Source organism: Salvelinus namaycush, chromosome 15, assembly GCF_016432855.1.
Source record: "Salvelinus namaycush isolate Seneca chromosome 15, SaNama_1.0, whole genome shotgun sequence".
NCBI classification, from domain to species: Eukaryota; Metazoa; Chordata; class Actinopteri; order Salmoniformes; family Salmonidae; genus Salvelinus; species Salvelinus namaycush.
The window spans coordinates 31738878-31810966 of record NC_052321.1 but is presented as its reverse complement, the minus strand read 5'-3'; the positions used below and the strand labels follow the sequence as shown (position 1 = coordinate 31810966).

The window sequence follows — 72089 nt, the reverse complement described above, 5'->3', positions numbered from 1 at the left end:
ACACACTGGATAGGTGCAGTGAAATGTGTTGTTTTACAGGGTCAGCCATAGTAGTACAGCGCCTCATGAGAAAATTAGGAGTAAGTGCCTTGATCAAGGGCACATCGACAGATTTTTCGAACTAGCGACTTTTTGGTTACTGGCCGAACGCTCTAACCCTTAGGCTGTGGCTGGTGTTCTAGAGGCAGGTAGCGTATCAGTTAGGATAGTTGGGCCAGTTACCGAAAGGTCGCTGGTTTGAATCCCCAAGCCAGCTAGGTGAAAAATCTGTCTGTTCCCTTGAGCAAGGCACTAAACCCTAATTGCGCTTGTAAGTTGGTCTGAATAGGAGTGTCTGCTAAATAACTAAAATGTATTTGCAAAATGTAAGTCTTAGGTAATATTATTAACCCCTTTTATATCTAAACATAAACCTGTCTTCTTTACCATTCCGTCTTCCTTATACTGAATTTTGTTCATATCTGAAAGGGGCAAGGGGTAAAAAACACGGTACATTAAAACCAAAATGTAAAATTATATCTCAGACAGTTTTGTGTAGGCTTACATATGTTGTAACTTCATAGTTTCATTTGGGGATAACATCTTGATAGTCTCACTTCATTTGTTTATTTCCGTTTCAACATGATCATGTTTCCACAGGCCCCCCCAGGTTATTCTAATTGGTATTATACGTTTTGGGTGATACATACAAAGTGCCAGAGTTGTACTTCTGTCATCCTCTGAACAGTAGGAATACTGGCATGATACTAGATAGCAGAAACGCCTTCTGTCCCAGGGTTATTGGTGTGTGAGGGTAAATGAGATTGTTCTTAATTAAGTAACGAACAGCTCCTATATGAACTACAGGTATAGGAGGCTATACCTCAACACCTTGTAGACACATTTTATCACAGAGAGAGGATATCTTGTGCATAGCTGCTCAGAACACTTAACACTTTAAATAGTACGAAGTGAAATCTTTAATTTGTGTGTGGGTGTGTTTGTTTGCGTATATGCTGTGTAAAGTGAGAAAGCTAGACTGTGAGGATGACGAGAAAATGAGTTTGATTTATACAGCAGCATATCCTGGATGGAATGAGTCAACTTGATAGAAGTTAGGATTTGTCCCTAAACCTTATGATAAAGTGGCTAGAATTAGATTAGTCATCTAATTGAAACTTTACTGAAAGCTAGTTTGGCATGATGATTGCACTTTCTAGGCTAAATTAACTCTTTGAATATGCAGTAGTTGCATCACGTTTGACAGCTTCAATGTCCAATCAAAGTGTAGAGTACTACTCTGAGAGTTCTCTGGGTCTTCTTTGCCAACATAGAGGAGTATGGTGTGCTGATTAGAATTCCTGTTTTAGATCAAAGTCAGCGGCATTAGTAACGGCGCCCCAATTGTGATTGGTCAACAAAAAACACTTGTGATTGGTCCTGATATTTTTGTCTTTGTATATATAATCACTACCATTAAAAAGTATGGGGTCACTTAGAAATGTCCTCGTTTTTGAAAGAAAAGCAAATTTTTTGTCCATTAAATTAACATAAAATTGATCATAAATACAGTGTAGACATTGTTAATGTTGTAAATTACTATTGTAGCTGGAAACGGCAGATTTTTTTCATGGAATAGGCGTACAGAGGCCCATTATCAGCAACCATCACTCCTGTGTTCCAATGGCACATTGTCATTTTAAAAGTTTATCATTTTAAAAGTTTATCATTTTAAAAGACTAATTGATCATGAGTAAACCCTTTTGCAATTATGTTAGCACAGCTGAAAACTTTTGTGCTACTTAAAGAAGCAATAAAACTGGCCTTCTTTAGAAGTATCTGGAGCATCAGCATTTGTGTGTTCGATTACAGGCTCAAAATGGCCAGACTGGTGTTTGTCAGCTGCCAGTTGAGGATTTGTGAGGCATCTGTTTCTCAAACTAGACCCTGTAATGTGCTTGTCCTCTTCCTCAGTTGTGCACCGGAGCATCCCACTCCCACTAAGTTGATTGTGCCTTTAAACAGCTTGGAAAATTCCAGAAAATTATGTCATGGCTTTAGAAGCTTCTGATAGGCTAATTGACATCATTTGAGTCAATTGGAGGTGTACCTGTGGATGTATTTCAAGGCCTACCTTCAAACCCAGTGCCTCTTTGCTTGACATCATGGGAAAATCAAAATAAATCAGCCAAGACCTTAGAAAACACATTGTAGACCTCCACAAGTCTGGTTCATCCTTGGGAGCAATTTCCAAACGCCTGAAGGTACCACGCTCATCTGTACAAACAATAGTACGCAAGTATAAACACCATGGGACCACACAGCCATCATACCGCTCAGGAAGGGGACGCATTCTGTCTCCTAGAGATGAACGTACTTTGGTATGAAAAGTGCAAATCAATCCCAGAACAACCGCAAAGGACCTTGTGAAGATGCTGGAGGAAATGGGTACAAAAGTATCTATTTCCACAATTAAACGAGTCCTATATCGACATAACCTGAAAGGCCGCTCAGCAAGGAAGAAGCCACTGCTCCAAAACCGCAATAAAAAATCCAGACTACGGTTTGCAACTGCACATTGGGACAAAGATCGTACTTTTTGGAGAAATATCTTCTGGTCTGATGAAACAAAAATAGAACTGTTTGGCCATAATGACCATCGTTATGTTTGGAGGAAAAAGGGGGAGGCTTGCAAGCCAAAGAACACCATCCCAACCGTGAAGCATGGTGGTGGCAGCATCATGTTGTGGGGGTGCTTTGCTGCAGGAGGGACTGGTTTCACTTCACAAAATAGATGGCATCATGAGGCAGGAAAATTATGTGGATATATTGAAGCACATCTCAAGACATCAGTCAGGAAGTTAAAGCTTGGTCACAAATGGGTCTTCTAAATGGACATCACAAAGCCCTGACCTCAATCCTATAGAACATTTGTGGGCAGAACTGAAAAAGCATGTGCGAGCAAGGAGGCTTGCAAACCTGACTCAGTTACACCAGCTTTGTCAAGAGGAATTGGCCAAAATTCACCCAACTTATTGTGGGAAGCTTGTGGAAGGCTACCCGAACATTTGACCCAAGTTAAACAATTTAAAGGCAATGCTACCAAATTCTAATTGAGTGTATGTACACTTCTGACCCACTGGGAATGTGATGAAAGAAATAAATGCTGAAATAAATCATTCTCTCTACTATTATTCTGACATTTCACATTCTTAAAATAAAGTGGTGATCCTAACTGACCTAAGACAGGGAATCTTTACTAGGATTAAATGTCAGGAATTGTTTAACTGAGTTTAAATGTATCTGGCTAAGGTGTATGTAAACTTCTGACTTCAACTGTAGATATTCCATAAAAGCCGTTTCCAGCTACAATAGTCATTTACAGCATTAACAATGTCTACACTGTATTTCTGAACGGTAGTGTACGTACAGTCACTGTGGGGGGGACGTCATCGATGCACTTATTGATGAAGCCAGTGACTGATGTGGTGTACTCCTCAATGCCATTGGAAAAATCCCGGAAAATATTCATATGTCTGCGCTAGCAAACAGTCCTGTAGCTTAGCATCTGCTTCATCTGACCACTTTTTTTATTGACCGAGTCACTGGTGCTTCCTGCTTTAGTTTTTGCTTGTAAGCAGGAATCAGGAGGATAGAATTATGGTCAGATTTGCAAAATGGAGGGTGAGGGAGAGCTTTGTATGCGTCTCTGTGTGTGGAGTAAAGGTGGTCTAGAGGTTTTATCCCTCTGGTTGCACATTTAACATGCTGGTTGAAATGAGGTAAAACTGATTTAAGTTTCCCTGGATTAATGTCCACAGCCGCTAGGAGCGCCGCCTCTGGATGAGCGTTTTCCTGTTTGCTTATGGCCGTATACAGCTCATTGAGTGTGGCTTTAGTGCCAGCATCGGTTTGGTATTGGTATTTATTTTGGGGTATTTTATTAGGATCCCCATTAGCTGTTGCAAAAGCAGCAGCTACTCTTCCTGGGGTCCACACGAAACATGAAACATAATGACATAATACAGATAAGAACAGCTCAAGAACTACATACATTTATAAAAAGGCACATGTAGCCTACATATCAATGCATACACACAAACTATCTAATAGGTCAAATAGGGGAGAGTCGTTGTGCCGTGAGGTGTTGCTTTATCTGTTTTTTGAAACCAGGTTTGCTGTTTATTTGAGCAATATGAGATGGAATGAAGTTCCATGCAATAAGGGCTCTATATAATACTGTACTCTTTCTTGAATTTGTTCTGGATTTGGGGACTGTGAAAAGACCCCTGGTGGCATGTCAGGTGAGATGTGTGTGTGTCAGAGCTGTGTGTAAGTTGACTATGCAAACAATTTGGTATTTTCAACACAATGTTTCTTATAAAAGAAGTGATGCAGTCAGTCTCTCCTCAACTCTTAGCCAAGAGAGACTGGCATGCATAGTATTTATATCAGCCCTCTGATTACAATGAAGAGCAGAACGTGCCGCTCTGTTCTGGGCCAGCTGCAGCTTAACTAGGTCTTTCCTTGCAGCGCTGGACCACACGACTGGACAATAATCAAGATTAGACAACTAGAGCCTGCAGAAATTGCTTTTTGGAGTGTGGTGTCAAAAAAAGCAGAGCGTCTCTTTATTACGGCCAGACCTCTCCCCATCTTTATAACCATTGAATCTATTTGTTTAGACCATGACAGTTTACAATCTAAGGTAACGCCAAGTAATTTAGTCTCCTCAACTTGTTCAACAGCCACAACCTTCATTACCAGATTCAGCTGAGGTCTAGAACTTAAGGAAGGATTTGTACCAAATACAAAGCTCTCAGTTTTAGAGATGTTCAGGACCAGTTTATTCCTGGCTGTCACAGGTCAGGGTTTCTTCCTGGAGTGTACTACCTGTGGTTGCCACTGGAGAGCACCCTTGGGTTTCCTCTAGTATCCAGGTGACCCTAATTGGACTTATTGGGATCACCTGCTGGATTACTATTTTGGTTCCTCTGTGGACTGGGCCAGTTGCTCAGGTCTCATGTTTTGTTCAGTGTTCTCATGTGCCCTTGCTTTGTTGTTTTGTAATGAAGACCTTAAGTAAATATTCTGGATTTACCCTTACCTCTGCCTGCTGTGTTTCTCTGCGCCTGGGTCCAAGTTCGTACTAGCACTATTGTCACACTGGCCACCCATTCCAGAACAGACTGCAACTCTTTGTTAAGGGTTTCAGTGACTTCATTAGCTGTGGTTGCTGATGCGTATACGGTTGAATCATCAGCATACATGGACTCACATGCTGTGTTTAATGCCAGTGGCAGCTCATTGGTTAAAAATAGAAAAGAGTTGAGGGCCCAGAGAGTTCCCCTGCGATACACCACAATTTACATGTTTGACATTAGAGAAGCTTCCATTAAAGAAAACCCTTTGATTACTATTAGATAGATAGCTCTGAATCCACGATATGGCAGAGGTTGAAAAGCAATAACACAAGTTTTTTCAACAACAGGTTATGGTCAATAATATCAAAGGCTGCACTGAAATCTAACAGTACAGCTCTCACAATCTTCTTATTATCAATTTCTTTCAACCAATCATCAGTCATTTGTGTCAGTGCAGTACATGTTGAGTGCCCTTCTCTATAAGCATGCTGAAAGTCTGTTGTTAATTTGTTTACAGAGAAATAGCATTGTATTTGGTCAAACACAATTTTTTCCAACAGTTTGCTAAGAGCTGGCAGCAAGCTTATAGGTCTGCTGTTAAAACCAGTAAAGACTGCTTTACGACTCTTGGGTAGCGGACTTACTTTGGCTTACCTCCAGGGAGGTAAATAGACAGCTACGAAGAAAATAGAAGAAAACTCTCTTGGTAAATAGTGTGGTCTACAGCTTATCATGAGATTCTCTACCTCAGGTGAGCAAAACCTCGAGACTTCCTTAGATATCGTGCACCAGCTGTTGTTTACATATATACATAGACCTCCACCCCATGTCTTACCAGAGGCTACTGTTCTATCCTGCCGATACAGTGTATAACCCGCCAGCTGTATGTTATTCATGTCGTCGTTCAGCCACGACTCAGTGAAACATAAGATATTACAGTTTTAATGTCCTGTTGGTAGGATATGCGTGCTTGTAGTTCGTCTATTTTATTATCCAGTGATTGTACTTTGGCTAATAGGACCGATGGTAAAGGAAAATTACCCACTCGCCGCCGGATCCTCACAAGGCACCCTGACCTTCGTCCTCAATATTGGCCGTGTCGGGTGTCTGGAGTAAATCCCTCTCATCCGACTCGTTAAAGAAAACATCTTCTTTCAATATGAGGTGAGTAATCGCTGTGCTGATTTATAGAAGCTCTTTTCAGTCATAAGAGACGGTGGGCAGAAACATTATGTACAAAATAAGTTGCGAAAAAACACACACAATAGCACAATTGGTTAGAGTCTGTAAAATGGCAGCCATTCTCCCCAGCGCCATTTTCAAACAAGAATACGACCCCTACCTTGTCACAACACAACTGATTGGCTCAAACTCATTAAGAAGGAAATAAATTCCCCAAATTAACTTTTTGCAAGGCACACCTGTTAATTGAAATGCATTCCAGTTGACTACCTCATGAATATGGTTGAGAGAATGCCAAGAGTGTGCAAGCTGTCATCATGGCAAAGGGTGGCTACTTTGAAGAATCTCAAATATAAAATATATTTAGATTTGTTTAACAGTTTTTTTTGGTTACTACATGATTTCATATGTGTTATTTTATAGTTTTGATGTCTTCACTACCAATCTCCTGAGGGGTCTAAGGCCCTGCGTCTTAGTGCAAGAGACGTCACTACAGTCCCTGGTTCGAATCCAGGCTGTATCCCATCCGGCCGTGATTGGGAGTCCCATAGGGCGGTGCACAATTGGCCCAGGTTTGGCCAGGGACTTGGCCGTAGGTGGACTTTCCAACAAGACAATGACCCGAAACATACCTCAAGATCCACACAGAAATGGTTCTGTGACAACAAAATCAATGTTCTGCCATGGCCATCTCAGTCGCCGGACCTCAATCGAAAACCTGTGGGCTGAGTGGAAGAGGGCAGTTGATAAGCGCAAACCCAAGAATGTGAAGGATCTTGAAAGGATCTGCATAGAGGAATGGTCCAAAATTCCTCCAAATGTGTTCCTTAACCTTGTCAAACATTACAGGTTATCCTTGCGGTTGCACTAAGTACCAAATGAGGAGTGACAATAATTAAGAAACCTTGATTTTGGTTATATTTATTTTGTATTAAATAATTGTATGATTTTGGTTGGTTCCATTTAAACATTAATAAAGTACAGTATTTCTCACATGTTGGTATTTTGAGTTTATCTCTAATTATATTGTTTATATTTTTTAAAGTATTGTTTGTGCATTGCCAGTCAGGGGTACCAGTAATTTTGGAGCCCACTGTATATATATTGTGCATAACATTTTGACTGGTACTGTACATAGTGTGTATATATATGTGTGTGTGTGTGTGTAATATATATATATATAATTAATGGATTATGTTTTAAATTCTCATTAAAGTGTGGTAAATGTGTATATTTTCTAAACAAGCTGTTCAATAATTTACTAATCACTACATATTCGTCGCCAAACCCACTGGCTCCAGGTCATCTATAAGTCTATGCTAGGTAAAGCCCTGCCTTATCTCAGCTCACTGGTCACCATAGCAACACCCACCTGTAGCACGCGCTCCAGCAGGTATATTTCACTGGTCACCCCCAAAGCCAACACTTCCTTTGGCCGCCTATCCTTCTTGTTCTCTGCTGCCAATGACTGGAACGAATTGCAAAAATCACTGAAGCTGGAGCCTTCTATCTCCTTCTCTAACTTTAAGCATCAGCTGTCAGAGCAGTTTAACGATCACTGTACCTGTACACAGCCAATCTGTAAATAGCACACTCAACTACCTCATCCCCATATTGTTACTTATCCTCTTGCTCTTTTGCACCCCATCTCTACTTGCACATCATCATCTGCACATCTATCACTCCAGTGTTAATGCTAAATTGTAATTATTTCACCACTATGGCCTATTTATTGCCTTACCTCCCTAATCTTCTACATTTGCACACACTGTACATAGATGTTTCTATTGTGTTATTGGCTGTATGTTTGTTTATGTGTAACTCTGTGTTGTTTTTGTCGCTCTGCTTTATCTTGGCCAGGTCGCAGTTGTAAATGAGAACTCGTTCTCAACTGGCCTACCTGGTTTAATAAACGTGAAATAAAAAATAAATAAATCTGCCCCTCAGTGACTGCCAGCAGCAGCAGTTCCGCTTCCACGAACATTGATGGGATTGTTTTTCCAGCTATTTCACTAGGAGGAGGAACTGTCCTTCGACTCTTGTTGGTGTGAATTATATAATATATATACACTAGCTAGAACCTTTTCATCGCTGATCTGGTAGGACAAAAAAGCATGACGGTGGCTTATCCCCCCGTGTTTTTCATCATGTTCTACTGCAGGTGACAGGGCGACATGTTGTGTTGACTAAAACAGCATTACACCGGTGTATCACAAAGCATGATCAAATTAATTAGCCAGCTACAGTAATTTTGAGAAACATTGAGAAATAGTTTAGTTGATTTGTTTGGGTCAAATTTCAAAATGAACGTTAACTGGCTAGCGCATCATGCTTTGTGATATGTTAGCTAGCTATACCCAGTTAGATAATGTGTTTTCACTTATTGTGTCTGAATGCTTGTTGTGTTCTCCCTTTTACGATCGTTCGTGAGCTGGCTGCATGTTCTAAATAGTAGAATCTAATCTGTTCAAAACAGTGCCAGTATGTGCAGCAGTTGTCATTCGGTTTTTGACATACAAAAGTGAAATAGGTGTATTTTTACTGTTCAATTGCACAGATCACTTCATATATCTTCTTAAAGAAACTGCCTGTAGTTTGAAAACTTGGAATCATATTTCTGTCATGCTGCTTTGTTGACTCCAACCACCTCGCGCCCCCGGGTATTCAGCCAATCAGCGGCCGCCACAGACCAATTTATAGAGGATCTTACTGTGGCAAAGAGAGAATTAGATCATCAAAGGGCAATGATGACATTGTTAGCCATGTCCTATGAGGAGTTCCTGGAAAGGGTCTTATTATAGAACATAGATGGATGTCTCTGTCTGATGCTGATACTGTCAAACTGTGCCTTTTCAATTATGTAGAGTGATAATTACAGGTACGCAATTACATGCTGAACAAAGATTTACGGTAGTTATCTGTTGTTAAACAAATCGATACAACATGCAGGTATATGTGCGCATAGTAGATAGATAGTCGTGTCATCCTCCATTTGACATTCAAGTCCTGATCCAAATAAGATCTTGCAACCATGAACCAGCATAACCATAACTATTGACATGTACAGTATGTGTGAGTTTTGAACAGTCCTTTAATACATTTGCCTGATTTTGGACAATGACACGAGGACGGGCGGTTGTGTGCAGTCAACCCCTTGACATCTTTATCACTTCTTCAACCACAGTCCTGGTTCCCATCAAAAGGCTGTTTTATAGATCTAACAGACTGTGAACAGGACATCTCATTGGAATCCATTAGAGCCAAGCGTTATAAGGACTAATTAAAAGCATGGCGCCTTTGTTTGAAGTTTTACCACCTTTTTGCATTACCACTCTTTACCGCTCTTTTCTTTCAAGTGTCCTTATTAATCAGTTGGAAACACTTTGGTTTGTCACAGAGTGCTAACCTTCTTGTTCAGTCAGTGTCAGTCCATAAGTAGAGCTGTGACGTGAGCAGGGTTAGGATCACTTATGGCGCTTTTCCACTGTAGGGCCGTGCCCTGCCGGACCGTGAATATCACGCTTCCTATTTATTTTCCATTTGCTCATGGCCAGCTTGATTCCTTGAACCAAGTGAGATATTCAGTGATAGCTCCCCTGGCTGAGCCATAGGCTACACATCCATCCCACAAGTCCTTCAACCAACCGCATCCTTCCACCACCATTTCTTCTTCTTCTTCTTCACACCAATCCTTTCTTTATTTCGTCACCCACTATAAAGTTGAATCATATTCAAGACTGGGATGCTTTCGTACATTCATAGTGTCGTGGATACAGATGACTGCTTGGAAATCGGTTGGAGAAACAGACATAATGTATGTGATATATATATGAAGATATAGATGGTAAATTATATATCATGATAATAACCAGTTATATTTCCTTTTTTCGCCATGGCTGTGTACGGTATATGTTTGGATAGTTCTGAAGGTTTATCCCATGTGTTTTTACAAATGAGAAACATTAGACAAACATGATCAAGTTATAGTTTACTGTACGTCTCCCCAAGGTATTAAAAATGAATTAGCGGATATTAAATTCTGTGGTCAGCTCCCCAACGTTTGCCTCCTAGTTATAGAATGGTGCCCCAGTTGCTTGGCAACTGATTATGATTGCCTGTGAAGTATCCATTTGAGTGCCATTATCCTGACGAGAGCCATGTGTGGTAGGGTCACGTACTAACACTCACGCACGCGCGCACGCACGCACGCACACACACACACACATATCCCCCCCCCTTGGGCAGAACAGCAGATGAATGCTGTACAATGTGCATAGGCCATTGTGGTGCAGCTGTTTTGGAAAGCATTCAGAGCACCATGCACCTTCATTAGCATAAGATAAATGTTGTAGAGGATCACCATTCCCTTTCAGGATCATGGCCCTTTTCTGCCCCAGCACTCTGTGCTCTCTCCTTAGTGTCAGCACCATAAAAAACATCTTTGGTCTCATCTGCTAATCAACTAGTAGGATGTATAAACCTATAGGGTCGACTTTGTCCAAAAATAGATGTACCAATCCCGGATTGCCCCTTTAAAAGAGTTGCTATCAGAGATGCAAGAGTCACCCTCATTACAGAGCATTGTACTGATCCTCACCACAGAGAACAGGTAGAGATAGACAACAAAAGAATCTGCCTCTGCCTGTTAATTACTTTAGTGATTAAGTAAACACTGCACAGCTCAATTATTGAAATGACAAAAAATTTGCTGTGGTTTCTGTCGGTGTTAACGTGGTGAGCTGAAAGGTTAGCTCATTATGATGTCTGTGGAAAGCAAAAGCTCTGAAAACACAATTATCTTTTCCTACGTGGCAATGATGTTGCCACTGCTGCCATTCCAAATATAAATACAGTGCGATGCTGTGAATGTTTTCTCACAAACAACATCCTCGTAAAAAATCAAAAGTGAAGTTTTCATGTTTGCAAAAGTCAAACGCTGTAAACAAACACGAATCAAGGTGAAACCTCTTTTAGATTAGAAAAATAGGTAGAAAACATTGCTAATTGGAAATACAACATTTTTTAAAATATGTAATACTTTTTTTATTCATGTGTTTCTTGTGTTGTGGTGGTAACCCCTCTTTTGTACTACATGTTAGGTGTTAGTACAACTAGATTATGTATAATAACTAGGGTTGCACATTTTGTGGAAAATTCAGAAGTGGAAACTTTCCGTGGGAATTAACAGGAATATATGGGAATTAACGGGAATTAACGGGAATATATGCACATTAATATTAATTCCATTTAAATGTAGATGTTTTTTGCATATATATACAGTATATATATATATTTACCATATCATATGGAGACAGAAACATAAACCTTTCACCTTATCATAAGTAAACACAATTGAAAATGATTAAATCCTTCCAATATAAATAAAACAATTTAGTTATGAATTAAACTTTAATTAAATGAGTTGACTCTTCACATGGATTAATTCACTGAACGACAAAAGAAAGGGAATTTTGAATGATCCCCAATGATCCATCGCATCTCCCCAAAAATCTGTAAAATGATAGTCTAGAAACTAAAGCTTTTGTTGTCTTCCTCTTCACTGTCACTTTCCAACCTTGTTGAGGATGGCTCGTTGTCAGGCTCAAAAAGCCAGAAATTTTCCCGGATGGCCACCAATTTTTCAACCCTTGTATTGGTCAGCCTGTTGCGTGCTTTGGTGTGTGTGTCCCCAAACAAGGACCAGTTGCACTCGGAGGCGGCTGATGTTGGTGGGATTTGGAGGATGATGGAGGCAACAGGGGAAAGAGCCTCAGATCCACAAAGTCCCTTCCACCAGGTGGCTGATGAGATATGTTGGCACGACTGCCATATTGCATCTCCATCCCAAAGCCCTTGCTTGGATTTGTACTTCGCCAGACTGCCAAGAACCTTGCCCTCATCCAGGGCAAGGTGGCGAGACATGGTAGTGATGACACCATAGGCCTTGTTGATTTCTGCAACAGACAGGATGCTCTTGCCAGCATACTTGGGGTCCAACAGGTATGCTGCGGCGTGTATGGGCTTCAGGCAGAAGTCTTCACGCTTTTTAATGTATTTCAGAACTGTTGTTTCCTCTGCCTGGAGCAACAGTGAAGTGGGCAGGGCAGTACGGATTTCTTCTCTTACATCTGCAAGCAGAGTCTGAACATCAGACAGGATGGCATTGTCTCCCTCAATCCGTGCAATGGCTATTGCTATAGGTTTCAGGAGTTTCAGGCTGCTTACCACTCCCTCCCAAAATACATCATCCAGGATCCTCTTGATGGTGCTGTCCATATCGGCAGATTGTGATATGGCCATTTTTTTGGAGAGACTCCTTCCCCTCCAGGAGACCTTCAAACATGATGACAACACCACCCCAACGGGTGTTGCTGGGCAGCTTCAATGTGGTGCTCTTATTCTTCTCACTTTGCTTGGTGAGGTAGATTGCTGCTATAACCTAACCATTTCCTTGGCTCTCTTGTTGAGTGTATCCATTGTTTTCAGTGGCATGATGTCCTTGAGTAGCAGATTCAATGCATGAGCAGCACAGCCAATGGGTGTGATGTGAGGGTAGGACTCCTCCACTTTAGAACAAGCAGCCTTCATGTTTGCAGCATTGTCTGTCACCAGTGCAAATACCTTCTGTGGTCCAAGGTCATTGATGACTACATTCAGCTCATCTGCAATGTAAAGACCGGTGTGTCTGTGCTCTTGTAGAATACTGGTTGAATGGTGGAGATTATGTAGTTAATTATTCCTTGCCCACGAACATTCGACCACCCATCAGAGATGATTGCAATATAGTCTGCTTTCTCTATGATTTGCTTGACCTTCACTTCAACTCTGTTGAACTCTGCATCCAGCAAATGAGTAGATAAAGCATGTCTGGTTGGAGGGGTGTATGCTGTGCGAAGAACATTCAGAAATCTTGTTTGATACACATTGCCTGTGAGCATCAGAGATGAACCAGTTGCATACACAGCTTGAGCAAGACATTCATCAGCATTTCTCTGACTACGTTCCTCCATTGAGTCAAAAAAAAACTTCTGATTCCAGGAGGACCATGAGCTGTTGCTATCGATAAGGTGTTTGATTCATAATTTTCACCTTGACTAGAGAGGGACTTTTGTCAGAGGTTGCTTGTTGTGAGCGCTGAGGGAACTTTATGCACTTGGCCAGATGATTCTGCATCTTTGTTGCATTCTTCACAAATGATTTGGCACAGTATTTGCAAATGTACACAGGTTTTCCTTCTACGTTAGCTGCAGTGAAATGTCTCCACACATCAGATAGTGCCCGTGGCATTTTCCTGTAAAGATTAGAAAAAAATGAGTAAAAAAAACCCCAATACAATTCCATGTACAGATAAATAGTTAAGCAGTTAGATTAAACAACTCCTTTGTAAGATTTAAAAAAATAAATGAAACATGTATGGAAACAGGTGAATTAACACTCCTCAGTTAGCAGGCTCAAGCAAGCTAAAACCCACATGGTAGCAAAAACTAACTAGCAGAAATTGTTAACAAGTTAGAAATGATTTAAACACACTTTGCTGTAGGCTGCTATTTACTAGTTAACAAAAAATCATGTATGTCATGTAAATATATTCACCCCACCCAGTATTGTAATTAAATCTTACCAGAACGCATGTAGTCCTTGGCTCAGACAGTAGTGTGGGCTCAATAGCATCTCATTAGTGTGCAAGATCTTGAGAATCAGCTGGTCACGTGATAGAAGAGTGCACTGCACTGTGCATGCAGAGGGTTGCAATTCCATTGAATTGGGGATAGTTTAACCAAAATATGCCACAAGACCTGGAATCGCCTTATGTGTATACCACAAAAAAGGTTCACTGTTAAAAGCTAACTTTTTTGATGAATTTCAATTCCCGGGCTTAACTTCCCATGGAAGAATTCTGGAAATTTACCGGAAAGTTTACGACCCTTTGCAACCATAAAAATAACGTCAATAGTTTTATAACACTCTAATCACTTCCTTGATATTTTCTAAAGATCACCACATTTAGTAAAATGTAATGGTATATAATTGTCTTGTTATTCAAAACTATACTACAATGTCAGTGATCTCTGTGCATATTTCCGGTTGATCATGAATATGACATTCTGTGAGAAGGAAGGCACTATAATTCTTCACCATTCTCACAATCAGTGGTGTGTATTCATGGATGCCAAGGGCCAGGCTTCACCCCAAAAACTGAACAATAAAAAAATGAAATAACTTATTTAGTCTCTCTGTGTTTCATAATCTTCTTTCAATTTGCAAGGCTCAAAGTATCTCACCGGAGAAAACATCAGAGCGAGCAAAACAGTGCCCCGCTGTCTCTGAAGGCCATCTATCTGATGCTGACTTGTTCAAAAGAGTATGACATTTTTGCCGCCTGTAGCATTGAATGCAAGAGAAGCCAGCGAGCATCTGGCCTCCCTTGATTAAAAAAGTAACATTATCGCCAATCAGCATTGAGCTAAACTGAGTGAGCTCAACAGTGAATGGTTCTGGTGCACCAAAAGAAAGTGTCAAGGGAAGCCAGTTTGGATTTGGCGTCACTCCTATCAAATCGCATCGAGAGCATACATCATTGACAGAAACAACTTGAATTGTTGCATCTCGTTGTGTTGTTGTCCTCCATTGGCTAGCTAAAATTGCCCCTTTCTTAAATTGGCCATGGATGGAGATAGGGATTTGGACTTGTGGCAAGCATTTTAGCCAGGTAGCCTAGGACAACAAAACATAAAAGTGTGTACTGTATGACAGAGTGATTGACCGTTTCGTCAACATGAAAGAGAGGAGGATGGCATTGGCGTTTCTCTACAAGTAGGGTGAGTCAACATGTTTTTTCTACTTGCACGAACACACAGACACAGACACACACACACAGACAGAAATCAGAAACATGGACAGCCACATCAGATTTAGCTTACGTTGATTGGACTAAATTGTTTTTGGTATCTTTTCATTGTATTAGACTAAGCATAGGTGATTTGATGTTGAAATGTTGATGTTGAAATGGTGCTGGAATAGTGCAGGCAGCTCCTGTTTTCTTTGCGACTAGCGGTAACTCTCCGTGGTTCTAAGTCAGTAGTTTTTTAGTGTTCTTAAATTGTCAGAAACATTAACACGCTTTTAGGTCATGGCTGTAGGTCATGTACAGTTGAAGTCAAAGTTTACATACACTTAGGTTGGAGTCATTAAAACTTGTTTTTTAACCACTCCACAAATTTTCAAGTCGGTTAGGACATCCATTTTGTGCTTGACACAAGTAATTTTCCCAACAATTGTTTACAGACCAGATTATTTCACTTATAATTCACTGTATGTTCCAATGGGTCAGAGGTTTACACACACTAAGTTGACTGTGCCTTCAAACAGCTTGGAAAATTCCAGAAAATGATGTCATGGCTTTAGAAGCTTCTGATAGGCTAATTGGAGGTGTACCTGTGGATGTATTTCAAGGCCTACCTTCAAACTCAGTGCCTTTTTGCTTGACATCATGGGAAAATCAAAAGAAATCAGCCAAGACCTCAGAAGAAAAATTGTAGACTTCTACAAGTCTGGTTCATCCTTGGGAGCAATTTCCAAACGCCTGAAGGTACCACGTTCATCTGTACAAACAATAGTGCGCTAGTATAAACACCATGGGACCACGCAGCCGTCATACCGCTCAGGAAGGAGACGCGTTCGGTCTCCTAGAGATGAACGTACTTGGTTGCGAAAGATGCAAATCAATCCCAGAACAACCGCAAAGGACCTTGTGAAGATGCTGGAGGAAACGGGTACAAAACAGTAAAACGAGTCCTATATCGACATAACCTGAAAGGCCGCTCAGCAAGGAAGAATCCACCGCTCCAAAACCACCATAAAAAAGCCAGACTACAATTTGCAACTGCACATGGGGACAAAGATCGTACCTTTTGGAGAAATGTCCTCTGGTCTGATGAAACAAAAATATGACTGTTTGGCCATAATGACCATCGTTATGTTTGGAGGAAAAAGGGGGATGCTTGCAAGCCGAAAAACACCATCCAAACCGTGAAGCACAGGGTTGCAGCATCATGTTGTGGGGGTGCTTTGCTGCAGGAGGGACTGGTTTCACTTCACAAAATAGATGGCATCATGAGGCAGGAAAATAATGTGGGCATATTGAAGCAACATCTCAAGACATCAGTCAGGAAGTTAAAGCTTGGTCGCAAATGGGTCTTCCAAATGGAGACCCCAAGCATACTTACAAAGTTGTGGCAAAATGGCTTAAGGACAACAAAGTCAAGGTATTGGAGTGGCCATCACAAAGCCCTGACCTCAATCCTATAGAAAATGTGTGGGCAGAACTGAAAAACCGTGTGCGAGCAAGGAGGCCTACAAACCTGACTCAGTTACACCAGCTCTGCCAGGAGGAATGGGCCAAAATTCACCCAACTTATTGTGGGAAGCTTGTGGAAGGCTATCCGAAACGTTTGACCCAAGTTAAACAATTTAGAGGCAATGCTACCAAATACTAATTGAGTGTATGTAACTTCTGACCCACTGGCAATGTGATGAAAGAAATAAAAGCTGAAATAAACCATTTTCTCTACTATTATTCTGACATTTCACTTTCTTAAAATAAGGTGGTGATCCTAACTGACCTAAGACATGGAATTTTTACTAGGATTAAATGTCAGGAATTGTGAAAAACTGAGTTGAAATGTATTTGGCTAAGGTGTATGTAAACATCCGACTTCAACTGTAACTGTTACATGCAATATTTTTTGTGGACTTTACTGGACAGAGGTTGTTCTCTAGTTTTGTGATAAACAGAGTTGCGGTTGAATTTATTCTGCCACTGTGTCTTCTTATTGTCTCGGCCTATAAATCACGGTCACAAGGTATGTGAACGAACAGTTTATAGAGCAAACAATGCAATTATCTCAACACAATTATCTTTTCTGGCTTCCCCAGTGATTTTTACCCACGTACCACAACTGCTCACAACACACCCTATGAGCCCTGGTCAAAAGTAGAACACTATATAGGTAATAGGTTGCAATTTGGGACGCATCCAAAGGTTACAGTACAGAACATTTTTATACAAACCTTCTTCACAGTTAGAACTTAAACGTCCCTCTCTCTGTGGCTGCCATTTTTAATTAGCACACTGTGGACTAGAGCCTACCAGAGCCAGTGTAGAGTAGAGTTTCTGAGAGACTGCACTGGGGTGGTGTGGGCATGCCAGCAGTACTCAAAGAGCTGCAAAATAGTTTCTAATAAAGTGTGAACATACAGCAATTAAGGTAACGATGAGAAACTTAACAGTCCTAAAATAAAATAATAATTAAATATAGTGCACAAGTCAAATTATTGAAAAAGAGCCTATTCTCTTTGTCGACTCTAGGTGTGAGAGTGAGAGCTGGTCAAGAATACAATACATTAGAGTACAGTAAATGTCAGATTCAGGTGTTAAACATCTCAAATGCTTGTTAATGAGTAGAGTATACTGCATAAGATCAGTTTCGTATGCATACAGTATACGTACTTGTTTAGCTAAGTGAGTGAGCACTCCATACCATGGTTATTCCCTGTAAACTGAGGTGCAAGTACAGTATGGTAACAGTTAGGAATTTGTTACAGTGTTACAGTTACAGTGAAACACGTTAATTGATTTTGTTCCAGTAATTAGTATTCACAAACAATTATTTACTTTCTTTACTGGCCATGAACGCCCACCCATTATACCCCATGGTACCAATTATTTCCCAGCTCATTAATAGAAGAATCATTTCTAGCTTTCATACGAGACATTCTCTTTTAATGCATGCGTCCAATTCTAGGGTTGTAAAATTATGTTAACTTTACCAAAATCCACAGGTTTTCCAGAAATCCTCGTTGGAGGATTCTGGATTTCCTGCTTATTCCCTCCTGATTCCAGGAATCCTCCAACTGGGATTTCTGGAAAACCTATGAATTTTGGGAAGGTTACCGGAATGTTGCAACTCTATTCAATACACCAGTATCCCTGACACTTTCAATAAATCGCATCCATTATTTTGCAAGTTAGCAATATGAACTGTGGTAGGGTTAGTCTAGACTAGAGCCTTCGGCTTACAATTGTGTGTTTTGTGAGCATTTAACTGTACTGTATACCGTTCTGAAGGCTACAAGAATAGCAATAGCTGCAGCAAAAGTTCTTCTATGGCCGTGTGTGTGTGTGCGTGCGTGCGTGCGTGCGTGCGTGCGTGCGTGCGTGCGTGCGTGCGTGCGTGCGTGCGCAGAGTGAGGCAAAAAAACAAAAGCATGGTCGTCTAACAGTATTGACCAGTGGTTGTCTGTCACACCACAGCCAGCTACAGCCAGCCTGCAGAATGCATTGTGAGAAACAGTTTGGAGTGGTAGACATGTGAGAAACCGGTGCTCATACCACGCAGGGATAATACCCTGGCTGGAGACTAGAGGCTCATTGACAGAAATGCACAATTTTGGTTTTACAATAACAGCAGAAGTATGCTGCATGGATATGGGCCTAGAGCAGATGTAGGCTGCATGGATATGGGCCTAGAGCAGATGTAGCCTGCATGGATATGGGCCTAGAGCAGAAGTAAGCTGCATGGATAGGGGCCTAGAGCAGAAGTAGGCTGCATGGATATGGGCCTAGAGTAGAAGTAGGCTGCATGGATATGGGTCTAGAGCAGAAGTAGGCTGCATGGATATGGGCCTAGAGCAGAAGTAGGCTGCATGGATATGGGCCTAGAGCAGAAGTAGGCTGCATGGATATGGGCCTAGAGCAGAAGTAGGCTGCATGGATATGGGCCTAGAGCAGATGTAGGCTGCATGGATATGGGCCTAGAGCAGAAGTAGGCTGCATGGATATGGGCCTAGAGCAGATGTAGGCTGCATGGATATGGGCCTAGAGCAGAAGTAGGCTGCATGGAGGTTGTCTGCTAATTATTTACGTAAAATGTTCTGTTTGCTTTGAGTGTTCATGCGAAGTGGTGACTTAGGGTTTGAATAATCCAGATTAATAAAGCAAAACTTCTTCTTAACAAAGTGTATTAGTTTACTCTTGGAACATAATGTTACTGAACTTAGTTTTTTTATCAAAATTAAGCTTGAATTTCCTCTGTGAATTCTGCTACTTTTTTCACAAGTCAATGTGACTTTAGGCATGGTCCAAGCAGTGTAATTTAAAAACGAATTTCCCATCACCTCACAATATTTTTGTACAGCACTGTTCTGGCTACACACTAATTGAAGCAAAACACAATTTCAAGGTTGACCTTTTTGTGTGGATAAGATGTTTAAAAATGTATATGAAGAAACATAATACAATTTTCCTGTTAATGTGTGGTTAGCCTTGGAATTCATCTTTCATAGTTTTTAATTCCTCATGCATTCAACACTAAATGTAGTTGATGAATTTATGAAAACAACAAATTCACATCCCCACTAGCAACAAAGGACCAGAATATTCTTCTCTCAGTCCACCTCTGACAGTATACTGTTGTTTTACTACTGGAGTGTTTGGTACCCTGATCCTCGCCATAAAGAATGTGTGAAATGCAAACAAACCCTGTCTGAAACGAATCCTGGACCTGCATGAGAAGTGGGTCCAACATCCAGGACCAGAGTACCATGTATTGTGACGCTGATCACGTGGAACCTTTTTGCCTGTTGTAAACAATCTAGCTCGCTAACATCATGTAGAATGTGTGTCTTGCTAATCGCACCCTGAAACGGTTATTTTCAGGTCTTGTGAAAGCAAAATGTATTCGGTAGAATTCTCACAAACGCTCCAGGAAACCGAACCAGGGTACCGAATTTCAAATGTGAAAACGCCCTAAGACACTTGTTGTTCAGCTGCAGCTGCTAGTGCTACTGATGTTTTTACATGTTTCTCTGTTCATGTCATTTTATCAGGCACATACGTATTACATTTAAAATAAAGTTACCTGGCCATGAGAATACTTGCACTTTGAACTCAACTGAGACACTTATAGTATGGGGTCACTCAGACAGGGGTCACACAGTCAGGAATCACTGACAATGTAGAGCTTTACAGTGTCGATGCTGCAGCCATCAGGGTGAAAGCAAAGAAGAGGTTGATGTTCCAGAATGGAAGGAAGGAAGGGCACCACAACGAGATTGTAGTGTATAGCGTAGGCGTGAAAGGACAGAACGGCAGTTACAGCTGTATCGGGGATTCATACAGGCTGAAGCGCTTTCAGAGGCTATTTCCCCCTCAGCCAACGGACCAAGCCACAGCTGCTTCTAGCAGTGTTAAAAGCAGTAACTTGTTACACCATCCATGACACAACGTCAGCTAGCTACGACACTGACTGTGCCTATTGTTTGAGGGAAAAGATGGCCTTCAAATTGATGTTCTTTGTACATCGCACTTATCCATAAAAAACCTATACATGTATTGCAGGAAAATAAGTGTTGAAAGGCCATCTTAGTTGAAAGTGCCTCATCAGTCTCCCCCGAGAGGCAATATAACTAGTAACTAATGCCTATGGAATTCCTGTGCTTTTAAAGTAGCATATCTTCCCCATAGGGGGGTAAATGACAAGGATCAGCGTCTCTCTGCTTTTCTGGTGCTGGAAATGACATTCAGCAGATATATGTGCATCCGTTGTGTCAAGTAAATGAATAGCGTTCAATCAGGAAAAAAGCCTTGGGTTCCGCTGCCATGACAACCCTACTGTTACATTGGGGCTGCTGTCATGGTGACCTAAGAGTCAGTACCACATTTAGGCCTATGTCTGTATATGTTTTTGTACAGACCTCATTAGAGGCTGACAAGGCAGAAATCTACTGCTATTAACTAGGTCGAGAATATTGAGATATACCTGTTCCTGGAGCTGTTTGAATTTCAACTTGACCAACATATTACTGCATTGCTATTAAGGTGTATCATTCACCACAGGATTCAGTTGGAATGCTCCATACACCAAGATAATATTAGATTTATAGTACAATTGTGAGATGTTTTGCTTAATTTTTTTTTTTACAATCAGTTCAAACTAATAATATGTCATCCATGTTTTGATTACAAACTACAATCAATAAATAGGAATTAGAGCTGAGCCTTCTCAATGTCAATAAAAATACAGATCCACAACACTCTGACAACCTTTCCTCCTGCAATAATTATTCCATTAGTCCTACTGAGTGTTAGTGTTCATTTGCTGTCAGACACAGTGCCATGTGTGATCTGTATTGACTGAATGGAGCAGAGCAAAGGCTCATGGGGATTTAGAGCATGTGACTTAACAGATCAATTACTGTCTCATTTATTAGTGGATGGAGTCATTGCTGACAGACTATTACAGAGCTAAGCTAGCAAAACTACATGAGGCCTGCACTGCAATACATCAGCTTTGATAGAGCTATGTTCATGTCCATGCCACTTGAAGTTTGCTTTCTTTTTGCCTTAGACAATATTTGGTAGGGATTATCATTGCTCATTCTCATAGATTTGTAAAAAATGTGTTAGGTCTTCTCCTCCTCTACCTGTTTCTAATGCTTTCTTATCCTCAGGTGCTACCTTTTGTAAAACCAGGAATTATCTCTGAGTTATTACAATAATAATATTATACAAATCAATTCAGTGTTACTAACGAGTTCTAATTTGATTAACAGACGAAAAATGACAATGTCAAACGTGTGTGTGTGTGTGGTGTGTGTGTGTGTACGCATAGCTGCGGCAAGTAGGGGTGCTGTAGGGGGGTGCTGTATTACAGCACCCCCTGAAAAAAAAAATATATATTTTTTAAGTATTGCACTGGTCTTTTACTAGTCCTGTATTAGCAGACCGGTATAGCCGTCTGTAGCGTGGGCAATTTCTTTCTTTCTTCTTCTGCACCCCCTCCCTCCCCCAACCATTTTCTGGCGTGTGTGTGTGATGTGAGCTTAACTAGATGGTGAAATAGTGGGATTGGCTTCATGTTGTTGTAACCAAGCTCAGCAGAGTAGATCAATAGCGGGTGAAGCACAGCAGTGGTTCCCTCACCATAGTACACAGGTCAGTCAATATGTTGCTCTTTTCTTTGACATTGGATTGATAAGGGGGATGTTATTCCTAAAACTGTTTAGTAACCACGTACATCGTTTTTAGACGTATAGTGCAAGTTAGGGCTGGGCGATATGGCCCAGAATATCATATCACAATATTTTTTGAATGTTTGACTGTATGACATATTTGAAGGCAATTTTACACTACCGTTCAAAAGTTTAGGGTCACTTAGAAATGTCCTTGTTTTTGAAAGAAAAACCAATTTTTTGTCGATTTTAAAATAACATCAAATTGATCAGAAATACAGTGTAGACATTGTTAATGTTGTAAATGACTATTGTTGCTGGAAACGGCAGATTTAAAAAATATATATATGAATATCTACATAGGCGTACAGAGGCCCATTATCAGCAACCATCACTCCTGTGTTCCAATGGCACGTTGTGTTAGCTAATCCAAGTTTATAATTTTAAAAGGCTAATTGATCATTAGAAAACCCTTTTGCAATTATGTTAGCACATCTGAAAACTGTTGTTCTGATTAAAGAAGCAATAAAACTGGCCTTCTTTAGACTAGTTGAGTATCTGGAGCATCAGCATTTGTGGGTTTGACTACAGGCTCAAAATGGCCAGAAACAAAGAGCTTTCTTCTGAAACTCGTCAGTCTATTCATGTTCTGATAAATGAAGGCTATTCCATGTGAGAAATTGCCAAGAAACTGAAGATCTCGTACAACGCTGTGTACTACTCCCTTCACAGTAGAGCGCAAACTGGCTCTAACCAGAATAGAAAGAGGAATGGGAGGCCTTTTAATGGACAAAAAATGTGCTTTTATTTCAAAAACAAGGAAATGTCTAAGTGACCCCAAACTTTTGAACGGTAGGTTATGTTTTTGAATAATAAAAGCTCTAAATATGCTTCATTAGTAGTGGGGCGCTTTTCTGTTTTCTGATTTGTTTTATACTATTCAATTACATTTCAAACCCGGTTTATAATTTTTTTTGGGGGGGTGGCATTTTCATCAATTTCGGAATCTCCTGCACACTGTTATCATTTCCACACAGAGCCACATTTGTTTTTTGTCTTTGTATGCCTTAATTTAGTCAAAAAGTAACTTTTTCTTTATCAGAATAATTCTTCTCCTATATGACCATGTATTTTCAACATGATATCATAGGAAAACGTCATCCTGGCACGTTATTGCAAAAAGGGTAAATGGTCCCTTGTAGCTGACATTTTTCTTAATACAGTCAATGAGAAAAGATGTGTCACAGGGTTGATGTATTTCTAATTTATCTCATGTCTGTCATTCGTTCTCTACCTCCTCTTTATCTCCTCATTGTCTTCTTTCTCCCCGTTATTTCACCCTCTCTACACTCTCCCCCTCCCTCACCCTTTCTGTCTCTCTCACCCCCTCCCTCACTATCCCCCTTCTCTCTCCCTCCTTCTTTCCCTCCCTCCACCTCCTCTCTTCTCTCTCCCTCTCCTCTCTCCCCATTCCTCCTTTACCCTCTCCCCTCCTTACTCTCTCAGCCATCCCTCCTTGACCCTCTCCCCTCTTTCCCCTTTCTCCCCCTCCCCCTCCCTCACTATCCCCCTTCTCTCTCCCTCCCCCTTTCCCTCCCTCCACCTCCTCTCATCTCTCTCTCTCTCTCTCTCTCTCTCTCTCTCTCCCTCTGCTCTCTCCCCATTCCTCCTTCACCCTCTCCCCCTCCCTACTGTCTCTCAGCCATCCCTCCTTCACCCTCTCACCTCTTTCCCCTTTCTCCCCCTTGATACTCTCTCCATTTTCTCTCTCTCCTCCCTCCTCATCCTCTCTTCCACAGACAGGTTGACAGATAGGCAGGCACAGACAGGCTGACAGGCAGGCTGACAGACACAGACAGTTTCAAGTCAATCAACAACAAAAAAAGACCAATATCCTCTTCAGTATTAATTCAAGAATTCATAAAAAGGCTCTTAGTTTCTAGAACTGTAAGACCATTGTGTCCAATCGAGGGCAAAAATGCTTTGGTTTGGTTGACTTCAAATTTTATATGTCGGGTTCCCCGGTCACTCATATGTAAAATCTGTGAAGATTAAACCTTTTTAAACCTTCAAAACCAGCCCTATTACCCAAAATTAAGTCACTTCTTGTAATCGCAGGAAGCTGAAATTCAATGTACTGTATGTCCTCCCGGGGACACTCTTTAACGAGTTTCAAGCCTTTACGTTGAGAATTGACTGTTCCACAAAAGATGGAAGACGACATCGAATGTTCCTGAGTGGCCTAGTTACAGTTTTGACTTAAATCGGCTTGAAAATATATGGCAAGACTTGAAAATGGCTATCTAGCAATGATCAACAATCAACAGACCGAGCTTGAAGAATGTTTTAAAGTATAATGGGCAAATATTGTACAATCCAGGTGTGCAAAGCTCTTAGAGACTTACCCAGAAAGACTCACAGCTGTAATCGCCTCCAAAGGTGCTTCTACAATGTATTGACTTAGGGGTGCAAATACTTATGTCAATTAGATTTCTGTATTTCATTTTCAAGAAATCTGCTTCATTTCTAAAAACATGTCTTCACTTTGTCATTATAGGGTATTGTGGATAGATGGGTGAGGGGAAAAAAAGATGTCATCAATGTCTGAATTCAAGCTGTAACACAACAAAATGTGGGATAAGTCAAGGGGTATGGATGCTTTCTGAAGGCAGTGTATGTTAGCAAATGTTGTATGCAAAAATACAATTAAACATCACACACAATGTATAAACATATTACAATTGGAACAGGCCAACCATGATTCAACTTATCAAATCTAATGAGTTGATAATCAAGTGTGATATTGCTGGGTTGGAATAGAAGTCTGCTCTCCCAGTAAATCAGGGATCAGTGGAGCAAGGTTGGCAACATTTCACCTGAAATGATGCTTTAGTAATAACAGCATACTTGTTACTACTCAATTATCTATTGTTGTTTAGACTAAGAAGTCTAATCTTTACATATGAGTTAGCTTATTTGTACATTTTGAAGTCATGAAGTGTTGATTATTTGAATTGAAGCGTTTGAACTTGTTGTTAAAACCTGTACTGCTCTGGCGTTCCGCCAGCGGAACTCCTCCCACATTCCACTGAAAAGGTAGAGCGCGAAATTCTAAATATATTTTTTTGAAATATTTAACTTTCACACATTAACAAGTCCAATACAGCAAATGAAAGGTACACATCTTGTGAATCCAGCCAACATGTCCGATTTTTAAAATGTTTTACAGCGAAAACAGCACGTATATTTATGTTAGCTCACCACCAAATACAAAAAAGGACAGACATTTTTCACAGCACAGGTAGCATGCACAAAGCCAACCTAACTAACCAAGAACCAACCAAACTAACCAACAAACAACTTCATCAGATGACAGTCTTATAACATGTTATTCAATAAATCTATGTTTTGTTCGAAAAATGTGCATATTTCAGGTATAAATCATAGTTTACATTGCAGCTACAATCAGAAATTGCACCGAAAGCAGACAGAATAATTACAGACACCAACGCCAAATACCTAAATACTCATCATAAAACATTTCTGAAAAATACATAGTGTACAGCAAATGAAAGACAGGCATCTTGTGATTCCAGCCAATATTTCCGATTTATTAAGTGTTTTACAGCGAAAACACAATATAGCGTTATATTAGCTTACCACAATAGCCAGAAACACAAGCCATTTCCCAGCAGCAAAAGTTAGCGATCGTAACAAACCAGTAAAAGATATATAATTTTTGACTAACCTTGATAAGGTTCATCAGATGACAGTCCTATAACATCAGGTTATACATACACTTATGTTTTGTTCGAAAATGTGCATATTTAGAGCTGAAATCAGTGGTTATACATTGTGCTAACGTAGCTACTTTTTCCCACAACGTCCGGATTTTTTTCTGACACTTTTTCTGACACACATATTCTGACCAAATAGCTATTCATAAACATAACTAAAAAATACATGTTGTATAGGAAATGATAGATACACTAGTTCTTAATGCAATCGCCGTGTTAGAATTCTAAAAATAACTTCATTACGACATCCAGCTTAGGTATGGCGAGAGAGTACCCAAAAGCTGGGCGCAAACGACTAGTTCACATGTTCGACAGATATATGAAATAGCATCATAAAATGGGTCCTACTTTTGCTGATCTTCCATCAGAATGTTGTACAAGGTGTCCTTTGTCAAGAACAATCGTTGTTTGGATTTAGAACGTCCTTTTTCCCTCTTGAATTAGCAAGCGCACTAGCCAAGTGGCGCGAAGCTCTCCTTTCTGAACAAAGGCACACAACGCAACACGCCTAACGTCCCGAATAAATTTCAAAAATCTAATAAAACTATATTGAAAAAACATACTTTACGATGATATTGTCACATGTATCAAATAAAATCAAAGCCGGAGATGGTAGTCGCCTATAACGAAAGCTTTTCAGAAGGCAATTCCAGGTCCAACCTCGCGCCTTCCTGAAAACAGGAAATGGGTGACACGTCATTCCAAGAGGATTCATTCCACTTCAGACCAAGATAAACACTCCATTTCTTCTCTCACTGCCTCTTGACATCCAGGGGAAGGTGTATGACGTGCATGTATACTAATACGTATCATGCCCATTTATAGGCAGGACCTAGAAGAGAGCATCGATTTCAGATTTTCCACTTCCTGGTCAGGAAGTTTGTGCCAAATGAGTTCTGTTTTACTCACAGATATAATTCAAACGGTTTTAGAAACTAGAGAGTGTTTTCTATCCAATAGTAATAATAATATGCATATTGTATGAGCAAGAATTGAGTACGAGGCCGTTTAAATTGGGCACGTTTTTCCCCCAAAGTGAAAACAGCGCCCTCTGTCCTCAACAGGTTTTAAACTATTATTCAAAATGAACTAGTGTTGATGTTGATCAATCACATATCACAGTCCTGCGATAAAGAGGGGAAGGGGTTCTGTCTCTGTGCCTGTGTTGTATTCTCAAATGAACATTTGTAAGATCTCCAATCTGTTTTATTTGATTGTCACTCTCTGTGTATCAGCTACGTGAATCCATTTAGCAGCTTATCACATGGCAGGCATCGCCAATACAGCCATAGGCCTACAGCATGATGGAATTACTGGCCTTATGGTCATCTGAGGCAGACAATAGCTAAACTCACATATTGTTTACATGTTGAGCTGAATGTTCTCAATTTAAAATGATACCAGTAGACAATGTATATGAGGCAAACCATATACCAGATGTTGCTGACATTAAAATGGTTCAGTGGCAATTCAACCCTTGTAATTTAGGTACGGCATACAAATAAGGAGATGACAATTAGGCTGCAAGAGCATTACAGGTAACTCTTTGAGGTTCATTTTATTTTAGTTAGTTCGTTTTAGCAATGTTGCTTGCTAAATGATTGCAGTTGTTTCCATATATAGACAGTACATGCTTCTATGTAGTATCACTGACCCTGGATAAGCTAGCGACTGGTCTAACACAGCTAACCTTTTAGTTCAGTAATATGCTGTTTTTATTAACATTTAGTTGGCTTTATAATTGTGAGAGAACTCGCTCGTAAAAATATTGATATGGCCAGCATTGTAGACCATTTCTCCCCTGTTGCTGACGCTTTAGTTCATCTTAACCTTATAAAATGTTATGTCACCAGTGCTTGTTTTGTTCACATTTTTATTCCTCATGCACCGTTGCTCCTACGTCACTAATCCGGTGATCACCTTTGGAGCTCCGGCCAAGCAAGGCATTTGATTGGTTTGATGTGTTGCGAGGCGTAACTGATTTACAACGGGTTCCCGACCCCTCTTTAGCTGATTTCTGCCATGGAACTTGCAACGAGGCTACCCTAACCCTAACCCTTCATGTCCACATCCCGGCTCAAACCTAAACCTCAACACTATCCCTAACCCTAGCTTCATATCAACTCCCGGCTCAACCCTCAACCCTAACCCTAGCTTCATGTCCACATCCCGGCTCAACCCTAAACCTCAACACTATCCCTAACCCTAGCTTCATATCAACTCCCGGCTCAACCCTAAACCTCAACCTTAACCCTAGCTTCATGTCCACATCCCGGCTCAAACCTAAACCTCAACCCTATCCCTAACCCTAGCTTCATATCAACTCCCGGCTCAACCCTAAACCTCAACCCTATCCCTAACCCTAGTTTCATATCAACTCCCGGCTCAACCCTAAACCCAGCCTCAACCCTATCCCTAACCCTAGTTTCATATCAACTCCCTGCTCAACCCTAAACCTAGCCTTAACCCTATCCCTAACCCTAGCTTCATATCAACTCCTGGCTCAACCCTAAACCTAGCGTCAATCCTATCCCTAACCCTAGTTTCATTTCCACATCTCGGCTCAAAATCATTTTGTGATCCTAATCGCCCCCTATTGATGCAATGTATTCACTTAGGCATCAACCCTGTGACACTCATCTTTTCCCATTTACTGGAATTTATTGACATAAGATTAATTTGATTGATGTTTATCTTTTCCCATTGACTGCGATGTATTGAGATAAAATCCGCTATTGTGACATTTAACCTTTTTGATTAAACGTGCCAGGATCACGTTTTCAGGCTGATAATTGGCAGTTCATAATTTCACCACAAGGGCAGTGTGCAGATTTCTAGGGTCCTTTTGGCACCTGCTCTGCTTGTTCGAGTTTTATCTTTCAATTATTACATTTAACAAAGCAAACATTGGAATACTGTTATGTAAGGTATAAAAAGAATCCAAACCGGTATAGCAAAACACATTTTACCGCCCAGCCCTGGCATTGTGCTTGTTGACATAAAGCACACCATACTTTGACCTTCAGACTTTACTTAGATTAGTGAAACGGAGAGTTAAAAATCCAATGATGTTCTACAACAGAACATGGTGAAACAGACCATTCTTCTTTTACTGTTTCTAAATAGCATGGGTGCAACGTGACAGAATGTGCTGCTCTATCCGATATGTTTCTATCTGAAACATTCTGAATGTTTAACCTCACTAAATACACCACAGGTTTGTTTTGTATCTTTGCTCTGGGCTGTTTTCTAGTATCCTGGGTTTTTAATTTAATTAAGCACAATACATGTTCTAACTCCATTAAAATAGAGTAATGGGCCCCTAGTCTGCATCTGTTAATGTGGGCTCTTTTGCAACGAACTGTGTTGCCTGTTTGGTTAAACACCTACCTTACATTTACCAGAGAAGAACAATTGTCAAGTCTGTTTGTAGGCTATAGGCTTCTGCCTCTTGGTAAAGACTGTACAGTTTAAGTCGGAAGTTTACATACACCTTAGCCAAATACATTTCAACTCAGTTTTTCACAATACCTGACATTTTATCTGAGTAAAAATTCCCTGTCTTAGGTCAGTTAGGATCACCACTTTATTTTAAGAATTTGAAATGTCAGAATAATAGTAGAGAGAATGATTTATTTCAGCATTTATTTATTTCATCACATTCCCAGTGGGTCAGAAGTTTACATACACTTAATTAGTATTTGCTAGCATTGCCTTTAAATTGTTTAACTTGAGTCAAACGTTTCGGATAGACTTCCACAAGTTTCCCACAATACGTTGGGTGAATTTTGGCCCATTCCTCCTGACAGAGCTGGTGTAACTGAGTCAGGTTTGTAGGCCTCCTTGCTCGCACACACTTTTTCAGTTCTGCCCACAAAATTTCTATAGGATTGAGGTCAGGGCTTTGTGATGGCCACTCCAATACCTTGACTTTGTTGTCCTTAAGCAATTTTGCCAGAACTTTGGAAGTATGCTTGGGGTCATTGTCCATTTGGAAGACCCATTTGCGACCAAGCTTTCTTCCTGACTGATGTCTTGAGATGTTGCTTCAATATATCCACATAATTTCCCCTCCCTCATGATGCCATGTATTTTGTGAAGTGCACCAGTCCCTCCTGCAGCAAAGCACCCCCACAACATGATGCTGCCACCCCCGTGCTTCACGGTTGGGATGGTGTTCTTCAGCTTGCAAGCCTCCCCCTTTTCCTCCAAACATAACAATGGTCATTATGGCCAAACAGTTCTATTTTTGTTTCATCAGGCCAGAGGACATTTTTCCAAAAGGTACGATCTTTGTCCCACTGTGCAGTTGCAAACCGTAGTCTGGCTTTTTTATGGAGGTTTTGGTGCAGTGGCTTCTTCCTTGCTGGGCGGCCTTTCAGGTTATGTCGATATAGGACTTGTTTTCCTGTGGATATAGATACCTTTGTACCTGTTTCCTCCAGCATATTCACAAGGTCCTTTGCGGTTGTTCTGGGATTGATTTGCACTTTTCGCACCAAAGTACGTTCCTCTCTAGGAGACAGAGTCTCTCTAGTCTCCTTCCTGAGCAGTATGACGGCTGCGTGGTCCCATGGTGTTTATACTTGCGTACTATTGTTTGTAGAGATGAACGTGGTACCTTCAGGCGTTTGGAAATTGCTCCCAAGGATGAACCAGACTTGTGGAAGTCTACAATTTATTTTCTGAGGTCTGGTCTGATTTCTTTTGATTTTCCCATGATGTCAAGCAAAGAGGCACTGAGTTTGAAGGTAGGCCTTGAAATACATCCACAGGTACACCTCCAATTTACCATGACATCATTTTCTTGAATTTTCCAAGCTGTTGAAAGGCACAGTCAACTTAGTGTATGTAAACTTCTGACCCACTGGAATTGTGATACAGTGAATTATAAGTGAAATAATCTGTCTTTAAACAATTGTTGAGAAAATTACTTGTGTCATGCACAAAGTAGACGTCCTAACCAACTTGCCAAAACTATAGTTTGTTAACAATACATTTGTGGAGTGATTGAAAAATTAGTTTTAATGACCCCAACCTAAGTGTATGTAAACTTCTGACTTCAACTGTATATAACATTTAAGCTGTAAAATAAGACAGCATAAGTGCTATTAACAGTCTGCATCATTATGGGGCTCCTTAATCAGCATCATAGCACCAATGCAATTCCATTTGAAGAGGCATATTACTTTGCTGTAACTTATATTGTTACTGAATGGGGCTGTGATGAACAGCTTTGTAAATATCTCTGAAGCTGATCCTTTGGAGCTATATTATCAATGGGCAGTTGGGTATCAGTACTGTATCATCATTTGTGAAAGGTTGAACCCTGGGCTCTGTAAATTGAATTTAGAGACATCATTGTTTCTCTAAATGTTATTAGGTTAATCTGCCCTAGTCTGCTGTGTGAGATGCCTCCAGAAGGGTCTCTATGGAGACAGATTTCTTCTTGTGTTGCCTGAAAAAAAATGCAGAGAAGGACATCTTTAATTTGACTATTAAGATATTGTTTTAAATTGTCTGAAAGGAAATTATCGTACATTTCGTTCCACTTAATCAACAAGCAATAGAACAATAAATCTGTTTTGGACAGAACTATAGTCAACCTATCAAATGTTAACCAATGCCTGCTACTCTTTTGTTCTCTCCCACACAGTTACCTGAGTGTGGCTTCTATGGAATGTATGATAAGATCCTGCTGTTCCGCCATGTCCCAGACTCAGAGAACATCCTCCAGCTGGTGAAATGTGCTACAGACATCACAGAGGGAGACCTGGTCGAGGTGGTGTTATCAGGTAAGATCAGTACTCACTACATGTTACACACTACCTGGTTGAGATGGTGCGATCAGGTAAAACCAGTGCTCACTACACACTACATGTTACACACTACCTGTTTGAGGTGGTGCTATCAGGAAAAACCAGTGCTCACTTCACACTACATGTTACACACTACACACTACCTGGTTGAGGTGGTGCTATCAGGTAAGACTATAGTACACACTAGAACAGGGCTGTGTTTGTTAGGCATCAAACAGAAGAAAATAAACTGCAATGGGGAGGAACTACCCAAAGTTGACCAATAAGAAACATTAATTGTGGTTTTCTGTTGCAAAATGTTTCAAAACATTTTGTTACGGCTGCCATGATTGAAAACGACCCAGGGCCTCCTTAGGTCACACATGGCACAATGTCTTCCTCTGGATTGAGGTGTTTCTATCCATGCCCTACGCATTTGAATATGTAACGTGCTCCTGTTTGAAGGTGAGTTCTGTTCACCTGTGTTCTGTTTCCATATAGTATACTCTCTGTTTGCATATGTCGTATACATTCATATGACCTTTTTCCACACAGTGTTTTAATGCAATAGAACATAGGTCTATTGCATTCAGTGCTTCTCTTCAGCAGTTTTTTCTGTTAGTTATGTAGCCAATAGAATATACCATTTGATATAGGGAAGAGGGGTGAACTCTCCTATGAACCCTTGATTTTGAATAATAGCAGGAAGTGGAAGATTCCTTTTGTTTTTGTTCTAAATGCAGAACATGTTCAAGTTTCATACAGATTGTGAACAGAGTACAAAGCATCTCCATAATAGCAGCTTGAAAAGGAGGAGAGATACAATGTTACCCAGCGTAATGGACTAATCAGACGACACAATGATAATAGTGAGGACGTAATGTTACATTTCATAGTCTCTAAATGGCATAAGCGTGTATATTTTCTTTGTGCTTAGCTAATAGCTACTGTATGGTTAATTTTACTCAGTCATCACAACAGACAAGAACATGGATAACTGGCTGCATGACAAATACAGAGCTAGAGGGCATGTTGGTGTCTAGCTGATATAGCCAGCTACAAAAGATCATTCATTCAGATAATATCTTAAAACCACCATAGGGTTAGCTGCCAATCAGAAACACCAACACACAAGTCAGGATCTGGAAATTTGGAACTATGCCAATATGCAAATTAACCAATTACTGTAAGTTCTATCTCAGATGCCCATCTCTTGTGAAGTAATAAAGCATTTATTAAAATAACCAAATAGTAAGTTGTCACACAAATCTTTAGTCATCTTTGTGTATTGAACCAGTGATGTCGCTCTGCTTTGTTTTGGCAGTTTTCTTTCCCCCTCCACCCCCTCCAGTTGTGTGGCTGCCGCACCCGGCAAAAAATCAGGGGTGTGCTTATCCTAGCCCAGGAGTAGGAAGTGATCGAAGTATCGCGTTTGACACTGCTAAAGTGTTTTTACAAACGCTTGGCAGGCTTTCTCTTCCCCCTCTGTGTGTTACAGTATGGCAGGTAATTTAGTTGTGGCTGTGGTACAGAGACAGGGGGAGATATTGGGTAGATTGACACCTCCACTACCCCCTGGCTGCATCCCTCGCTGGGAAGGAGAGGGCTCAGGTGATTTAGTGATTTACATGCCCAGATGAACACATTCTCATGACACTTTTTAATGACACACTCGACAGCTGAGAGAGCAGTGAGCACAGAGTAAAAGTAACACAGGAAGAACCGTACAACTGTCAGAAAGAAGCAGTGAAGGCTAGACTGTCTGTGATTATTAATTGTGATCATTCCCACTGTGCGGCTGCTCTGAACAAAATGTGTCCTCTGTTGACTGTGGTGTGTAAATTGTTGTCTAGTTCTGTTACTGTTTCAGCATCAGAGGCTGCGCAAAGTGAATCATAACAGAGAACTGCATGGATTCTAATGTGTGGCTATTGTGTTACATTACAAGAGGTCACATGTTGTAAAGGTTCACATGGGTATGTCTTACTGCACAGATGCCGCTAACACTGTCTGTGTCTGTCTGTCTGTGGTATTATTTTGTACTACTCTCGTTGTTCATCTCAGCTTATGCTAGCACTCACATTTGAGGTAGAAGATCAAAACAAGTTATAACCTTGTTCTGTTCTTGACTCTTGATAAGCTGAGGAAGTATGAGTGGAGAGAGCGTCATGCTAACATAGAGCAGCTACTATAGGAGGTTCACCACAGGGGCAAAATGCCAGAACACTTGTGGTCCACTGAACTCATCAATAAAATCATCAATTCCCTTCACAGAAAGAAACATGGTAATGGTTGGTAAATGAACATTACGGTGTGTTACACTATCCCAGAGAGTTGTTTTCACCAGCCAGTCTTCCTGTCAAAGATCTCACGATTTGTCTTTCCTCGTTTGATCTTTTTTGACTTCTGGAGCAACTTAATGAGTGTGAAGGAGGATAGGATGCCAAGAACACTTTTGCTGTTACCAGCATGAGGGTGTGAACAACGTCAATTTGTTACGCTGGAGCAGGATGGATGCTACTTGATGCAAAACGGGTGTGCACCCCAATCTGTAAACAGAAAAATGGGAGTGAGGAAGAAGGCAACTTTAACTCTATCCAATGATTTGTACATTGAACCGGTTTGTACACTGAAATGTAATACTCTAACACCATTTGCCATTGTTAAACAGTAAAATGATCAATACCGTGCCGTGCTGGAATGCAGATATACTGTGTATCATGTGAGCTGTCTTTACCACCGCAGTGTATCTTTATATTCATCAGTGTTTGTTTTCTTTTAGTGTTTAAAGTTGTGTAGCGGTAAAAGCAGAACTCAGCAAGCGGAAATGTCACTAGAACCACTTATTAGACATAGGTGTTTATTTGGATTAAGCCTACCTAGGTACCACATTCACATCCACACACTCATCTTCTGAAACATGTAATGACAGTTACAGGTTGTTCAACTTCCAACCATAGTTTTGCTTTTAAACAAAAGGCAAAACAATAATTTGAATAAATGTAACTAATTTACCAAGCAGAATGGCTAATCAGAATGTATTCAGCGTGCTGAGACAAGAATGTTGGTGGGAAGATGTGTGAGTTTGATGAGGCAGTCTCATGCTGAGCTCTCCACTCTATCCAATTTGCCCAATGCAGCCTAACAGCGTCAGCCAAAAACCACAACTCTAACTGCAGCAAAAAGCCTTTACCTCAAAATATACAAATACTGTACCAGCCAATGGCCAATCATTTTTTGTATTCTACATTCATTGTAAACATGGTGCCACTACACTACTTCACTAATGGGTCACTATTCACAGAATACAACTCAGCTATTGAGTACTGCTTAAATCTGGGGAATGTGAGGAACTGTTGAAATTGAGCCATTGACTATTGTTGTTGACCTGTTCTAGCCTCTGCAACAGTGGAGGACTTCCAGATCCGTCCCCATGCCTTGTTTGTCCACTCCTACCGGGCCCCTGCCTTCTGTGACCACTGTGGAGAGATGCTGTGGGGCCTGGTGAGACAGGGCCTCAAGTGTGAAGGTAGGTACTGTACAGTAGGAGCCCTGGACTGCATCTCGAATGGCACCTTATTCCTTATATAGTGCACTACTTTTGACCAGAGCTCTGGTCAAAAGTAGTTCACTTTGTAGTGTAATAGGGTTCAATTTGGGACGCAACCCTGGGCCCATTTGAACACATTTCTTTAAGTTCCAGCCACTCCCAACACTGTTAAGGAACTCTGTAAGAGAGAATTAGGGTACATGGGATACAGGCCACCCAGGTGTACTCTAGTCTGAAGAGGTCTCCTCAGCGTTCATGATGAGCAGCAAAGCCCCTGCTTGAGAACAATGTGTCTTCTGTCAGGCTGAAGTGGTAGTTGGAAAGGAGTTGGATAGGTAGTGCATAGAGTGGATGGAAGCAGACACAATAGCCTAGCATGTATAAAAGTTAGCAAGTACTTCTGTCTGACTGGAATGGTGGCCAGCTCATGAAGGAAACTCTCCCAAAGTTTCAGCAATCCATGAATGACTTGGTCCATCAGATGATTCCTACTTAGTTCCATAAAAACAGTCTCTCACCAGTTTGATGCAAGTATAAAAATGACCACATTACACGTGAACTCACCTTTGCTCTGAAAACCGTCTGTTTTTCGCCGAAGGTTGTGGTCTGAACTATCACAAGCGCTGTGCGTTTAAAATCCCAAATAACTGCAGTGGTATCCGCAAGCGGAGGTTGTCCAATGTCTCTCTGACCGGCTTGACCACCCTGACCACCACACGGTCCAATGAGCCTTCGCCTTTCACCTCCGACGAGGCCTTACTGGTGAGTTTACCCCTGGTTACTGTGGGTCATCAGGAAGAGCCACTCACACATGCCCAAGCTCACACAGGCACGACAGCAGATACACACACACACACACACACACCACAGATTACTACATGCCCTATGCATTCCCAACCTCCCAATGACAAATTGTTGGATTACAATGAGAGTCATGTTCCTACTATAAAGGACTTGATGTGATTCTGCAAGGCCTGTTGCTTGTTGTGTTCGTGATGAATTCTGTAGGAGCAGCTCTTTACTCAAGCAGCAGTCAGTCATGTGTGTGAATATCTGTTAAATTTAACTCTGAACTCTCTCCTCCCTGTGTGTGTCCCTGTCCTCTCCTCGCTGCATGCTCAGTCTTCTGTCAATTCCGGCATGGAGGTAGGTACCCCAATACCCTGTCCCCATTTACTCCTGTATTAAACCCAGCCATCACCTACTGCAGTGTCAATACGCCTATTCTCACCAGAAGCACTCTTTCTCTGTTTTTCCCTAAAGTGTCATATGCCCAAATAAGACAAAGAAGACAAAGAAAGGGGATTGAATAATATAATTGTAGTTTACGTAGTTGTTGCTTGTCATCTGTTACCTCCATGCCTACCATGTGCCTTGCCCTGCTACCCTCCGCAGCAGAAGGCACAGTCAGACATCTTTCCCGGCAGAGAGAGAAGGTCCTCTTCCTACACCGGCCGGCCCATAGAGTTAGACAAAATCCTCCTGTCCAAAGTCAAGGTGCCTCATACCTTCGTCGTCCACTCCTACACACGCCCCACCGTCTGCCAGCACTGCAAGAAGCTACTCAAGGGCCTGTTCCGTCAAGGCCTGCAATGCAAAGGTACAGTAGGGCCTGGAGAGAGAGACTTGAGATCATGAGAGGTTGACTGGTGGTGGAGGAGGTGGTGATGCTGTAATATTGTGTGACTCACTTGTGGGCTTTTAGCAGCTCAATATTTTCAGGTGGTATTATTTTGGGATATGTCGAGACTTGGTTGTCACAGAGTTGGCAAAGCTAACAGATTTTCAGATGTTTCTCCCTCAAGCTTTATTTGTGACATCTTGAATAACGATTGTGGTCTGATTTTTTAGATAGCCCTGTAACTGTATAATTACATGGTAATCACAAATGCAGCAACAGTGTTGTTACTACCGTAGAGATTCCATAATTCACAGATACTCTGTACTGTAATTCTATGGTTACTACAGTGTAGACAAGCAGTCATGTTGCTTTTATTTATTTTGTGGCCAAAAACATTTGTCCCTGAAATGATGGCTGGGAATTATTATTTATTTTTTTAGCAGCCGTTGTTAGTGTATGTGTAGAGCTGTAGTGTATATATACGACAGAACAGGGTGTAATAGTATCATATGAGAGACGGTTCATTAGGTACTCTAGCTGACAGATAACATGTTGTTTTTAGTCACAGTGCTATTATACAGGTTTCATGTGGATGTGCCAGCTATCTCTCTCTCCTTTATCTCTTTCCCTCCCCTGTTGTACACTCTCTGTCTCTCTCTCTCACTCTCTCTCACACACACTCTCTCACACTCTCTCTGTTTCTCTCTCACGGTTACAGATTGCAAATTCAACTGTCATAAACGATGTGCGCCCAAAGTGCCAAACAACTGCCTTGGAGAAGTGTCTAAAAATGGAGGCAAGTCTCACTTTAGATAGTCATTATTTTGCTTTAAGTGTGGCAGATCTTTCCAATTAAGTGGTGGTCCATCTCATACATTTTTTACAGAAATGTCACAGGATTGAGATGTTTTTCTTTCGGTTCTGCAGCATTTACTTCAGTTGTCAAAGACTGTAGAACGTCAATCAAATAGAATACCAGCTGAATTCTTGGAAGTACCAGAATGTTCCTTGTAAATATTGACCAAATTATGACTGTGAAATAACTTCACTGTTTTATTTTTAAATCTCTTCTACTCTACCATTCTGATAATCTTAGTATTTTCCTCTTTTGGTTCCTTCTTCTTTCTTCTTTAAAAAACAGGTATTCTTTGGCATACTTCATTTTCAACTTTTTTCTAATTCCTTGTGTGTGTTTCCACTTGCTCCTCCTTGTGTGTGTTTCCACTTGCTCCTCCTCCTCCAGAACTACTGAGCCCAGGGGCGGAGTCTGATTTGGTGATGGGGCAGGGTTGTGACGACCACGACAGTGACAGGAACAGTGGTCTCATGGATGACATGGAGGAGGCCATGGTGACTGACTCTGGCCTGCTGGAGGCTGGCCAAGGGGAAATGGGAGAGCTCCACGACCCAGAGGACGACTCCAACAGGGCTATAAGGTGATTGACTGGGCCTAGGACTAGGATTAGGACAGAGGGACACCCCAATGGTTATAGTTCCTCTTACAATATCTACTCTAGCATACTGCTATATGCAATGAAGCAATGTATTGGGAATTAGTATGCTGGTATGGGCATTGGAAAGTACCTTACTCTCAGGAGTGGTAGGATAATCATCTATCCTCAACCACAACTCTAACCCTAGCTTCAACCACATCCCGGTTCAACCGTAGCCTCAACCACAACTCTAACCCTAGCTTCATGTCCACATCCCGGTTCAACCCTAGCCTCAACCACAATTTTAACACTTGCTTCATGTTTACATCCCGGTTCAACCCTAACCTTAGCCTCAATCACAACCCTAACCCTTGGTTCATGTCCACATCCCAGTTCTATCCTTACCTTCGCTTCATGTCCACACCACGGCTTAACCATAACCATAACCAATGTTCCCTCTAAGCTGCACGCAGTAGCCCCGTGACTGCCGTGCAACTCCCCGGGACTTCCGATCAGAAGAGATGTCAGTCCGCAGAGAGAAGCAGGAGATTGAAGTTCACTCAACTTTTTAGAGCAGCGGTAACCAACCGGTCGTTTGCGATCGACTTGTCGATCTCCAAACATTTCTGTAAAAATGACAACTATAAAGCGTTTTTTTGTTTTTTTTTGTTTCAGGCTGTCAGTGGTAGGTGCACCCAATTCAGCTGCCCTACGCACCGGGTAGGCGGGCCCGGAGAGAAAATCAGGTGCACTATAGGCCTACCGCTGGCCAATCGGATGGTTCAGATTACCGTATTTGCAGTAACGTAGCAGGCATAAAAGAAACCTACAGAAAAGTTGATACTATGAGGTTTCAAAACGTTTAAAACCATGACTAGACTGTCAACGAATACAGCAAAGAGCTGCTGTTTTTATGATTGAGTTCATGTTTAAATTCTTACTCAGCCATGTCAACACTTTGTATTCAACTCTTTTATGAGCCATAAAATGCGTGTTCTTCCTATTTCCACTCAGCGCTACAACAAGCAGTAATGAATGAGTAGGAAAGTGTATCGATAGGTTTGCATTGTTATTATAAATGGCTTGGGTCTTTTTTAATATTGAGGAATATTTCACTTTCACTTTTCATAGGAGTAACAGCATGAATTTGTACATGAGACATTTTTGGTCAGTGTCAGTGGAGGGAAATGAGAGCGGAGGGATGTTAAAAGACGGACCCTCAGTCTGCTGCTGCTCATCAGCCCAGTAAAATAAAAAGCTAATTATTTACATTTTCACTCACTCCGCTGTGCCTCACAAGTAATACTACAACGGATCTATTACCGGTGTGATCATATAGCCTACCTCAAATTTTGAAATACATTTAAAAAAATGTCCCGAACAACAATGCATTGGCAGGGCAATTCAAGCAAAGCCAATATGCCCTGGTAATATATTGGGCCTATAGCATACTGCACAAACCTCATTGCTACAGTACTGTTTTTAATTGGTTAATGTTGCATAGGCTTACGTTTATTAAGTAATGTAAAAAAATATATTTAAAAAATCTGAGCGGTAGCTCTCGTCTTGCATTTTGACTCAGAAAGTGATCTTGACTCTTTACTGTGATAATTGTGATCGAATCAACACAATATTAGCCACTTTCAATGCAACATACCGAAACAAAACAAACAATGCAAGAGATTTTGTTGTAGGCAGAACGCATCAGAGTAGGATTTTATTGCATTGACATACATGACTCATACTCTATGCAGACCGGTGTGACATAACCAATCAGAGCTGCAGTAGGCCTATATGCAAATAAACCATTGCCATATATGGATCTGCACCATTTACTTTGAGCTGGACTGTGTTTACAGCATGAGCGGTCGTGAGTAGATGCGCTTGTTTGGAGATAAAAGCAAGAGCTGCATGTAGCCACGTGTACACATTTTGTTAATATCTTTTGCTAGTTAGTGAGTTATCAGCCCAGTTATAGATAATTTGTAGTCAGCAGTAGGGGAGTGATTGCTTCCTACAATAGCACAAAATATGTACATTTCTAGACATCTTTGAAAAGCGAGTCAGGTAAAGAGCTTTTTTTTGTCTTAAATGAGCAGTGTTGTATTTTGAGACAAGCTTGAATAATTTAACCGTTACTTAACTAGGCAAGCCAGTTAAGAACAAATTATTATTTTACAATGACGGCCTACCCCGGCCAAACCCTCCCCTAACCCGGACGAAGCTGGACCAGTTGTGTGGCGCCCTATAGGACTCCCGATCACAGCCGGTTGTGATACAGCCCGGGATCGAACCAGGGTCTGTAGTGACGCCTTTAGCACTGAGATGCAGTACCTTAGACCGCTGCGCCACTCGGGAGCCCAAGTTCCCCTTTAACCCCAAGCTCCCGAGTGTTAAGTAGCCAATAGTCAGAGGGTAGCATCATTTGTCTGATTCTCTGTAATAATGGGAATAAAAATGCATTTTATTTTATAAAGCGGTTTCTTGCATCAAACAACACAACAACATGTTCAGTCACCTCTTTGTCTGAAGGACAAGTGGATGAACAGTTTAATCTCAAACCCTGCATGTTTTTTTCAATATAGGCCTACATTGAACACCACACATTGGCTGCTACTGTAGGCTGAATGATAGAACAGCCATTTCCATGTTAAAATGTTGTCACGCTGGTATAAAGGATTTGGAGACAGGCGCAGGAATACACAATAGGGGTTTTTAATACTCCCAAAACAAACATGTATAAAAAAACACTGGGCTGTACCCAAACAAAAGAGCGAGGGTAAACCTCGTTGAATGACACGGGACAATACCCGTAATACACAATATATAAAGCATGCAGCATAACAGCTGCACCAACACATAGGTACTCACACCACCAACGGACATGGGAACAATAACCGACAAAGACAGAGGGAACAGAGGGCACATATATAACATACTAATCAGGGGAAATGGGACCCAGGTGTGTGTAATCAGGCAAGACAGTCCGGGGTTGATGATAATGAATCCTGTTCAGTGAAGCCTAGAAAGCCGGTGACATAGACCTCCGGAACTGGTGAACAGAATGAGCAGCAGTACCGGGGGGATCCGTGACAAATGTTATGTGATGCATTTTCTCCATTGTTTTTTATGGTAGGCCACTCTGGTAGGTCCTACATTATGATCAAATAGCCACAGTAGCCTACTTGGCCGCTGATAAAACTGTAACTTAAAGCGGGTACAGCCTCAGTGTTCACAGTTAAACTGTAACTTAAAGCGGATACAGCCTCAGTGTTCACAGTTAAACTGTAACCTAAAGCGGATACAGCCTCAGTGTTCACAGTTAAACTGTAACCTAAAGCAGGTACAGCCTCAGTGTTCACAGTTAAACTGTAACCTAAAGCAGGTACAGCCTCAGTGTTCACAGTTAAACTGTAACCTAAAGCAGGTACAGCCTCAGTGTTCACAGTTAAACTGTAACCTAAAGCAGGTACAGCCTCAGTGTTCACAGTTAAACTGTAACCTAAAGCGGGTACAGCCTCAGTGTTCACAGTTAAACTGTAACCTAAAGCAGGTACAGCCTCAGTGTTCACAGTTAAACTGTAACCTAAAGCAGGTACAGCCTCAGTGTTCACAGTTAAACTGTAACCTAAAGCAGGTACAGCCTCAGTGTTCACAGTTAAACTGTAACCTAAAGCGGGTACAGCCTCAGTGTTCACAGTTAAACTGTAACCTAAAGCGGGTACAGCCTCAGTGTTCACAGTTAAACTGTAACCTAAAGCGGGTACAGCCTCAGTGTTCACAGTTAAACTGTAACCTAAAGCGGGTACAGCCTCAGTGTTCACAGTTAAACTGTAACCTAAAGCGGGTACAGCCTCAGTGTTCACAGTTAAACTGTAACCTAAAGCGGGTACAGCCTCAGTGTTCACAGTTAAACTGTAACCTAAAGCGGGTACAGCCTCAGTGTTCACAGTTAAACTGTAACCTAAAGCGGGTACAGCCTCAGTGTTCACAGTTAAACTGTAACCTAAAGCGGGTACAGCCTCAGTGTTCACAGTTAAACTGTAACCTAAAGCGGGTACAGCCTCAGTGTTCACAGTTAAACTGTAACCTAAAGCGGGTACAGCCTCAGTGTTCACAGTTAAACTGTAACCTAAAGCGGGTACAGCCTCAGTGTTCACAGTTAAACTGTAACCTAAAGCAGGTACAGCCTCAGTGTTCACAGTTAAACTGTAACCTAAAGCAGGTACAGCCTCAGTGTTCACAGTTAAACTGTAACCTAAAGCAGGTACAGCCTCAGTGTTCACAGTTAAACTGTAACCTAAAGCAGGTACAGCCTCAGTGTTCACAGTTAAACTGTAACCTAAAGCAGGTACAGCCTCAGTGTTCACAGTTAAACTGTAACCTAAAGCGGGTACAGCCTCAGTGTTCACAGTTAAACTGTAACCTAAAGCGGGTACAGGCTCAGTGTTCACAGTTAAACTGTAACCTAAAGCAGGTACAGCCTCAGTGTTCACAGTTAAACTGTAACCTAAAGCAGGTACAGCCTCAGTGTTCACAGTAAAACTGTAACCTAAAGCAGGTACAGCCTCAGTGTTCACAGTTAAACTGTAACCTAAAGCAGGTACAGCCTCAGTGTTCACAGTAAAACTGTAACTTAAAGCAGGTACAGCCTCAGTGTTCACAGTTAAACTGTAACCTAAAGCAGGTACAGCCTCAGTGTTCACAGTGAAACTGTAACTTAAAGCAGGTTCAGCCTCAGTGTTCACAGTTAAACTGTAACCTAAAGCAGGTACAGCCTCAGTGTTCACAGTTAAACTGTAACCTAAAGCAGGTACAGCCTCAGTGTTCACAGTTAAACTGTAACCTAAAGCAGGTGCAGCCTCAGTGTTCACAGTAAACGCACAGTTTGTGCTCATCAGACCTGAAATTTGCTCAGTGCTGAATTTTTTTTAGGGAACATTGGCCATAACCCTACCTGAGTCCTAATGTTAAGAAAAGCATTCACACTGCCAGAGTTTTATGTTTGACTCCCTTCATTCCAAAGCCCATCTACTAGCAACAATATCCCGCTGATGCGAGTGGTCCAGTCAGTCAAACACACCAAGAGGAAAAGCAGTAATGTCATGAAGGAAGGTTGGCTAGTGCACTTCACCAGTAAAGACACTCTGGTAAGTCTGATTGTCTTCTTGTCACATCAACTAATCAATCTGCTGTAGAGTGGCAAAATTCCAGGATTTCTGGAAAACCAGAATTTGGGGGAAATGACTGGAATTTTGCAACACTAATCTGACAACATTTTATAGAATTGATAATCTTTTCTGTGCTGTTTTTCTTCAATGTCTTGTATGTTTTGTGTATGTGTATTTTGTGAATGTCGATTGAATTTTCCCGCTGTTGGAATGATAGACTTTACTTGTTACAGGGTTATTAAGACAGTGTTATTACTGTGAGCCAACACTGTGGCACTTGTTACAGGGTTATTAAGACAGTATTGGTACTGTGAGCCAACGCTGTGTTACTTGTTACAGGGTTATTAAGACAGTGTTATTACTGTGAGCCAACGCTGTGGTACTTGTTACAGGGTTATTAAGACAGTGTTATTACTGGGAGCCAACACTGTGGTACTTGTTACAGGGTTATTCACAAGACAGTATTAGTACTGTGAGCCAACGCTGTGGTACTTGTTACAGCAGCGTTTCTTAAAGTATTGGTAGCTACCCAAAGTGGGTTGCGGACCTGTTAAGGGTGGGCGACGTAAATGTATAATTATTTCATTAATTACTGGAATTTATTTGGCCAAGTGCAACTGCGCTCTCGGTTCAGTGCGCTCTCTGCTTAGCAGCGGTCTCTGCTCAGTTTGGCAGCTGCGCGAGTGGGAGAGGTAGAGGGAGATGCCCGTGTTCTTCGCGGTTTACCGGATATATTTTTTTCTGCTGTTTTGTTGACGATCACTCCGCGACCCACACGCTGCAGCGCTGTCGTTCATGCCACTGACGTGTTATTCCCACTCGCCATCACTCACCGCTGTCATGAAATGGACTCATGCTAGCCACAAGTTCTGACTGAGCTCAATCATCATGAAACGCAAATACAGTGAGGACTTTTTGTCTCTTGCATACAAACTTTGAGAAATAACGAGGAGTGCCCACAATGTGTTTTGTGTGGGGAAGTGCTTAGAAATGAGTCTCTCATAACGAACAAATTAATAAAACGACACGACTAAACATCCAGGCACAACATGACGGTAAACCCAGGGAGTTCTTTCAGAAAAGGGCAGAATGCTTCAGGAAACAGTGCTTCGAAAGTGGAAAAGTAAGTCAACTAGCAAGGCATTGTTGTCATTTTATAACAGGTGATGATATGCAGAAATAAGCGAGTACTATCTCTCATAGTAGTAGATGTGAGTTTCTCTTTCAAACAATCCCCTGGCCTTGTAATGTTACATAGCTAACGTTAGCCAAAGCAAGCTAACTAGCTACTGATAGTGCAACCCTTAGAAACAGTACAGATGAAGATTTTAAAAAAATATATCAGGCCTACTGTACATTTTACTGCAGAAATTATTGAAAACAAGTCTAGGTTGGAACTGTTGCTGTTAAAATACAATAATAATTGTTATTCTTAACTGGAATAAAACTGATTGAAGCAAGATGCTTTTTGAGGCAAATACTCACAGTTCTGGGTTGCTCATCTACAGCAGGAAGCAATCTCCTCCCTGACTGAGAAAGCAGTAGATGTTCTGATCCAGTTTGGCACCACACACCTATGCAAGTCAGGGTTCTCAAGTACAGAAACAGTGTCAATGCTGAGCATGATCTCATGTTGCACTATCAAAAACTGAGCTCAGAATAGGCATGCTTGTTGAAAACTTCAATCAGCCACACACCTCATTAGGATTGTGTGTTTTCTGGTCTACATCTGTGTGATGTGATCAATCAGTTTATTCCAGTTCAGAATAAAAAAAAAAAAAAGAAAGTATTTTAACAGCAACAGTTCCAACCTAGACTTTCTATCAACAATAATTTATACAGTAAGATGTACAGTAGGCCAGAATATATCTGTACTGTTACTTGGGGATGCACGATCGAAAAGCCTGTGTGTGTGTTCTGTTATACATCTGTGGGATGTGATCAATCTGTTTATTCCAGTTCAGAATGAAATTAGTTATTGTATTTTAACAGCAACAGTTTCAACCTAGACAGGTATATAAGTGTTTTTAATGGGGAAAAATAAACATGAAAATATATTTATGGGTATTTCATAGTTATTTGTTTTTGTCTATATTGCATTTTTTTTTAGGCATAAAGGCAATGAAATGTACCGATATTTACGTATAGTTGCATACTTTCCTAAGCTTGGGTCCTAGGAAACCACAGAATTTCTCTTTTGGGTCCAAGTCTGAAAAAGTTTCAGAACCCCTATGTTACAGGGTTATTAAGATTACTGTGAGCCAACACTGTGGTACTTGTTAGAGGGTTATTATTACAGTGTTATTACTGTGAGCCAACACTGTTACTTGTTACAGGGTTATTAAGACAGTGTTATTACTGTGAGCCAACACTGTTACTTGTTACAGGGTTATTAAGACAGTGTTATTACTGGGAGCCAACACTGTGTTACTTGTTACAGGGTTTTTAAGACAGTGTTATTACTGTGAGCCAACACTGTTACTTGTTACAGGGTTATTAAGACAGTGTTATTACTGTGAGCCAACACTGTGGTACTTGTTACAGGGTTATTAAGACAGTGTTATTACTGTGAGCCAACACTGTTACTTGTTACAGGGTTATTAAGACAGTGTTATTACTGGGAGCCAACACTGTGGTACTTGTTACAGGGTTATTCACAAGACAGTATTTGTACTGTGAGCCAACACTGTGTTACTGTAGGTCTATAGAGTACTGCACAGTATGTGCCAACCAACAGCCCATGTTTAATACATGCTCCATTAGTGTGTGTGATTGTTAGATAAATAATGACCAGTAAAGTGTCAAATTCAGTTGTAGTACAAGAACACGGGCACCTCTCAAATCTGTTGTTCATGCTCCCAGGTGATTTTATTGATACAACGTTTCGACCATTTGGTCTTCACCAGGCATCCATGTTTTTCACGGGTTTACCTGTAACTCTAGTACCTGCAAAAAAAGTTCCTCCAATCTGCTATGGGCACTGACCTACGGCATAATAGATGCTTATGAGTAGATGGGAACCCCCAGAGATGGAACACACCATGAACATATGGAATGTTGTCCCAGTCTGTGACAGCGGTAGTTAACAACGCTCTCGATCTGTTTCCACTACAGAGGAAAAGACACTACTGGAGACTGGACAGCAAATGCATCACGCTTTTCCAGAATGACACAGGAAGCAAATACTACAAGGTTGGAAATCAACTGTTTTGAAATCGATCAATTGAAATTGTATGTTGTATAGATTATTATGGGTAAGGAGTGAATGCAATTCAAGAACTGAAGTTTATGCAACCAAATTTACTGTCATTTAGGGTATGAATAAGACAAGGTTAACATGCACAAGCGCATGCAGTTTTACACTGTACTCCCTACAGATAAGCAGGTTGCAATCACTTTGTCATATAAACATTGATGGAGAATTGATTTACGGTATAATGTCATTTGTAGTGGCAAGAAATAGGCAGCCTGTACCATCAACACATTGATCAGATTGAAATATAAGTACTCTGACCACTACTGTTAAGTGTCTACATCAATCAGTCACATTTATTTCAAAAAGCCCTTTTTACAACCGCTGTTGTCACGAAGCTATTTTCAGTAACTTGACCTAGACCTCAAACAGCAAGGAGCAATACTACCTCTGCTGTGTGGCAGGAAATTCCATTGTCAGAGGTGTTGTCTCTGGACCCAGCCAAGACGTTCAACCTGCTGTCTGAGGGCTCCAACGCCCACTGCTTTGAGATCGCTACAGCCAGTCTGGTCTACTACGTAGGGGAGAACCTGGCGAGGCCGGAGGGCCCGGGGAGCATGTCGGCCCACGGCAGTATGCTGGTCAGTGGGGTCGGGCCGGACGTGGCCCGTATGTGGGAGATCGCCATCCAGCACGCCCTCGTGCCCGCAATCTCAAAAGGACTGTCACACGGGTCACGCCACGGTGGCCACAGTACGTATAAGCAGAATGAATTGACTAGATTCTGGGATAGATTAAAGCTAATAGAAATGAATGGATTTGAATGGAAGCAACCATGTCTTACTCAGCACTAGGGTTGCAAAATTCTGGTAACTTTCTCAAAAAAACTGGATTTCCGCAAAGACTGGGAATTTTGAGAAAGTTCCCAGAATTTGGCAAACCTACTCAGCACTAGGGAAGAACACTCAAGGTAGTATGGAATACTCTTAAAGATATGATTAACATCTCTTACACCAACAGATGATGTTTCCATCAGCATTTCAGTGTCCAACTGCCAGATTCAAGAGAACGTGGTAAGTAGGATTTGGTCTTACGTTATTTGAACGAGCCTTTGGATTTATTTTAATTTTCACTCAGATTTAGTGTGTATAATATTGCAGTAATGGAAGATACATTTATAGTCACATTGGCTCCACATCTAGTTCATGTCTGCTCCTCGTGCATAGTTAGATTTCTGAGTTGAGATCATCCCCTAAGTAGCTCAAATGGTGATTATTTTGATTACCCACTCAGCAAAGCAGTTGCCATAGCTACTGTCAATAATTAGCCACAGTACCACTGGTTATAATTGTATTTCTGGGAAAGTCTTCCAGACGTGTATGGGATTAGTGGGTATTAAGTTGCCAGATGAGAAGAGATAAAAGTGATTGTAGACAAATATTTCTGACAGTATACATTTGAAGCTTTCATTTAAACCATTGACTGAATTTTTACACCTACAGGATATCAGCTCAGTGTATCAGATATTCCCGGATGAAGTCCTAGGATCGGGGCAATTTGGGATAGTTTATGGAGGTGATGCATTTGTACCACCTTGTCACCGATAACCTGTATTAAAAAAACACACACACAAAAAATAAAAAAAGAGGAACACATCCTTGATATCAATTCTCTCCTGATCTTATCCTAGCAAAATATTTGCATGACCAAGGAGGTGTGTATTGTATTGAGTCATACATATAGTGCATTGCTATTAATCAGATTAAATGTCATCTTTTTAAAAAGTATTTGAGAATCATTAATTATAAGAAGTCACACCTGTATAAACATGTAACTTGGCTTTGATTTCTCCATAATATAATGTCTCCATACTACAGGAAAGCACCGAAAAACTGGCCGGGATGTAGCAATTAAGATCATTGACAAGTTACGCTTCCCCACCAAGCAGGAGAGCCAGCTACGCAATGAGGTCGCCATCCTTCAGGTAAACACACATCAGCACGCATGGCCCAGTGTGCTCCTATGAAACATTTTTATTAGAAACATTACTATTTTTATCAGATGTTGCCAGACACAGGTTATGTTGAGCTCATGACAAAACAACACCTAAAGACAAAAATAGAGTGAGGCTCTTGATATTTTGTCAGTACGTAGATAATGTAAATAATGAGGTAGTTATCATGACATCACAGTGGGTGTTTGGAGAACTTGTCAAGCTCTCGGCCTGCTGCCTTTAAAAGGTTCCTGTGTTTCCTTACTAGAACCTGCATCACCCTGGGGTAGTGAACCTGGAGTGCATGTTTGAGACGCCGGAGCGCGTCTTCGTTGTCATGGAGAAGCTCCATGGAGACATGCTGGAGATGATCCTGTCCAGTGAGAAGGGGAGGCTGCCTGAACGCATCACCAAATTCTTTGTCTCACAGGTAAGCCTGGCTGACAAGCGTTGTTGCTTGTAGACAATGGACACTCGTGCAGTAGCAGTGACACATACTGTATACAAACACAGTCAGTGAAGTGCGGCAGGTAGCCTAGCAGTTAAGAGCGTTGGGCCAATAACTGAAAGGTCGCTGATTCTAATCCCAGAGCCGACTATATGAAAAATCTGTTGACGTGCCCTTGAGCAAGGCACTTAACCACAATTGCTCCTGTAAATTGCTCTGGATAAATGACTATAATGTATGTGGCTTACAGGAATGCTTAACTTCTTATGGCTGCAGGGGCAGTATTGAGTAGCTTGGATGAGAGGTGCCCAGAGTAAACGGCCTGCTCCTCAGTTGCTAATATATGCATATTATTATTATTATTGGATAGAAAACACTCTGAAGTTTGTTAAACTGTTTGAATTATGTCTGTGGGTATAAAGGAACTCATATGGCAGGCAAAAACCTGAGAAAAAATCCAAACAGGAAGTGGAAATTCTGAGGCTGGTCAATTTTCAACCAAGATCCTATTGAAATCACAGCGAGATATGGATGAGTTTGCACTTCCTACGGCTTCCACTAGATGTCAACAGTCTGTAGAACCTTGTCTGATGCCTCTACTGTGAAGGGGGGGCGAATGAGAGGGGAATTAGTCAGGTCTGCCATGACCTGACCATTCTTTGACCATGCGCGTTCACATGAGAGGGAGCTCTGTTCCATCGCTCATCTGAAGTCAATGTAATTCTCCGGTTGGAACGTTATTCAAGATTTATGTTAAAAAAACATTCTAAAGATTGATTCAATGCATCGTTTGACATGTTTCACTGGACTGTTACGGAACTTTTGGACATTTCGTCAGGTTTTAGTGAACGCGCTTCCCTGACGTTGGATTTGTTTACCAAACACGCTACAAAAATAGCTATTTGGACATAAATGATGGACATTACCGAACAAAACTAACATTTCTTGTGGGAGTCCTGGGAGTGCATTCCGACGAAGATCAGCAAAGGTAAGTGAAGATTTATAATGCTTTTTATGAGTTTTGTTGACTACACAATTTGGCGGGTAACTGTATGGCTTGCTTTTGTGGCTGAACGCTGTTTTCAGATTATTGAATATTGTGTTTTGCCGTAAAGCTTTTTGAAATCTGACACAGCAGTTGCATTAAGAACAAGTGTATCTTTAATTCTATGTAAAACATGTATCTTTCATCAAAGTTTATGATGAGTATTTCTGTTATTTGACGTGGCTCTCTGCAATTTCTCCGGATATTTTGGAGGCATTTCTGAACATGGCGCCAATGTATACTGAGGTTTTTGGATATAAATATGAACTTAATCGAACAAGACATATATGTATTGTGTAACATGAAGTCCTATGAGTGTCATCTGATGAAGATCATCAAACGTTAGTGATTAATTTTATCTCTATTTCTGCTTTTAGTGACTCCTCTCTTTGGCTGGAAAAATGGCTGAATTTTTCTGTGAGTTGGTGGTGACCTAACATAATCGTTTGTGGTGCTTTCGCTGAAAAGCCTATTTGAAATCGGACACTTTGGTGGGATTAACAACAAGATTACCTTTAAAATGGTATAAAATACATGTATGTTTGAGGAATTTTAATTATGAGATTTCTGTTGTTTGAATTTGGCGCCCTGCACTTTCACTGGCTGTTGTCATATCATCTCGTTAACGGGATTGCAGCCATAAGAAGTCAATGTATTTTTCTGATGATAATATGTGTTTAATCATGTGTTGTTGCACATTTAATTATGATATGTAATGTATATATTTGTATTCATGTTTTGTGGTATATAATTGCAAATTACCAGATTATATTTTTTATTTTTTATAATCCCTTATATTAAAAAAAAATAACAAGCCAAAGAAATAATTTAGTTTCACCTATTTTTTTAGATTCTTCAGGCTCTTCATCATCTCCACTTCAAGAACATCGTCCACTGTGACCTCAAACCAGAGAACGTCTTACTGGCGTCTTCTGACGCTTTTCCACAAGTAAGAAAACCTCCAGCTCAGCCTCCAAACAAGCCAAAACAGAAACATCAATTTCACAGACATAAACAGACGTAATCTCTCCTCTAAGATAAAGTGGCTGATTATGGCTTCTGCACGCTCAGTGCCTCTACAGTGTTCTATCCTCTTGATTTTAATGATACACTTCCAATGATGGTCCCCTTCTCTCCATAGTCCTGTACTGTACTGTACTGTATCCTCCCTGCCAGGCAGAAATTGACTATGAGTCACTGCCCTTTAGGAATTTCCAGGCATCTGATGGGTATTAAAAAATATATGACATTTGTGTTATTTACAGCAAATATTTTCTGAAAAGGAAGGAGTCAGTTCTTGTATATCTGTTGTTCATTTCCCAAAATATGCTCTGCCAACATCACTGGCATCATCACACTGCTAAGAACTGCCATCTTGTGCAGTCTTGCCGAAGTCACTGTTTTGGTAACCTTCTGATGACATTCTGTAGCAACAGTAAATCGGATGTAGACCATATCATGTCCATGTCAAACAGACAGTGATAATTTGCCTTTTGCGTAAACCTTGCCAGCTGATCATTATAATGTCTGGAACAAACTGTGTAGGTGGATAAAATACAGGATGTTATGAATTAGCTTTCTCTAACAAGTACAAGTTTGGCTAGACAACTACAGTACTGTTCCTCTAGTATGGAACCCAGGATTACCACCGTGTTTGAGTGAATACTGTGGCAGCGTAAGATTGACTAGCGGGAGGTTGTGTTGTAGTCGTCCTTCAAACATGGCCGTGTCTCAAACTGCACCTTATTCCAAATAGCGTGGGGACGCACCTCATTTGAGGCGCACCTTATCTGTGTCTCAGGTGAAGTTGTGCGACTTTGGCTTTGCCCGCATCATTGGAGAGAAGTCTTTCCGTCGGTCAGTGGTGGGCACTCCGGCCTACCTGGCCCCTGAGGTCCTAAGGAACAAAGGCTACAACCGCTCCCTGGACATGTGGTCTGTGGGGGTCATCATCTACGTCAGCCTCAGCGGTACCTTCCCATTCAACGAGGACGAGGACATTCACGACCAGATCCAGAACGCTGACTTCATGTACCCACCCAACCCCTGGAAGAAGGTGTCCCAGGAAGGTGGGTGTCTGTCGAGCAGCAATGACTCATGCATTACTGTGATAACTGCATTACTGTAAACTAACATTTTATATAGTTGTATGAGAGAGAGAGAAAGAGAGAGACTCTTTGACTTTTTGTCTTTCTTTAATGAAACATTCTCATTTCATTAAAACCTCACCCCCCAAAAACAAAAAACAAAAATATCTCCTGTACTGCATACCATACTCACCTTACAAAACAACACCACACATCACAATGACCAAAAACCTCACCACTTCTACAACCGTATATCCAAGCCATCTTCCCCAGCTATACAGACAGCCCCCCAACACACCATATCTCCTGAAACATCTCCACACTGTTTATCATTTTATAGAACTCAAATTCCACCCTAAGGCATGAAGAGACCATCCCATTAAATAGTAAAGGGTCTGTTATCCCTCCACCTTTGACCCTGTTCCTCCTTGTTAGCCAAATAGCCAACTTTGTCTGAGCAAACAGAAAATTCAACAAAACACATTTGGCCTTCTCCTTATTTGAATACCAGTATCTCATTATAAACATCGCGACAGTAAAACCCACCCCTAAACCTCTCACACAGATATTAATGGCATTAACCTGGCTCACACAGAAAACGCATGAATCACAGTTTCACTCATAACACAGAAAGGACATCTCTGTCCAACTCCCGGTTTAAACCCGTGCCACCCAGCTGTTAATGGCCAGGGCTCCATGTAGAACCCTCCACTGGAGGTCCCCTGACCTCTGGTACTGGGGGTTTGTAGAGCTCCCTCCATCTAAAACCCACCATACTCTCCACCCCACATACCCCCTGCCACTGATGTGCCTTCACTCCTGTTAGGCTGCTAATGTTCCTTACCTTAATGCAGAGGTTGTAAAGGACTTTATCTCCCACCCCCTCAAATTCCCCCAGGTTCAGAGTGTTAAAATCTAACAAGTCCTCCAGACCCCCTTGCCAGTCTCCAGTCTCTGCCGTCACCTGCAGTGCCGGAAACATTGGTGGCCCCTCCCCCTTTAGCCGCTCAAACACCCCCCCCCCCCCCCCCTTACCGGCTCAAACAGTGCCTCCTGGACCTCCTCCAGGAATCTCTCCAGCAGCCTAAGAGACTTTATTCTTGTTTGTTGTGCCAAGACCTCCGGGGTTTTCCACCCCTCCTCTCCCGGCAGTCGCAGGTCACCCAGCCTTGGTAAACCCGCTGCCATCAGTTGCCTCTGCAGGGTGGCCGACTGAACCGATCTCAAAGGGATGGCTGGGTTGTGGAAGATAGGCTCCTCCCACACCCACAGCCCAGGTTCCACACCCTCTTCTCGTGTGAGCCTTAATAGCTCCCAGGCCCTCAGCACCACAGAGTAAAAATCTGAGAGACCTGCTGTACTCAGCCTCTCCTGCTCCATGAGGAACAGCTGCCAGTCCAACCCTAATCCGCCAGCTCTCCTCAGCAGCGCGCATGCTGGTTCCCTCCAGCCGTCATCAGTATGGTACAGCAGTCTCTGTGCTGCCTTTAGTCGGAATGTAGCCACCCTGCTCTCCAGTTCCACCAGGCCCTGTCCTTCTTCGTGGACGGACATGTACACTACCGTTCAGAAGTTTGGGGTCACTTAGAAATGTCCTTGTTTTTGAAAGGAAAGCTAATTTTTTGTCCGTTAAAATAACATCAAATTGATCAGAAATACAGTGTAGACATTGTTAATGTTGTAAATGACTTTTGTAGCTGGAAACAGCTTATTATTTTTTTATGGAATATCTACATAGGCGTACAGAAGCCCATTATCAGCAACCATCAGTCCTGTGTTCCAATGGCACGCTGTGTTAGCTATTCAAGTTTATAATTTTAAAAGGCTAATTGATCATGAGAAAACCCTTTTGCAATTATGTTAGCACAGCTGAAAACTATTGTGCTGATTAAAGAAGCAACTGGCCTTCTTTAGACTAGTTGAGTATCTGAAGCAACAACATTAGTGGGTTCGATTACAGGGTCAAAATGTCCAGAAACAAAGAACTTTCTTCTGAAACTCGTCAGTCTATTCTTGTTCTGAGAAATGAAGGCTATTCCATGCGAGCAATTGCAAAGAAACTGAAGATCTCGTACACCCCTGTGTACTACTCCCTTCACAGAACAGCGCAAACTGGCTCTAACCAGAATAGAAAGAGGAGTGGGAGGCCCTGGTGCACAACTGAGCAAGAGGACAAGTACATTAGAGTGTCTAGTTTGAGAAACAGGCCTCACAAGTCCTCAACTGGCAGCTTCATTAAATAGTACCCACAAAACACCAGTCTCAATGTCAACAGTGAAGAGGCGACTCCGGTATGCTGGCCTTCTAGGCAGAGTTCCTCGGTTCAGTGTCTGTGTTCTTATGTCCATCTTAATCTTTTCTTTTTATTGGCAAGTCTGAGATATGGCTTTTTCTTTGCAACTTGCCTCTTCACTGTTGACTTTGAGACTTTAGTTTTGCGGAGGCATAAAAGCCAAGGCTCTTATGTCCCAAATCCCCACACTCAAACCACCGTAGACTATCTGTGCTGGCAAACCATGCGTTGAGGCACTCCCCATGACTCACTTTAAAATGCACATTTAGCTGTTGCTCATTGTTATTCAGAAACATGATAACTTGCCTTCAGAACGAAACAACATGCTTAGCGGCATCTGCCTGAAAACCTGCAGACAGTACACGAAACCCGCTAGCAAACTTACCAAACCGTCTCAGTTCTTTCCGGGTTTTGATCATCCGTAATAAACGGAGACAAATTAGCGATTACCACTCTAGTGGAAGGACTCGACAGGGGAGAAATCGGCACCAACACATTCCTTACAAATATTCCGCTAGCAATCAGCCTACCCACCAAATTCACTCTTTTCATGAACACAACCACAGCTTTGTTCATTCTAGTTACGGAATGTATAAATTCAGCTCTTACCTGTTCGCCTACGGCGAGCAGAACCTCTTCCACCTTAATTCCATTCTCAGGAACACACCTGAATCCATGCTGTCACAACAGCGTCTCCTTTGCGCTAGGCTGCGAAGCCATCGCGCACACCACACCTTCCAAACCACAGGAAACTAAAACTCTGTCCTCTTTCTCCCTAACTTTGAAAAAACAAACAGTGTGTAAACTAACAGTGTGTAAACTGTGTTAGCCCTCCACCATAGTAAATAAAAAAGAGAGAGAGTGTGTGTGTGTGAGAGAGAGAGAGAGAGAGAGAGAGAGAGAGAGAGAGAGAGAGAGAGAGAGAGAGAGAGAGAGAGAGAGAGAGAGAGAGAGAGAGAGAGAGAGAGAGAGAGAGAGAGAGAGAGAGAGAGAGAGAGTGTGAGAGAGAGAGTGTGTGTGTGTGTGTGTGTGAGAGTGTGTGTGAGAGAAAGATAATAAATTCTTGTTGCTGCCTATTCATGTGCATAATGCCAAGTGATCCCTGGTACTATAGAGGAGGGCCTCAAGGTCAAGAATCCCAACTGGGGCTCAGAGAGCCATGACCCCTGAAATAATCTTAACATGATGTTTGCTTTGCTCATTAGCCCTTACATGGCTCTGAAAGGGGCCTGCGCTAAATCCTCCAGGTTTCCCACCATGAGTTATCCTCTGACAGCCTGCTTTGTTGTTCTAGCAATTGACCTCATTAATAACTTGCTGCAAGTCAAGATGAGGAAGCGCTACAGCGTGGACAAGTCTCTCAGCCATCCGTGGTTACAGGTAAACCTTACTCTGAACTAAACGAGACATTTAACAGACATTATTACAGATATGGAAACAAGTCTCTAAGCCATCCGTGGCTACAGGTAAGCTACCCCTCATCTCTAAATGAGAGATTTAAAAGACAATGTAGCAAATAAAAAAGGTACTGTATATATCACAAAGGAGTAAGAAGAGTTAATACATTTGGACAAGTCTCTCAGCAAGTGGTTACACATATTCCCTACAGGAAGAGAGATGTGAGAAAGGAGTTTGTCCTCCAACAGCTGCAAAAAGTCGCATTTAAAACCCAATTGACACAATCACATGAAAACAATTGATGCCGTAGGCTAATGCTAACTACTGTGCCCCTCTGCTAATGATGTCCTTCTCAGGACTACCAAATGTGGCTGGATCTGCGCAGCCTAGAGTGGAAGATGCACCAGCGCTACATCACGCACGAGAGCGATGACACCCGCTGGGAACGCCACGCCGAGCAGCATGGCCTGACGTACCCTGCCCACCTGGTCAACCCGCACGCCGATGTCAGCGAGGGGGTGGAGCCTGAGTCGGAGGAGGCGGACACCATGACGGCCCTCAGCATCAGGGTCAATAGTGTAAACGCTGGGCTGCTGCCCCATTAAGAGTCGGCATGCTGCAGTACTGTACACTGCTGCTGCCGCCCCCTTAAGAGCCTGCTCACTCCCTCCACAACACACCACAGCACAACGGACTGACTGACTGACCCCTCCACTCCCAGCCAGGAACTAGGAGCTCGAAACCCTGCCTTTAAACTAACTGCCTAACGAACAAAGATTCTAATTTCCAATAGTCTGTATATCAGTCAACCAGGTGTATTGCCTTACTGCTTAATGTAAGTGAATCTAATTACTAATACTATAATACTCTGGGTATGAGGGATCATCCAGGTGTATGTTAAGTCAACAGCAGCAACCAATCACTTCAAAAAGCATTTTTCATGATGATGTGGCCGGTGACACTGCTTCTTGAATGTCCAATATCTTGAAAACTTGACTGCTGACATCAAAACATTTTGGGACTAGTTTTTGAGTGGATTTCCACTTGAAGTCAACAGCAGCAACCAATCCCCCCAAAAAGCCAAATGATTTAGTCAAAACTAAATTATGTGATTGGGTGCAACCCAACGAGAGAGCTCAGGACAAACCTGTGCTACTCAGTGAGAACGGATATTATTATCATTACTACTATTACTAGTATTATTACTAAAGTATGATGAAAATGGACAGAAAACCAGTAAAGCTGGATGGTGGAAAGACAAAGACCGAGAGGGAGGGTGATACCCCATTGTAGGCTGGAAGTGTGTGGAGACAGAATCCTGAGGCCTGGATACAGAGAAACAGTGAAGGTAGAATACCCGTAAGCATCTGACCTCATCAACAGCTAGCTGCTTTTCTAGTCTAGTGTTGAAACTGTTTATGATGTGATGCTTAATGTTGAATCGTATGTGGCTACTGTACAGTATGCTTGTGCTCTTTGCGCAGTTGCAACCAGCCTTTAAAGCATTATTGCCTGCAGGGAAGAAATTATTTTCTCTGGCTACATATTTAAATAAAGATGTTTCAAAGCAGATATGTAAGTGTTTACTAACTATGATTTTTTTTTAATGATTTGTGAGTTTGCGTTAGTATACACCCTTATTGATCGCCTAATGCCTTATATTCTGCCCTACATTTTGAGGACACTGGCCACGAGTTTTTAAGAACATTGTTAACAAATTGCAAGTTATTTTAAACTTGTCACCCATACTCACTCTGCATCTTCATCCGTAGTTTAGGGGGACTGCATGAAGAATGAGAATGGGAGAATCATGGAGAAAGATGAGGAAATAACACACACACACACACACACACACACACACACTCAAACTGGAACGAGAAAGTCAAGCTAAAGGTGAGACAAAACCATATGTACATTATCTGAATGGCGCTGATGTAAGCGAAGCCATTATTCACTTAGAGATCCATGTTGAGATTGCGTTTTTCTGATTGAGAGGGAGGACAATCAAAATTGGATGGTTGATTTGATGTATAGACAAAGGCCTAGGTCGGTTGGGTGATTAATTTGAGAGGACTGATTCATAATCACGTTAAAAAGCGAGATATGTTATTTTTGTATTATTTTAAGTAGTTAAGTTATCCATTTCATACTGTAGAGGCAAAGAACACGTAGGTGGTTTATACAGGCACATTTAGAAGTTACACGCACTGTTGAATGTACAACCATTTCTATTCTACCAGGAGATGGCGCTCAATACAAAATGTTTCCCGTTTTAGCCAATGGATCAGTGTTCATGTATACCTATTATGTGTTTATTTGGACCACAAGAAAAACATACAAAATTAAGAAATACACAAAATGAAAACAAATATGTGTTGCTATTAGCCACATGCATTCCATGCATGACAAAAACAATATTATATTTTGACAAAACAAGTACCGGCCTTGTGACTTAGCCCCTGATTTGCGTACCATGGCATACTATTGTAGGCTATACTCAAATAGCCAACTGCAAAAAATAAGAACGGCAGTGAATACTTAAAGTAAAATAATTTGCAAACACTACGCCATGTAGCCTATATTTCTATCGAAACAGCATTATTAACTCAACAAGAGCGAAGTGCATCCTTCTTACTTGCAGTAATATTAGTCTACTGAAACTACCATAAACTTAAATTACCAAATTCATTTGAGAATATGATAACCATGCAGCGCAATTCATTTGCTTTATTTCATATTTCTGTTGAACATAAACGAATGCAGTAGGCAAGCTGTGTGCACTTCCCCCGCATATTTGTCCAAATAGCGGAAGAGGTTTCACACCTTGCCATCTGAAAGCTATAGATGCATGATTAGATTAAAGATTTGCAAATCATCATTAGCTATGTGGCCTATCGAGAGAGAGAAAGGCAGCAGCCCTCTTCTCTTTATAAGATAAGGTTGGCTTTTGAACGCATTAATAATTAGGATCATTGACTTATTAAGAACATTATTACAAACATATCACAAATAGCCTATATCCAATAAGAGCCCATGAAAATACAGCAATACATATTTGGAAAGGCAGGATATTCACTTGTTATAGCTGTAGGCTATAGCCTACTTTGGGTGTGCACTATGCACGATTTCGCTTGTATAACCCAACGTAAATTACAATTTAGTCTCAGCAGTGCTTGACTTGGACTGAAATAGGTTCCGGTACTCATTTTGGGTGCCGTTACTGTTTATATTTAGGTGCAGGAGCGCCACACTACTTTTGAGCTGATATTTTATAAGAGGAACAGGAGCTCTAGCAGTAGAAAATGTGAGGTGCCGGTACTCAGCTCCGGTGAGCTCCTGCCCAAGTCAAGCACTGGTCCCCCGAGGATTTAATTAAACGCCGAAATGTTCAATATGACATTTTTTATTGTACTAGTCTGCTATGGTTCTTATTAGCAACTGTATTATTGTTAGTGGTATTATTTCTAAATAATAATAATGTAACTGATTGTATTTATTATTATTATTAGGCTACATTATTATTAACAATGTTATTTTTGTTGCTGTTATTAGAATACTATTATTGTTATTTAAATATCCTAATATTCATACTATTATTTTTAAATAAGATTTACTAATACACAAATTCCCTACATTAACAATTATAACATGATAATTATATTTCCATGGCGGGAAAAAGCCACAAATAAACAATAATTGTAATATTGTGTCATAGTCTAGTCTTAATCACAGCGCGCGCGCAAACCAAATAAAAGAGAACCAAACAGACATCTCAATAATGATAATCAAATCAAACCGGAAAAGTGTAAAAAAATAATAATAATAATAATAATTTAAACGATGCAAAGGATGGAAACAATTTATAGGCCCTACTAGTGACTGAAAATGTCACGTCGAATAGCCCTCATCTGTAATGGCCCCGTGTCTGCAAAAATACATAAATCAATCAAATTCACATAAAAGTCATGTATTAGCTTAATCTGCATATTCTCTTTGCACTGCAGAGGTTTGTCACATTTTATTCAAAATAGAAGAGAGCTGTCGACAACGTTTATTTTCTAGCGGGTTGTATGATGGATTTGCAGCAGAATAAATGTAGTCGATATGCTAATGAGTAATCACAAGTTCTACCGATGATAAACCATATGTTCTGTTTCCAGAGAAAACATGGGATTGTTGCCTTAGTAACTCGTTTATTCATCCTGTCACTGTTGGCACAAATAATTCTACCAAAAGGAAAACAAATGTAAGAACAGTTTACCACATCTAAATTATTTAGTACTTCTGTTAGACGACAATAAAGAAAACAGACAAATACTCCTACTCCACCCAATTCCATGTTTGCACACAGAAAACAACAAAATAAAACACTCTACATGCATAAAGTAAATTAATAGCCACAAAACGTCATTATCATCAAATGTGGAATTGTTCAAATAAAACATCCATTTGCAAGACGAGGAGGGCATGTCCATTTTGAGAACATAGCCTACCAACCAAACGACACTTCTTCATGTAGGCTAGGCTACACTAAACTACAGCAGGTGGTCTGCCTTTCTCTCCCTGCACCGTTTAGTGATGGCTTTGATTCCTCCTCTGATATTGATTTTGTGTCAGGACTGTTTTCCTTTCCATGTCGGTCCCAAAGGATCATTTGAAAAGAGTTTCTCAACTTTGAATATAGAATGCTTGGTGACCATTAATGCGTCCGTTGGTGTTTATTTGACACAACAACACACGTACATTTATAGATCTGTTGTTTCCCTATGAGCGCGGGACTATAGCGCCTGGGCTCATGAGCCCATGCGGACGAAGCGAACATTAGCGCGCGGAATAGTGTGGTGTTGAGTAGATAGCAGGTTGCGGTCTCAAGAATGTACACCTGCAGTTGTACTCTGCCCTCCGTCACTCTGCAAATCCAAACACATTCCTTACAACAACCGTAGCTGCACCGGCCAGTGAGCAACGACAGCATGAGACAATTTTTCTAGCGAAACTAATTCCGCTATAAACAGACCTTTAACACACACAAACATTGCCTACAGATCACAGAGAACAAATATATTTATTTAGCCTAATGAAAGTTTTTTCATCTTCTTTCTTTTCGTTTGTAGGCCTAATTCATGTCAACAACTTGCACCTAGACATATAAAGTGAGCTCCAGAAGTATTGAGCCAGTGACAAATGTTTTGTTGTTTTGGCTCTGTACTCCAGCACTTTATATTTGAAATGATACAATGACTATGAGGTTAAAGTGCAGATGGTCAGCTTTAATTTGAGGGATTTTCATCCAAATTGGGTGAACCATTTTGAAGTTACAGTATGTTTTGTACATAGTCCCGCCCCCCAAATTTTAGGGACCAAAAGTATTGGGACAAATTCAACTATGTATTAAAGTAGTGAAAAGTTTAGTATTGATCCATATTCCTAGCATGCAATGATTACATAAAACTTGTGACTACAAACTTGCTGGATGCATTTGCTGTTTGCTTTGGCCCAATAGAAATAAATGGTAAAAAATGTATTGTGTCATTTTCGAGTCACTTTTATTGTAAATAAGAATATAATATGTTTCTAAACACTTCTACATTAATGTGGATGCTACCATGATTGCAGATCGTCCGGAATGAATCGTGAATAATGATGAATGAGAAAGTTACAGACTCACAAATATCATACCCCCAAGACATGCTAACCTCTCACCATTACAATAACGGGAGGTTAGTTACTTTTGGTGGGGTAACAAACAGAGCCAAAACAACAAAAAATCTGTCACTGTCCCAATACTTTTGGAGCTCACTGTATGCCTATTGTATGATTGTATGCCTATTGTACGATTGTAGGCCTGTGCTATTAGCCTCTGTCATAGATTGCATCTGTTGATGTCTGCTATACAGTTATTTACTCTATGTAATTTAGATATAGGCTATAAAACTGTCAGCTGGTGGGCCTAATTATTTCCTTTTCACTTGAATCAGAACGGTGCATAGATTTGAACAAATTAAAAGTCAACCCAGTTCTCTGCATTAAGTGGCGCAGAGGTTTAAGGCACTGCATCTAGAGGCGTCACTACAGACCCTGGTTTGATTCCAGGCTGTATCACAACCAGCCGTGATTGGGAGTCCCATAGGGCAGCGCACAATTGGCCCAGTGTCATCCGGGTTTGGCCGGGGTGGGCCGTCATTGTAAATAAGAAATTGTTCTTAATTAACTGGCTTGCCTAGTTAAATAAAGGTTAAAGAAATAAATTAAGCTTTTATTATACCCATCGGTATATAACTTCCTGAAAATGCCTACATTTGATAAGGATCTGTCTTTATACATAATACACTCATTGCCACTTTATTGGGAAACAAAAATAGGTTTTAATCTGTTTGCATTTGAAATATTAAGTACAATATGACAACACACATTCTTGCATGGAATAGACCTATTTATTTATTTGTCTGCAGAAGAGGAAATACATTTTAATATAAGTTTCACAAATGAAACATACTTTTCCAATAACTATATAGCCCTAGATGTTGCTAGGTTGTGCACAAGGAATGTATAAAATACATATCTAAAGTATTATAGACATTGGGTTCCAATTGAAACCAGAAATAGCTCAACTAAAGAACCTGACATTGAGACAAATTGAATGAATAACCTTACAAATCACACACTCCACATGGGATGTTCTCAATCAAAATATATTACATCAATTAAACATTCCATTCATTCCAATTATTCAACAGAATCAACTAAATAAAATGACTCCTTCAATGGCCCTGAATCCATTTACTATCTCAATGCCTGTGTAATTTATGCCCTAGCTCTGGAAAAAGAGTGCCAAATAGTTTTTAATCTAATAACGACAATTAGTTATTAGAATTAGTAGATCTTCTTAGAATACACAGATGGAATACCTAATGCCATTAGATGGAGCCTGAGGTTTGTTAAATGGGGTTGGGTAAGGGGAGGGGCACACAGTCCACAACGGCACATTTTATTTAAGCTGAACCTTGCACCTTGCTTCACACCCACTGAGAAGCCCTTCAGATGTTGGAGTTGGAGGGCTGAAGTCTTTGTTCCACATCCTGGTCAGCCCTCTGTCCCGACAGCTAGGCTGCCAAATGATTGTTGGAGTGTCTACTCTCTTTAATATTTCAGCAATATTGCCATCCCCTTAGTCAAAACTTAAACTTAAAAACAATAAATGTATCCTCTGGATGCCCCCACAGGGAACAGTTCAAGTTCTACAAATTAGGATAGCTAAATATTATGATAACCTTTTCCGTCTTAATTTGCAGTGGAGTCTGAACACATGCTAGGATCAACATCAATTACTGTGCAACGTTTCAAGTGCATGGTTCATGGAAGTGTCAGGGAGTTAGCGGTGCGGAATGCAGGGTCCCGGGATAGGGGCTGGGATGAGATCAACCTTGCTGCACCGCACTGTGCCAGAGAGCATCATGGGAACTTATTTAGGCCAAACACAAATGTGCTGTTGTCTGTATCCACTGCAGGCTATTGTCTTTGTGCGGGTAGAGAAAATCTGAAGTCATGAAGCAATTTTCCTGTCAATTCATCTTGAGACAGATTCACATACGCATGTTCACAGGTTTTCTCTCCCGTCTCCCTCAAGGTCTGTTTGCCTGGGATTTCACACTTTGCCTGTTTATGCTCATATGATTGTTTGTTATGTTACTGCTAGCTGTTTGGTAACAGAGTAGTTAAGAGGCTCACATAGAATTTCCGTGCTGATCGCTCAACGTTCACTCTGCTGCAAAATGTCTCTGTGTCTGACTCTGACTAGGAGAGAGAGAGATAGGCCTATAGATAAAAAGGCCTGATTATTCCACCGTACTCTCCTAGAAGTTGTTGGACTAAGTTATTCTGGGTCATCACTTCTCTCTCTCTCCGGCTGCCAGTGCAGAGCCACCCGGCGAGCGAGAAGCCCCTCTGTCTGAAAGGTAATAGATGGCATCAATGGGCACACCCTGCCTTGCACGCAAGGGGCCAGGAGCAGAAGTGATTGAGCAGGGAAGCATTTCCCTTATTGCCCCCACCAACAAAGTCCATCACCACTACAGCAAACTCTGTGCAGTTACACCACCAACACTGCAACGTTCCTGTGTGTTTGCGTTGAGAGTGGTTTGCCAGACTGACCAAGCGAGTGGGTGCATTGTGCTGGGATTGAGGGAGACAGGCATTGGATGCCTAGCTGCTGAGTCTCTGCTTGTTCTTAGGTAATATGGTGGAGATTAGTGGGATTACAGGCTTGGCAGGGGGAGTCAGGTTTAGGGTTTTAACAAACCTTCCTCTCTGGCTATCCATCGACACAGCAGGTCAATGTTAGTGTTCCTCTATGCCACACGGGTCTACCCGGGTCTTCCCTTAGTGCTGTCTGTTGATCATGCTTCTTCTCCAAAGCATGTTATTCTTCTAATTAGAAATTAAGAGGAATGTAAATATTGGTCTTAACTCTAACTGGGCTGGGCCTGCTCATGTTAAGATGCGTACTTAGCACTCTGAGCAGCTTTCTTTGTGTCACTGACGTGCCGTTTCTGTCTGTCAGTCCACCCACTCTATCTCCTGCTCAGTCAGTCAATGGTTATATCATGGAACTATTTTATTCAGAGGAATTATCCGTCTGCGTGCCAGTTGCTGGGAATGTAGGTCAGATACTGGTTTGGTTTCACAGACACTAGAATGTTGATGAGAGCTGGACCTGGGTGAATTTGTCTGAAGGAAAAAAATAAGCAAAAACATACAATCAGCTTATCATGTACAGTAGTACAGTTTATGTTTTTTCATATGTTCGTGTAACATTTGAACATGTCTCTTTTATAGAAGAGAGTTTATGAGAATAATCTGTAGAATCCAAAGTTAAATGAAAATATGTCATATCCTGTGTAGAATAAGAATGCTTTGAAAATACAAAATAACATATCCATTTTATTTTCCGGACATTCTTTTTGCTCTTGAGTGCTAGTGTAGATTCTCCCTACCCACTGAGTTTGACAGGCTTTTGACTGACCTGTGTGTGATTACCTAAATAAGATGGAGGAACTCCTTTGTGTCTCAGACTTGAGATGAATACGAATATGTTTATGACTGCCTAGGAATTTCCCCCCTAGAAAGTTTGACATTAATATTAGAACGTTTATTTGATTCCTTAAATAGTTTTTCAATAACAGCTATCCCAATGGGTGCACCACGTTATTTTAAAATGGAGATCTGGGTAATATTTGGTAGATACGTTGATCAATGAGATTCCAAACTATTTTCACCCACTTAAAAAGACAGACAAAAGTTTGTTGAATTCCCAATGTGTTATCACTATGCTTTCAACCGTCTAAAAGCACAATCAAATTCCAATGGAAAATCAATGTCAGATCTTTGGTTTAGTTGTCACATAAATGTGCTATCACTACACTTTCAGCCATTTTAAAAGGACACCAACGTTGAAATGGGAATACAATGTGAGATATTTTGTTTGTTTTTACAACAACTTAATGTGTCACTATGCTTGATCTAACAGCGCAACTAAATGGCCTGGATTGCAGTTAGTTGAGATTACATTAAAGTACATGGTGCAAGTGATCAATGTCGTTTGAGATTATGTGCAGATTATTATAGCAATTGTAAAGATTTCCACAGACCCTGAACATGCACGTTCCACAGACCCTGAACATGCACGTTTTCTATGATTACATAAGAAGACATTTATTGTTACAGTAACCTCAAAATGTGGCCCTGGATGTGTTACTCATTTTAAGGTTGATCAAATACTGTTACATTAGTTTGTAAGATAACCTTAACATTAGGCTGTTTACTGTCTTACAAAAGTAACATTGAATTGTGTTTGGTTGACAACACAACCAAATATCAACTTTTGATGTAGATGTATGTTCTGCTTGGATAGCTCCATCTGTGCCACTGAGTCTGGCTTTAATTCCAGTTTGTCTACAAATTAATCATTCATATGTTGGATTCACGTCTCTATTTCAACCAAAATCTCAATTAAAGAATAAGACTAAATTGAATCAAATTAAACTTCAAATTAACTTTTAAATACAGTTTGATTTGATTTAATCATATTGTTTAACTTTTATTTATGGTTGAGATGGAGACGTGAATCCAACATATTTATTAATTAACTTGTAGATTCCATTTAAAATCAACCAGAGCTTGAATCCCTAGGCCTGTATGTATTGTCAGTTTTTTAGTTGAATCCTGGGCTGAATTGAAACAATAGCTGTTGATGACTTCCCAAATGCTATATAGACCTAAATAGCATAATTGATTGTACATGATTGATAAAGGATGGTTACATTTCATTTGCTCTGTTGAACCTGTCCTTTGGAATGACTTGGATACCAACAGTCTATTAAGTGGAGATTTCTCAACAATTATTCTCACGATAGCACATTGGTAATAGTCAGTGACATATCAAAGCTAAGCAGGGCTGGGCTTGGTTAAAATCCTGGATGGGACACTGAAGTGATAGCTTGTAGATAGATCAACTCTTCAGTAGGAGGTGCTGCCAATCCTATTGTTATTGTTTTCTTATGGTAAATATTACGTTGAAAATCTGACATTGTTTCAAAGGTACAAATTCAAAATATTTTATACTAAGTTTGTCTAGGTTGAAAATTGGTTACGATCAGGGTTGGGTAGCTTCCTTTCTAAATGTAATCCATTACAGTTACTAGTTACCTGTCCAAAATTTTAATCAGTAACGTAACTTTTGGATTACCAAAACTCAGTAACATAATCTGATTACATTCAGTTACTTTTAGATTACTTTCCCCATAAGTGGCATTAGAAGAAGACAAAAATGTTTGTTACCAATTGAACAACATTTATTGTATGATAAGTCAATGTTAAAGTTTACATAGCTGGCCATATATGGATGTTAAATGTTACTTTATGGGTTGGTTATGTAGGCTTCTTCTAACCCATCACTTTCTACTACATATAATAATACGATTAAATTATATCTTTACATTAAAACCCAAAGTCTATCAGAATTCCAGTCATTACAATAAATGTTATACCCCTTGATTTTCAAGAATAGGACTTGGAAATATGGAAGTATAGATTAGCCAAATTGTTTTACCTGAGCATAACCCCAAACTAAGGACCGTTTAGCCAGCCCTACTCTGTTGATTATGATTTTGTTGTCATGGAGGACTGATTGGTCCTCATTGATTCGAGTTTGAAAATAAAATACTGCGCTCATGGAATGGATTGCTTTGAGCGCAACTGAAAAGTGCTATTTACATGTGAAAAATGACTGACATATGCTGCATTTGCTATAGGCCAATTGTTTACCTTTTTTTTAGTGACACTATAATATCTTGATAATATGCAGCTGTTTTAAAGGGCAAATCCACAGATGAAACATAACAAAACGTCCACCCCGCCTCTGTTTTGGTCAAAAGCTGAGGAATGGGCCTGGAGAAATGTAACCACTCTCAGATTAATAGACAGAGCTATGGATGCAAGGACTGACCATCCATGATATCAACATGATTGTTTATGAGGCTATATTATGAGGCTAAACAATGTTTATTTACATTTACAATGTAAAAAAACATTGGAGTAAAACAAGCTTATATTTCAATACGTCAAGAATCAATGGATATATATATATATATATATATACATACATACACGTACATACATACATACAGTACCAGTCAAAAGTTTCCTTAATGTGTTTGAGCCAATCAGTTGTGTTGTGACAAGGTAGGGGTGGTATACAGAAGATAGCCCTATTTGGTAACAGACCAAGTCCATATTATGGCAAGAACAGCTCAAATAAGCAAAGAGAAACTACAGTCCATCATAACTTTAAGACACGAAGGTCAGTCAATCCGGAAAATGTCAAGAACTTTGAAAGTTTCTTCAACTGCAGTCGCAAAAACCATCAAGCGCTATGATGAAACTGGCTCTCATGAAGACCGCCACAGAAAAGGAAGACCCAGAGTTACCTTTGCTGCAGAGGAAGTTCATTAGAGTTACCAACCTCAGAAATTGCAACCCAAATAAATGCTTCATCAACTGTTCAGAGGAGACTGCATGAATCAGGCCTTCATGGTTGAATTGCTGCAAAGAAACCACTACTAAAGGACACCAATAAGAAGAAGAGACTTGCTTGGGCCAAGAAACACGAGCAATGGACATTAGACTGGTGGAAATCTGTCCTTTTATCTGATAAGTCCAAATTTGAGATTTTTGGTTCCAACCGCTGGGTCTTTGTGAGACGCAAAGTAGGTGAACGGATGATCTCTGCATGTGTGGTTCACACCATGAAGCATGGAGGAGGAAGTGTGATGGAGCTTTGCTGGTGACACTGTCTGTGATTTATTTAGAATTCAAGGCACTCTTAACCAGCATGGCTACCACAGCATTCTGCAGCGATATGCCATCCCATCTGGTTTGCGCTTAGTGTGACTATCATTTGTTTTTCAATAGGACAATGACCCAACACACCTCCAGGCTGTGTAAGGGCTATTTGACGAAGAAGGAGAGTGATGGAGTGCTGCATCAGATGACCTGGCCACGACAATCACCCGACCTCAAACCAATTGAGATGGTTCGGGATGAGTTGGACCGCAGAGTGAAGGAAAAGCAGCCAACAAGTACTCAGCATATATGAGAACTCTTAAACCTCAAATATATTTTGATTTATTTAACACGTTTTTGATTCCATATGTGTTATTTCATAGTTTTGACGTCTTCACTATTATTCTACAATGTAGAAAATAGTAAAAATTAAGAAAAACCCTTGAATGAGTAGGTGTGTCCAAATTTTTGACTGGTACTGTATATATAATTTATTAGTCAAAAAATGACTGTAGCCTACAAAAGCCTATTCCTGCTCCTATCCGAAATCCATCAAACACATTTGGTGTGTCATCATAATGGTCTCTGACTTGTGGTCAAACTCGCTCAGGTGGAACAAACATAAACTTGCATCTTTTTTCAATGCTGATTTGAATGTCATTGAGAAAACAGATTTTTTTCCGCAAACATCCTTTCTGAATTCAAAAGTAATCCTCCAAGTAATCATCTAGTTTTTCAAAAGTATCTGTAATCTGATTACAATATTTTTGCTGGTAATGTAACGGATTACAGTTGCCCGGGTTTTTGTTACTCCCCAACCCTGGTCACGATGATGACATAATCCTGTGGTTGAAATTTTACCCTCAAAACAAAAGTGTATTACTTTTTTCAAAGCCAATGTATTTTCCACATAGATTCCATGTCACAATACATTGAAAAATGATATTGAAACAACATTGATTTAAGCAGTTTGTACCTAGTGGAATGTTTATTTTACACTATAGTGTATATATACAGCGAGCTGTCAAGTAATGCATAGATTCCAAACACAAGACTCACAATAACATTTCCTAAAAAGGATGTAACATTTTCTCCTAAACCAGCTTCTTCCAAAACCTTTAAACTGTATCATTTAGATGGCAAGTAAAACACCATCAAAGTAATTGTTTCTATGTAAAAAGCAATGGGGGGAAAAAACATTTTTTTTTAAAGAAAGTTCTTCTCATCCTAATTTAATTCCCTTCATTAATTCCATCTTACTTTTAATGTCCTTTAAAAAGAGATATAGGGAGAGAGTGAGAGAGAGAGAATACGAAAATGAGTGGCCGGGTCATAATGAAGGGTATGTTCAGCGGTTGATTTAAAGAATTAGGAATTGTGCAAGCATCCCTCCAGTTCGCTAGGATTTTTTAATGAGTAAATATTAACAGTAATGGCATGCAATTTTCCCGGTCCTACTCACCTTGCTCTCTCTGTTATTCACCACGGTGACACCAGTGGTGTATGCTGAAGCCGTGCATAACGTCACCTTGGTAACCATAATCATAAAAGACCCCTAAGTGAGAAAGAGAAAATTAGAGTCCAGAGCTTTAATAAGGGCCCCTATGACAAACCAATGTTCTAAAGGCATGAAATGAGAGTTACTTTCATATGAGCATCATCATCTCAATCAGAGTGAGGGAGATTGGATAACTGTCCATTACAGAGACCCCAGGATAGCTTCAATTTGAACAGGAACTAAAAGAAAAATAATAAAGTCCCTTGATTGGTTTCTCTATCACGTGTCCTTTGGATAAAGAGGTTTCGGGGTAAAATACCTGTTAGGCATGCAACAAACTTGTATAGTTCTGAATGATAATCTCAATGTTCAGTATATGATGGATTTTGTAATGTTCTACTTTCTCCACTTTCTGACTGAGAGAGTATTACTTTGACCTAAATCAGAGAGAGAAGAAAATTCTCACAACATTTTAGAGGTGTTGAGAGCAAGTGGATTTTGTGATTTAATCTTAGATTCTATCACCTCTAATGTGTAAATGTTCGATATGAAAGACATATTGCAGTCTCACAACTTGTAATTCTACATATATGTAAAACATTTTTTTCCCTAATGTCATCCAAGACTGATTTCATTGGGATTCCTCTTTCTGATTAAATAAATATATATATATTGACGGCTGGCCCAACTCAAGGTGTCATTAAAAAATAATCCTCCAATGTTACAATATTTTCACATGACCCTCCCCTTGTACTGTAAAATAAATTGCATGCCCCCCCCCCCCCCCCCCCCCCTTAGAATTAACTCAAAATAATGTTTACGGCCACAAGTCATAATAACTGTATCAATCCTGTGTTTATAGACATGGATATCGACTTTGCCACTTCAGCATGCTTTTGTGGCACGGGTGATGTCACGCAGGGCTATGGGCCAGAAGGTTGAGGGTTCGCCGACCACCATGGACGAGCTCACTCGCACTGGCTGTTTCATTATTATACGATCAGAGCCAATTGTAGTCAATGATCAACTATGGGGAAATATTTTGATGCCATATTTATAATTATATAAAATATATGCATCGAATTTTCCACCAACAGGTTTCTGTGCCAATGCACCAGAAAACCAATAAACAAAGCATACCGACTTCGGTCATTTCATTATCATGGTTTACGTTTTCAACACCACAATAAATAGACTATGTCAATCTTGACAAATAGAATATACATACCTCCCTACCTTGTAGACTTACCCAGTATCGAAGACTTGGGTTGACAATCTCCGAATGTCATTCAACTTTGGTGTTTTGTAACAGATGTCTCTTTCCATTCATCAAATGGCCGCTGCACAGTTTGGATTGATTGATTTCTTTTATACATATACGGTGCCTTCAGAAAGTATTCACACCCCTTGAGTTATTCCACATTTTGTTGTGTTACAGCCTGAATTCAAAATTGATTAAATGTTTTTATTTCCTCACACATCTACACACATTACCCCATAATGCCAAAGTGAAAACATGTTTTTAGAAATTTTTGCAAATGTATTGAAAATGAAATGCAGATAAAGATCCCCCCTGAGTCAATACTTTGTAGAAGCAACTTTGGCAGCTGAGAGTCTTTAAGAGTTTTCCACACCTGGATTGTGCAACATTTGCCCATTTATTCTTTTCAAATTTCTTCAAGCGCTGTCAAATTGGTTCCGGATCATTGCTAGACACCCATTTTAAGTCAACTGTAACTCGGCCACTCAGGAACATTCACTGTCTTCTTGGTAAGCAACTCCAGTGTAGATTTGGCCTTGTGTTTTAGGTTATTGTCCTGCTGAAAGCTGAATTCATCTCCCAGTGTCAGGTGGTAAGAAGACTGAACCAGGTTTTCCTCTAGGATTTTACCTGTGCTGAGCGCCATTCCGTTTATTTTTTATCCTGAAAAACTCCCCAGTCCTTAATGTTTACAAGCATACCCATAACACGATGCAGCCACCATGCTTGAAAATATGGAGAGTGATACTCAGTAATGTGTTGTATTGGGCACAAAATAATCTGAAACAAAACCAAAACAGACAGTAAATGCATCCAACAAGTTTGTATAGTCACAAGCTTGATGCAAT

The 72089-nt window shown here is 40.7% G+C and overlaps 1 protein-coding gene across 1 annotated transcript; it reads left to right on the top strand.

Moving 5' to 3' along the window:
• Window positions 1–22270: 22270 nt before the first annotated feature.
• Window positions 22271–57715, top strand: prkd1 (protein kinase D1). Its single transcript, XM_039009747.1, has 19 exons — window positions 22271–22299; window positions 31770–31908; window positions 35309–35440; window positions 36060–36223; window positions 36584–36607; window positions 36857–37061; window positions 37801–37878; window positions 38326–38518; window positions 43542–43665; window positions 46801–46878; window positions 47344–47632; window positions 47900–47952; window positions 48382–48454; window positions 48757–48863; window positions 49141–49302; window positions 51216–51314; window positions 52167–52434; window positions 56040–56125; window positions 56500–57715. The coding sequence occupies exons 2-19, from the start codon at window positions 31794–31796 to the stop codon at window positions 56746–56748; spliced, it is 2499 nt and encodes an 832-aa protein (XP_038865675.1). The 5' UTR covers window positions 22271–22299; window positions 31770–31793; the 3' UTR covers window positions 56749–57715.
• Window positions 57716–72089: the final 14374 nt, after the last annotated feature.

What these genes read in the sequence shown, in the direction of transcription:
- prkd1 (XM_039009747.1), top strand. Translation starts at nt 31,794, where the DNA reads ATGTATGATAAGATCCTGCTGTTCCGCCATGTCCCAGACTCAGAGAAC. An exon ending in CCTCCGACGAGGCCTTACTG is followed by an intron (nt 36,224 to 36,583) that starts GTGAGTTTACCC and finishes CTGCATGCTCAG; the next exon opens with TCTTCTGTCAATTCCGGCAT. An exon ending in GCCAGATTCAAGAGAACGTG is followed by an intron (nt 47,953 to 48,381) that starts GTAAGTAGGATT and finishes TTACACCTACAG; the next exon opens with GATATCAGCTCAGTGTATCA.